This window comes from Sciurus vulgaris, assembly GCF_902686455.1.
Source record: "Sciurus vulgaris genome assembly, chromosome: 7".
Lineage (NCBI taxonomy): Eukaryota > Metazoa > Chordata > Mammalia > Rodentia > Sciuridae > Sciurus > Sciurus vulgaris.
In genome coordinates, this window is record NC_136467.1 from 11513625 (window position 1) to 11585713 (window position 72089).

Genomic DNA, 72089 nt, shown 5'->3' on the forward strand with positions numbered 1-72089 from the left:
CAAAACTGAAGCAGACACTGTACCATTTAAAAAAACATCCATGACATGGAAATAATTACATTCAATCAATACCTGTAATTCTCAAACTCTATGTTCTATGCATTAAATAATTTTAAGTATTATATTGAATTATAGATATCATAAGCATATAAAGTGATGGAGTTTTAAAAGGATGATACAAAGGTAAATGTAAATAAAAAATTTTCACTTTTCTTTCTACGCTATTCAAATTACTTTGCAACCTTATTTTGGAAACCAGAGATCTAAAAATAATAAGGATTTGATCTTACTTGTACATTACCAAAACACTAAAAATCAGGATTTTTTGAAAGGCCATAAGCTTTTAAAGGTTATAATTCCTAATAGTAATTAAGATTTCTCCATTGAAACTCCAAAGAATGAACTTCAGGAAAATTCCTATAGATCTGTAGCAACAGATGGATTTGGAATTCCATCCCAGTGTGCTTTCTAGTTATCTATAACTTCTTCAATAGAGTCTCAAAAGAATTGTTAAATATACCTGTTTTTCATAATTTGAGACATAATTGGTCCTTTTTTTAAAAAGGACACAAACCACATAGACCAGTAACTCAAAAGATTCTATGGTATTTGCTGCTGTAATAGTTCCAAGTTATGTTTCATGAGCACAAATTATATCAATAAAAAACAAATAAATTCACACTGTATGATCATACATGGGAACTTCCATCATGGTTGTCTTAAAACAAATGACAGATTTTCTTGGGAAAGCATTCCACCCCACAGAGAAATTTAATATAGATGATTCAGTAGTTCTTGTTTAGCCAAGCTGTGTGGTTACAGGGTGTAAAAGGACAGTCAGAGTAGGTAATGAATGATTGGGTAGGAAAGATGGGAGCTGATTCAAGAGGAAATAAAATGCTAATACCTCCAGAGCCTTCCCCCTCCTCTAACCTGTTGCCCAGGTTACCTGACTCCAGGGAATTGTTCCTTCCTGCGAAGAGTTGTTAATAAATGCCCCCGGGCCGCTCCCTTCCTGCCTGTAGTCAAGAAGCCTCCTTTCCCACCTTCCAGCCCACCTTTTAGTCAAGTAGGCAAGACAAGAGGCGAAGGGGACATGAGACCTAAGGAAATTTGAAATCTAAAAATAGGGCAGGACACACCCCCTCCCTGAGGCACCAACTTGAACCCCCTCCTCTCCAGAGGAGCCTCTGTCCCTCTTTCTCTCTGTTCTGTCCTTTAAACCATTTTGCCCTTGACTTGGCGTTTCTCAGGTGTTCAATCTTCAACACCAGAGGAACGGGACTCAACCTGATCTCAACACTGGCATCATTACCAGAATCACTAATCCACAGACTGGGACAGATCATCAGTAATTGATCTGCTCTGAAGTGCCCTATTTCTAGTTAAGTACCGCTTTTGGGAAAAGTAGTTTAGTTTTAAAAGGAAACCTCTGTGAATGCGTCAATCTCATAGACTTTGCAGTTTTCACTTTCTCTTTTCAAATGATGGCAAAGCAAAATATGGCCAAATAAGCTGGCAAATGCTTCAACAATGAAAATACTTCACTGTCTTGATTTTTTAAGTCATTGAAATTTTATGCACAAGACCTAATTCTGGAAGTTAGTGCTCTCTCTGACCTCGCTTCCCCTTTAATTTGAAGTTTCCAGTGCATCAGATTCTCATTTGGTCTTCAGGTATTTATTTTTTGCCATCTCTAGCAGGGATTAAGTGCTATGAATTGCACAGTTGCTTCGAAGGCATGAACTAATAAACACTCTGTTAAATGCCCATAGATTCTCACTGTATATTTCAAGGAAATTAAGAAATTTTGAATGTGCTCTTAAATAATAGTGACTTTTTTTTTTTTTTTTTTTTTTTTTTTGCCATGAAGTGCTAGACAAATATTAGTTAAGACTAAATGGATCAGCTGTCAGCATCCCCCATGTTTTGAAATGATAAAACTGAAGCAGAGAATTTAGGGGATTTGCAGAAAGCAGCGGTAGAAGTCAAGTAGAAATAGAATTTCAACATCTTCCGTCTCCGCTTTAGAGATTTTTATAATTCTGTATATTTCCTTCCCACTCCATTCTCTTAAGGAGAAAGAAATATGTTTTTAAAGGACTATGCCCATTAATATTCTTAAATTCTCAGACCTTTTGTATATATGGGTTACCTAGTTAGAGTTGAAAGTTTTAGAATTAACCTAGTTACTCTAGGAAAAATATACTAATAGTTATGATTCAATTCACAGAGAGACAGTGGACACTCGCCTTTAAAGCCACATGCCTTTCCATCTAGTTCTACATTTCTCCCTTTAGGGTAATTTGTGCAAAAAGGCAGGAAAAGTCATCATTATCATTACATTGTTTATGCCCTAATTCCTGCTGAGAAAACTTCCTCAGCCCCGCCTACCTCTCCATGGTTGCTGGAGGCATTTTCAAGCTGGAGGAGTCCACTCAGGTTTCTGCAGTCGGTGATTCTACTGAGCCATGTGGCTCACTTTCTGCCTCCACCAAGTCCCAGGTGGGCACGTGCACCTGTCTGGACATAATGTCCCTTTCCTGGATCAAGGGCCTGTGGCACAGCTCTGGGCAAAGCTCCAGAAGACAAAACTGAGGGTTACAGATTCAGCCAATCATAAAAGAGATCAAGAACAAAGAGACTGAAGGAGAAAAAATTGGGAAAGAAAATCCTTTAAATTGAGACTTTAAAAAAAAAGAGAGAAGAAGGTAGACATTTAATTTGTAGATCTTTTATTGTTATCACAAATAGATATTTGTGATTTCTGTTCTGAAGAAGTCATAGAAAATTGAATGTGTGTTCACACACGTGTGCTTGTGTGTTTAAGTAGAAAACTATATGAGAATTAAAGTTTTTGAGTTGTTAGAATATAATCTAAAAACCTTTGAAAAATTTCATATGTTATCGTAGGTACTGTCTTGATCATGAAGGTCAGTTTATATATCATTTAATTCTCAACCTCAAATTCCTCATATTTTTAGTAAATAGAAACACGATGAGATTAAATTGGCTATGTTTTGTGAGTTTTATGAAAATATTTTTTAAAAGCAAATTATATTGAGGACATCCTACCTAGGCATCAAACCTAGTCGCTAATGAGTTCTTTCAGATCCCTCTCCACTGCCACCTCTGAAGAGGTAATAAAAGACTCCTCTAGGCTCTCTAATGGTAATCAAGCATTTCATGGCCATTTCTATTATTTAATAAAAAGGTATTGTTATGGTTTGGACCTGGGATGTCCCCCAAGGTTCATGTCTTGAAGGCTTGGTCCCCAATGAAGCACATTCAGAGCTGGGGCTCTTGGGAAGAGACTGGATCATGAAGGCTCTGACCTCATCCATGTATTGATCCACTGATCGCAGAATGAACTACTGGAAGGTGGTGGAAGTGTAGACAATGGGCCATGGTTAGAGAAAGTAGGTCATCAGGGGTGTGCCCTAAAAGGGTGTTTCTTGTCCCTGATCTTCCACCCCCAGCTTATCCCCCTTTCTCTGCTTTCTGGCTGCCAGGAGCTGAGTACCTTCCTTCTGCCACACACTTCCGCCATGATGTTCTTTCTGCCTCACTCAGGGTCAGAGCAATGGAGCTGGCTGGCACAGAGTAAAACCTCTGAAACTGAATATATCTTTCCCGCTTTTAAGTTGCTTGGTCTGGTATTTTGATCATAGAGATGAAGAGCTAAAGAATGCAGGTGTGTTAAAAATTGCTTAATTCCATTGGGAATATATTGCCAGTATCTAGATGCTTTTGATTAAATACTATTTACTGACAATAGAGTAAATGCATGCTTTGGCATTTAATCAGCTCTAAGTATGAATAAAATCAAGCACTGTAAGGGTAAAACATAACTGGCACATGTAGTCAGGACAGGAATGTTGCTGCCCTTCTACTGAGAAGTGGATCTGGGTGGGCAGAGAAGTTGGACTCCTGCAGTAGTATGGACAAGAGGAAAGAAATTAAGAGAGTGGAGCAAATTTTCATAGGACAGACTGTAAGAAGTGTAAACCTCTGAGGTGGAATCTTGAAAAGAAAGAAACCCAGGATCAGAGAGGGAAGTCCTCAGGGGTCTGTGCTACAGGTATAAGCATGGTAGAACACCTTCTGCTGTCTCCCTTTAACAGGCCATGTAAAATGTTGCAGCATGATCTGCCCTGTGGCTTATTTTAGCTAGCTCTCACCTAATCTTGTATTGGCTACAATCGTAGATGCCAAGATGGGAGTTGAGCTCATAAAGTTCCTAGGAGCCAGCTAGACACAGGACGCTAGAGAAATGCTGTGAACCAGAGTTAAAAAGTTCAGGAATAAAACGCATGTTCCCTAGACACCATCCAGGGTGGAATCTTGGGGAACAACAAGCAGGACCATCTGTATAACATTACCATTTGACTGTAGGTCCCAAGATTTCCATATTCTGTCTATCAAAGGGACAGGTCAAGGTCTGTTATAATGTGGGAATATATTGGTTTAATTTCTTGCTTTGATCAATAGTTTTCTCACTAAGTCTTGACTGGTGAAACTTAGAAGAACTCAAATTTGGATCAGTTCTACAAAGAAAAAAAAAACAATAGGCATGTTTTTCTTTTCTTTTTTTCTGTTGATGCATCAGGTCATAAAATGAACTATATCATGTACAACTGTCTCCTGTGGAAAAAAGTAACAAGATTGGAGACATTCTCTCTGGCTTGCTAGGGCTCTCTTTCCCCCTTCAACTCCCATGGTTTCTGCTTATATATCTCTGTTTCAAAAGATAGATGTGAATTGTATTAGTCAGTTCTGCCTGCCATAACAAAACACCACAGACTAGATGACTTAAACAACAAAAATTTATTTCTCATAGCTCTAGAGGCTGTCAAAGTACAAGATCAAGGTGCCAGAGAAGTGGACGTCTTCTCTTGACCTGCAGGTGGCCGCCATCTTGCTGAATGCTCACATGGCCTCTTCATGCTCTCTGGTGTCTCTTCTTATAAGGTTACTAATCCCAACAGACCAGTGCCTCACACCATGACCTCTTATCATCCGAATTAACTGCCAAAGTCCCCATTTCCAAATACCATCCCATTGGAGGTTAGGGCTTCAACATAGAATTGTGGTGGACATGACATTCAGACCAAAAGAATTTCCTAGTGAACAATTTGTTTCTTAACAATTCAAGGGAATTATTTTCTGAGTTTGTACCATTTCATTTACTTCATAAAAACGAAGGGTCTGACACTGTTTCTTTATTCCTAGTAACCTAGATTAAATGGAGACCCACTAGTGCAGTCTCTTAATCCATCCTGACTTCATTGCCCATCACAAGTAAGATTGGAACTAATGTGTGTATGACATAAAGAAAGCTATCAGAATCTCTGGGGGAATAATAATAGAGTTAAAAGCACATACATGTTCTAAAATCAGAGAGTTAAGTAATACAATTTTTGTATCACTCTCCTGCCTTGTGTGCAGTAGGGATTTTGATACCAAGTATTCTTTTGTTTGCCATACTGCAAAATACTTCAAGGTATGACAAAGATGTCAGGGCATGTTATCAGTATTTCTAGAATAGATAACCAGAGTTTCCATGTAAGAAACTACCAACTTACTTTATTATTATAACTGGTTACACATGGAATCTGTGTTATTATAGGAATATTTAAAAATATAAATAAGACCACAAGCCAACCAGCCATAGATATCCACCACTATCATTCTCTCTTTCTCTCTCTCTCTCCCTCATTGTGTATGTATATGTACATATATATGCATATTTTTGCCCATATATGATGCATTTAAGAGAAATAAAATAGTACCCTATACATAGTACTATGATCTGTTATTTCTACTATTAATGTGTCATAGTTTTCCAAATCAAGAAGTAAACATTTGCATCATTACTTGCCTAGAAACTTGCTATAAGACATTTAGATTTTCTTAAATGTTATCTCTAAGTTGTGTGATAAACACACTTCATGTATATTTGTACACTTGCGCCATTATATCCCTAGAATAAATACATAGAAGACAACTTATCAGGACAGAAGAAATAACCTGTTCAATAAATATCATGAAATTCTCTCTGAGAAAAGAGTCATGGTTTACATTTCTTTGGTAATGAATGCAAATTCATATTTCTCCACATGCAATAAAATAAATTATTGTGTAAATTTTATTTTTGACAAGCAAGAGGAAAAAGTTTAACTTATAGGATTTTTGGTTACCTATAAAATTCATAATTTTATAATTGGACTATTATAATTTAACTATCGAACTATTATATTTTTATTTTCATTCTTTTTATTGCTATTCTTTTTGGAATAATTGAGTTCTTCTGGTTTATGTGAAATATTTATGTCATTTATTTTTCTCCTTTTTCATTTTGAAGTTTATTTTGTGATAGGAATTTTCAAGCATACAAAATTTTAAGGCATACTCAGAAATGATATGTTTCTCAAATGTTTTCTTCCCAATTTATTTCTGGGATTCCTTTTAAATTTGATTAATTAATTAATTTATTTTTATATTTGTGTGTGTGTTGAAAGCCCTATTTTGTTATTGGTGAATTTTGTTTTCCTTTTGTTATTTTTGGGGGGATCATTACTGTACCTACAGCTCTGGAGAATATTAGAATAGATATTCCATTTTAAAAAGGAAACCTGTTTATTAGGTTATGTGGACACAATATAATGAAAAAGATGGTTCATCTGAATTCTCTACTCTAGTTACATATTTGTCAGTACTGTAGATGTTATATATTTTTTTCCTTTGGAGAATGTTTATTTTTCCAATATCAGCATCCAATCTCTATCTTTGGATCTGATGCATAAGAAGTACTTAGATACAATATACGAGTCTATTTAGGGCATTCTAAAATATGCTGAGGAAAGAGATCTTTGTTATCTGAAGACATAAAAACAGTATCTAAGCAAAGTAAGCCTTACCCCAGATAGCTCAGCAGGCAATTAAAGAAAATGATTGCTAGAAAGAAATGCCTTCAATTGCATGTTCAAAAGACCTGGGAATCCTAATGTATACTTCCTGCCCCTCTTCCATCACGTTGCTTGAAGAGTCCAGAGTTTTATAAGTTGAGAAATATACAAACAGATGTGTTTGCTGAAATGTTTGAGGGTATAGCTCTTACTGCCTGGGATGGAGTTTCCTCCTTCATGCATTGATTGCCTTTTTCTAAATATATGGATTACTAGATTTTTTAAAAGCATGCTTTGTTTTCTTTAAAAGATGAGTTTTCTGATTTATATTGATGGTAATGGGAACTTTATGATAAAGCCGCCTTGGTTACAGTTTTGATAGTCATACAGATTAGACTTTGCAAGCTGATGTTCATTCTTTGTAGTCTTTTTTACTGAAGAGAATCGAGAACATTACTTTAAGGAGTAAAAGGACAAATAAATGATCGTGTTACCCTAAGATTACATTTATAAATTTAAATTATTTCCAGAATTTTTTTAGTTCCTCACAAAAATGAAAGTGTACAAAATAGCTTTAATGACTCAGACTATATCCTCAGGCTTTATAATGGTTTGTCCACCTAGCTAACTGACAGACGGCTGGCAGAAATTGGTTCAGTAGGAATGCTTGAAACTCAGAGTCACAACCTGATATGTTAAACCAGTGGAAAGACCTCAAATGCATCCACTATTCTACAAATGCATCCATTATTCTTTCTAATTTCACTTAGCCGAGTAGTACATGTTCTCAGGTTTAAGACTTCCCCTTTTATAGAAATAAGTGGGTCAGCTTTACAGAGGCTCTGAGGCAGTCAAGTTGATCTGCAGAATCTGCTCCATTAGGTCAACCCGAAACTGCAAGAAGCAGAGAAGATGATTTGGAAGCAAGTATCATTTCAGTTCTGGATCACACTGACATTGGTTATAACATATTATCAAACATAATGCCCCACATCAAGATCGAAATAATACAAGGAAAGAAAAATGCTACAAAATGCAAACCATTTGGATTTTGTCACAAATGGATAATATCTTAAATCAACCAGCTGATGTCATTCTTGTGTAATAAAGAAAATAAATATATCAGAATGTGACAATCTCACCAATAGCTTGATTGGATCGTCTTCTTCAGTGACTATTTGTATTCATAATTGTCAGGTGTGCGGGCCTGTTTTCTACATTAAAAGTATCCTGTGCTTGGTGCCTTTTGCAGAAAATGGTGCAATACCAGCAGATGTATGAATGCAAAATGTGTAAGCAAGAAAAATGACATTATTGTCAAAAGGACATTGAACAACAGGAGGACTGATTTTCTGCCCAGATCCTTTACTTTTCCTTCTCTTTCTCTTAGTTGCTTCTCAGCAGTCATGGAAATAGGAAAGTAAGACAGGATTTATTGCAATTTGGCATTGGGTTATTATATTTCACCTCACCTTTCTATTTTCTTTAGACATGATTTACATGGAAGTTGGTTTGCATGTAAACTCAAGTCCAATATAGAACTGGAGCTAAAAGAAGGACCCTGCCTTGGGACAGCGTACAAGAGTGCACCTCTACGTGGAGTGCTGTACTTGAAATGCAACAAGGTGGGGACATTTGTGTAGCTGAAATCTTCCTAAGGACAGTGTTGGAAGGAAGACGTGATTGAATCATTGGTGAAGCAGTATGATTTCCCCCTTGGTAGGCTCTGTTCTAGTACTTAGTGAACTGCATTTAAAGAAATAAAGCTCTGGTTAGGTTAGTTGGAAAGACTTTTAAAATTTAAATATCTATTTTTTAGATCTGACCTGAGAGCCAAGAAAACAAGGGTGAGTTCTTCATTTTCCTCACTTTTCCAGTACAGCTTTTAACCTTTCTTCCTAACACTGTTGGAAAAATCTTAAAGAATATCACTTAAGTACTAAATTGATTACTGACTCATGAAAGCAACTCTCAAGTTGCTTTACTGGCTCTGGCTAGAGAGAAATGTATGTTTTTTAGTCCATTGTTATACAAAGTGTTTTTTAGTAAAGGTCATTGGAAAATATAAGTCAATGTCAACTAGGCAAGTACGAAGCATTTTCTGACTGTGAGATCTGAGCAACGTTGGGTGTAGTGGACAATGTCGGGTTCATGGCAAAGGAAGAACGGATTGTCTCCTCATGAACATTCTTTGCAGGGCACCGCTTGTCTCGAAGGAGGGCTGAAGTTAGGAATGGGTACAACAAGTCTTAGTTGGCTTTTATCTTAAGCATGATTCTGTGATGTGCAAAGATAAACTCGCCATCTTACATTAGAAGAGCTCAGTTTGACTTGCGAAAGTCAGGGGAAACACGTCACAAGAGTCGGCTTTATTAACACCACAGCAGGAAAAGGGGTCTTGTCGTAAAATTTGCACCAAATACAAAGACTTTGTGTTTATCATATTTTTTATTAAAAATAAGGAAGGTGCTTAGATAGTGATTTGGAAAAAATATTTGTAATCTTGGTTTATTGATGCGTTATTACGTCAATATATATCTCACCTTTTACAGTTAGGCTGTATACTTTTCTACCAGCTTTATTATAACATAACTTATATGTCATATAATTTTTTCCTTTTTAAGTATATAATTCAATAGCTTTTAGTAAATTTTCAGAGGTGTGTACTATCATCATAATCCAATCTTATAACATCTTTATTGGTCCCAAAATATTCCTCATGCCTGTTCAGTTATCCTCCATCTCGCCCGAAGGCTGCTGTAACCACCGATCTGCTTTCTGCCTCAATGAAGCCACCTTTTCTGAATACTATTCTAGGGACCCTCTTCCACTTCCAGCCCTCATGTAAAATTCCCAGGGTAGGGGCGGCAACCCCCTGGGACCCTGCTGAAGACGTTGGTGAGGGCAAGCTCCCGCTGAGAGGGATGACAATGTGGAAAGCAAGCGCTGTGCTCAAAAAGACCTTTGCAAACCTCTTTTAGGAAAGCAGCATGACGGAAAGTCTGAGCTCTGGATTGAGGTACACCTGGGCTTAATTTCTAGCTCTGTACTTTCTAGAACAGTGATCATGGAAAGACACTTCACCCTCACTAAGCCTCTTTTTCTTCATGTGTAGAGTGTTGAAATACAGCCCAAGTTCATGTCAGTGCTGGCACCTCCAATGAATTCAGTGGAAATGCTACTCAGCCGTGTCTAAACTTCCCCATCAAGGAAAATACGCCTTGCTTTTTGACCCCTTGTTTGACTTTGTAATTTATCTGCAACCCACTGGAGTATCATTATTAGGTTTCCTTTGAGAGTCTCTCAGGCTCTTCCCTAAAGGATAGCTGCTTGTCAACATCTGTCATGAGTTCATATTACGTTCCTGAAAATATTCTGATTTCATCAACAACATACATTTGCTGAGTGCCTGGGATGGTTTTGTGGGTGATATGAGGAAGACCTAGGTGAGTTAGGAAACAAAAAAATCACTGGAAATCCAAGATGAATGAAATACATATCCAGAGACCCAACCAGTAGTGCATCCATTTGACCAGCTATTTTGCTTCTGAATACCTACTGAAAAGAAAAAGAAAAAAAGAAAAATTTAAATGCAGAAAACACTTTAGGATAGAGAGACTTAACCAAACATCAATCATTGCTAGAAATGACAGGAGATGCTATTGAGTTATTCCTTGAAGGATGAATGGGGTTTTGATTGGCAGAAAAGGGGGAAGGAAGGAAGGAAGGAAGGAAGGAAGGAAGGAAGGCAGGAAGGAAGGAAGGAAGGAAGGAAGGAAGGAAGGAAGGAAGGAAGGAAGGAAGGAGGGAGGGAGGAAGGAAGGAAGGAGGGAGGGAGGGAGGGAGGGAGGGAGGGAGGGAGGGAGGAAGGAAGGAAGGAAGCATTTCAAGAGAAAGGAACTTCAACTTCATCCATTTATTTATACTTTTATTAATCACATCTGTGAGTGCCTGCTTTTATCAATCAGTATTCACTAGATTATTCCAAAGTAACAAACAATACCCTTTAGTGACTTAGGAAGAGATTATTTCTTACTCATAATTCTCTCTCTGTCTCTGTCCCTCTTTCCCTCCCTCTCTCTCTCTCTCTCTCTCTCTCTCTCTCTCTCTCTCTCTCTCTCTCTCTCCTTTCTCTTCTCTTCTGCAGTAGTGCCCTGCCTTGTTCCTCACTCAGCACCCACACAGACAGGGCAGCATCCCTCTGGGACTCAGGTCTCTTGATGCAGGAGAGAGCAATGGTGGAACCAGAACCACAAGCTGTCTTACAACGTCTCTCCTACGTCATTCCTTCTCACATTTCACTGGCCAAAGCAAGTCACATGACTATAAATGAAGCCCGGAGATGAGCATGGTAAAGAGAGCCTGCTGAGAAATCTGAGCAAATAATATAACCTATCCCACTCCTGCATGGTAAGCTGTGAGCTTGAGACAAGAATCACTACTTGCTGGGAAGGTACATTGCAATGTGAATGAAAGTGTGGAGCTGTGGACATACCTCCTTAGGGCAGAAGAATGGTGACATGAAAGAATGAAAGGAAGAAGAATCCAGAATGAACACAGGTGGTCAGATTGAGAAAGGTTTCAAAATCCATGCTGTCAAGATTGCGTTTAGTTTCAGAATCAGTGAAGGTAACCAAGTTGTCTGAGGAATATTTACTGTTAAAGAGTCACACTGCCTAGCTGTAGAATTGAGTGATTTCATCACACTGATCAAAGTATTGCCGTGGAAATATTTTGGAGATGTGGAGAATATTGCAATCAGTGGATGTTGGGTAAAAGATATGGGTGGATCTCCTCCAGTCAGCTGAAGGCTCTAAATGCAAAAATTAGGGATTTCTGGAGAAGAAGAAATTTTGTCTCAGCTGAAGCATTGCATTTCCAGCCTGTTGATCTGCTATGGCTTTTGGACTCAACAGTCCTCATAATAGCCTGGGTCAATTTCTTCAAATAAATCTCTTTATAGATATTGATGCACAGACAGGTAAATGTGCAACCTTTTGGTTCTGTTTCTATGGAGAATCCTGACTCATAAGAGGATATCATGGTTCAGTAATTCATGGTCAAGAGATATTACAAATCAGAACAGAAAGATGTTGTTAACTCCTTAGAGGTCACAACGAGAAAGACAAGGTAATGACAAACACAGGCGTCTTTTATTTGTAATCTAAATAATTCTACAATTTTGCCCTTTCTTCCAACTTCCTCAATGCCTTGTCCGCATTTGCACAATGTGGAGCCACATTGCAAGGACTTCGATTTGTCTCTTATTCATTATGGTGTGCATGAGAAGCTGCATATGTATTTTTCTTCATAAACATACTGCAGCTCACAAATTTCTCTAAAATCTGAGTTTTCTCAATTGCTGGGAAATAGACCAGTATGTGACCCAAGTTTGTGGCCATGCAAGGGCGTGACTTAAACAAACTATTAAACTCTTACTGTTTTATTTTACTTTTTTTCCAAAATGCATTAGAGTTGTACCAAATGAGTGAGAAAATGTCAGAATTTCTTTGGGATTCTCACCAAGAGGGATGAGAGCCCATCTGACACATCTGGAAGGCAGGATTAGAAGAGGCTGTGCCCACACCCTCTGTCTGTCCTGAGCGATTTCCACCCTTATTCCACTGCCTACCTCTGTAACTCTTCAATTTCTCTTGAAATTTCACATGATCCCAATCTATAACTAGGTCAGAGATTTTAGGGGAATTATTATCATTTAGTAGTTAAGAATGCATTCACAATATTAGATGAAGTTATAAAATTGAGAAATTTAATTCTTGCCATATCCCTCTGAGATAATTTGCAATATCCTGTGAATGAGGAAATTTAAAAAGTCATGTAGTTTGACCAAGCGCGCGCATGCACACACACACACACACAAAAAAAAAAGTATGTCTAAGGAGATGGAAATGCTAATTACCCTGATTTGATCATTATACAATGTGTTCACTTTATTAAATTATTATATTATACTCCATAAATATGTGCTATTCAAAAAGTATGTTGCTAGATCTATATTCCCATAGATATTGTTCAGTGACAATAGTGGACAAAGCTCTTTCCAAGGGATAAACAATAACAACAACAAAACCACACAAATAAATGGCACTGTACACACTGTGGAGTACTAAGGATTTGGTCTCAAAGAACCCTGGTGGAAGTAATCACCTGAGCACACTCTGGCCTGCGACAGCCTTCATTCCTCGCCTGTGCTTCTTCTAGGCTCCCTTCCAGGTTCCCCCTGGCCTGATCCTGCTGTCCCTTCGAGGTGTTCCCTGTCTCGCTGACATGGCGGCGGCAGTGGCAGACCACCTTTAACCTTCAAACACAGCACGATTTTGATCCTCCAGGTCCACCGCTGGAACCCAGATCTTTCTCCGCAACCCCCCTGCCCCCATCCAGTTTGTGTCAACTCCATCCTTCCAGTTTCTCTGACTGAAAATGCGGAGTCCCCTTTGACTACTATTCCTCCATTCCATATCGAATCTGCTGGCATAGCTGATTGAATTTGCTTCTCCAATGCTTCCAGAATCTGATCAGTTGTCATCATCCTGACCATCCTGATGCGAGAGGAACATGTGGTGTGGAGTAAAAACAGAGCACATTCTGCCCGTCACCTGGCTCCAACTCAGAAGCACTCGCAGTCAGGCAGGTAAATTCAGATGAGGGCAACATGAAGAACTGAAGGGGAGTTATTGGGCTATAACCCAGCTCCTCCAATGCTTCTAAAGTATCTCAAGTTTTAATCATTACCCTCTCAATTAAGCGTGAGTATCTTGGGGGCAGGTGTCAGTTCTGTACAGACCCTGCGGTTTTCTGGCCTTTGGTTAGGTATGAGATGTTTGTGTACCATCTTACACATGGTCACAGTGACAACAGCCAGTGAAGTCAGTACCTTCATCTCAGACATCCCAGTTTCCAGAAGTAGAAGAAAACGTATTTCTGTTTTTTAAGACACTCCCGTGGAGAGTCTTCTGTGGCAGCCTCCACTTTCTCGGATGGTCATTATGTTGCCAGGCATGGCGCTAGGTACATAGAGTCACTGTCTCTAATTCCCATACGGTCCCAGTGATGGACATATTGCTCTTATTCATGCCCAGCTTTATCATCACCATCATCATCGTTGTCGTCGTCATCCTCCACATGTGGGTGAGCGCGCTGAGACTCCAGGAGGCTCTGGCAGCCCCTTGTCACCTGCACTGCACTGCAGGATTCAGTCAGGATTCTGCTCAGGTGAGTCTGACACCTGGCACGGAAGCCAGTCTCACCTCTAAATTAAACTGCTCCCAGACACTGAAGAAGGAGTTTATTTTTAAGATCCCTGCTCATTTAAAGTTAAATGAGTCTAGAAAGTTCTTGGTGGTTTGGGGATAAACGATTCACCTGCGTTTGGTGAAAATAGATGATTTTTTCTAATGAGCTTCAGTTGGTCACTGTCGTCCTTGTTACAAGGGAAATGTACCTGATGACTTCAGGGAGGTCACTGGTCACTCTGTCAGGCTTAAGAAAGTCTGAAACTCAGTGAAAAGATCAGTTTGGTTGATCCTAGTCATGGCCTGTGGATAAGACACAAACAGGTATTTAAAAACCCTGTTGGACTAATCTGCTCAGGCTGCTGTTAACAGATATCATAGCCCGGGTGACCTAAACTAAAAAAGGCTATTTTATCACCGTTTGGAGGATGGAAAGTCTGAGATCAACCTGCAGGCAGGGTTGATTTCTGGTGTGGTGACCTCTCTTGCTAACCTGCAGACGGCCACCTGTGCTGTGTCCTCATGAGATATTTGTGTGCGTGCAAGTTCAGAAAGCCCTAAGGTGTTTCTTCTTCTAACAGGGATACCAGCCTTACCAGATTAGGACCCCAACTTCCTGAACTCATTTAATTTTACACCTTAAAATTCATCTCCAAATCTAGTCATATCGGGGGTTAGGACTCCTGTGTATGTATTGTGGGGGCCGGATGGGGGAAGAAACAGGGTATAATTCAAATAGAACGTCTACTATAATCTTTAATTTAACTTATTTCCGTTTTTGATTTCTGAATAGTAGATAATATGTATTCAAAATTGTCCTCTGAATATTGCTAAATTTAAGAGCTACAAACGTAAACCATGCATGAATTTATTATTCATTAAGACAAATTACTTAGATGCCTACTGCTTGCTGATTTTTACATACTTGCTAGCTAATGTGCAAAGTTACCATTTTCAGGGCACAAGTACAAATGTATCATCTAATACATAAACCTGAAGTATTTAATTTTAATTACTATGCTATACTTTTTAAGTAAATTAATATTTTGTATTACTCCTCTGTATTAACAACAGCAACCAAAAATGGCATACTACTTTTGAATGTCAGTTAGGTTTTAATGCAAATCATTTATTAAGTGTTGTATACTCAGTTTAAATCAAACTGGGTAACTAAACATTAAGGGGAAAAATCTATATTGGTCTAATTTGAATTATATGTTCTTCTCAAAAAGCATAATTGCTATTGACTGCCTAAAGCACTATTGTCTAAGTCATGAATAATCATAAAACATTACAATTGGCACAAGAAGAATGGAAAGAAACCCATCCAAAAGAAAAAAAAAAAAAGAAAAAGAAGCGCAAAATACCAACAACCTCCCCCTCTCTTCTCCTTGGCCCAGGAGAATAAAGCCATGCAAAACACAATGACTTTATTACCTGGGAAAATGTGCTACATAATAATCACGAGGAGCCTCATTTATTATAGATAGTATTTCACTTCAGGTTTGACATTTTATTCTGGAATGAAGCACACTTGTTACTAAGTATGTGTCATAAAAAACAAACAAACAAAAAAACCCAGAGAGACCCTTCGTTTCTTGCCATCCCCTCTCATTAACTGAATTCTTAATTCAGAACTAAGACTATAGATTTTGTGTTAACTGAATATTTTTCAGAGAGCTCTAGAAGTTGGATGTCACAAATGTCACAAGTCGAATATGGGGAATAGGAGTTTAGTTTAAAGTCAAATAAGCCTCTTGCCTGAGGAACATCTAGAATCACATCTAAGAACCACTTTGTCTATTCATTAAATTATCCTGTACTCAATCTCCAGCATCTGTAGATCTAGGTTCTTCCAGGAGATGATGTTAGAATAACATAAAACATGGGGATTTTTTGAAAAACCCATAGGTTAAACTGAAAGTCAATTTCCTTTAAGTCACAATGTTAGTCCATACATAAATATCAAAAATAGGCTTACACGGCTTTGTTTCTATAATAGTGCATAAACTTAGGAAAGAGTTTCTTAGCCTGGGCCCTGTCTGCATTTGGATAAGTCATTATCCTGTGGGGCCATCTTGTACACTTTAGGAACTGGGGAAGCCTCTATCCACTAGATGAGAGCGCTCTCTGGGTTATGACAGTAAAATGTGTCCAGACTTCACAAAATGGCCCAAGGCAGGCAAAATCCACCTCTTCTTCCTCAACTCCCTACTGCCCAACCCCTCATGAGAACCATGGCCTTGGAAGGTAAGTTCATTTCAGGATGATAAAAATGCAGAGCCAAGGTAAGCTGCCAATTTAAAAAGCAATGGGCTGCGTCTTGTACCACTCAATGTCCCGTCACATGTCCTAGCTACCTAGGAGAGGCATCCCAGCATGGTGGCCCGGCATTTCCCGGGTCCCTTCAATGGGTCTCTTTCAGGACTGTGAAGTCCCTAAGAGATAACTTGAAGTTTTCCATGATCAATGATAATTAGGATTCTTTTTTTTAAATTTTTTTATTTTTTAATTTATTTGTATTGTAAACAAATGGGATACATCTTGTTTCTCTGTACATGAAGTAGAGGCATACCATTTGTGTAATCATGCATTTACCCAGGGTAATAGTTTTTGATTCATTCTGTTAATTTTTTTTCCTCCCCCCCACCCCTCCCACCCCTCTTTTCCCTCTATACAGTCCCTCCTTCCTCCCTGTAGGGTGCTTGCTGAGCGTGTGCACGGACCTGGGTTTGAATCCCCAGCACCTCGGAAGAAAAGAAAAAGTGATAATTAGGATTCTGATTGACCAAATAAACAACAATCAAATACACCATTTAAGAAACAAAGAATTCCTAGACTGGGCTGGCATGAATATCATTTGAAAGCTAACTGGTTATTCCAGAATTTTCTTTAATTATAAAGATATCCTTAATTCCCAAGTGGAATGTATATTTCCCACCTCTGAGTTTCATGGTCATTGTCTAATCCCCATAACGGCCTTCTCTCTTTGCATTTTGATTATTTGCTAAAGCATCTGTATCATCCACTGGGCTATGTGCCCTTGATGAATAGTGAGTATTTCTTAATTATTTTTATATTCTCTATGCCCTGCATATGGGGAAGAGGAATCATTAAATAAGTGTCTGCTAAATAAGTAAATACAGTATCTGATGATATTTAACATTAAGTAGTATTGTACAGCAGAAATTGATCTAGACCCAAGGAACACATAGATAAATTAATTTTGATTCTTCTTCTTTGAGAAGTCATGGCAGAGGGGAGCCAAAAAGTAGAATATGTTTCTTTTTGTAATGCTAAGGAGGCAAATTACAAGCACTGTAAAGAACACTAGTTAATTACTAAGCCCTATTTTTTCAGAGTGAAGAAAGCAATGGATAACTTCAAGTAATACTTTATTTTGCAAACTATACATTCATCAAAATGAAATCCTCTATAAAATTATGCTTGGGAAATCAATTTCAGTTACATAAATTAGCAGGAACAGAAGCTGATTATTCCCTTCTATAAGCATTAAAAAAAAAAAAAAAAAAAAGGAACAGAATCACTAAATGGAAAGTATAAATGGAATGGAAATTAGAAGGTCTGAGTTCAACCTATGTTTTGAAACTATTGAGGCAAATCGTTTGGGTTCCATATTGTGACAGTAACAGGTTCTACTACAGTTGGGATCTAACAGTGCTGTCACTAAATAGGACAGTAGTCTAAACAATGCCAGTGTAGGATCTTGCCTCTGTGTAGGTCACAAGGTCACACTTACTACAGTGACGGTGTCAGAAGGGCAAATTCCCTAAGGCCTTTCCAGCTTGTGGACGCTGCTCATATTTCCTGACTCGTCTCTGCTTCTATTTTCAAATCCAGTTGTACAGCACTCCCTAACCTTTCTTCCCTTTTTGCCTCTCTTTTGCTGACCAAGGCCAGGAAACTTTCTTTATTTGTAATTAAGTGGGACCGCTCAGAATACTGCAGTGAAATGATTCCCTCTCCAGGACACACCTTTAACCACACCTGGAAAGTCCTTTAGTTCTGCCAGACACACATGTTCTGTCCTGGGGAAAATCTTTCAGGGAAAGCAGAGATCTTTCAGGGATCATGATCCGTCTACCATGTGGGTGAAGCCAGACTGTCTTAGACAGATAACTTCACACCTGAGCACCTTGCCAGGGAGACCTGCTTCTGTTCTGAGCGTTTTCCAGGTGAAGCCCTCTCCCTCTTCGTCAGGGGAGTATGTACAGATCTCCTTCCCTACAGCTTTGCTCTTTGTAGTTCATCATCTTCAATGAAAACTTAACAAGAGAAAAATGGGTCAAAAGGAAGCATGCATGGTTTGGCTACTTACCGTTAAGTGTTTTTCAATATTTGAATTTGGTGGAACACCACTAAAGATCTGTGACAAACAGAAACTTCTCAGTGGTCTGGGTTGTGTAAGATTAAAGATAAAAACACAATTACTACTTCTGTGGGGGGGGGGGGGGACTGACCACGAACAGAATGCAGTATTATTATCAGGAGCAATTCTTATATAATAGATACACCGATGTTTTCTAACTTGAGACAGGTTCCAGGCAGGAATGCTTTGTTTTGTTTTTTATTTTTGGCAGTTCTCAGCTTTTTTGCATTTAACATGCTGACACCAACATTTCTGTGGGTTTTAGGTTGTTGAAAATGTGCATCTCCCACAAAATACTCTTTGAATTTGAGTTAGTTTTTTATTGTTGTGATGGAAGAAAGGAGAAAAGAAGTTGAGTGATACATTATTCTTTGTATTTATGAAATGTCCTGAAAACATGTGTTTTCTTTCTAGAAAAAAAAAAATCTAGTTCTCCACAGTTAGCAATTTTGTAACCAGGAAATTCAGGAGCACCTATTATGTTCTTCTCATCCTACTCCCTAGTTTGACAACTTTGTGGGAATTACTATACTTTGAAAAATGCTATTTGGACATTTTCATTGCTGTGTTTTCTTTTCAGAGATACCTATTTGATAGAAAGCAGTGAAGAAAAACTATTGAATCAATAAGATAATTCTAAAGTCATCGAGTTTTGGAGTTTGAAGTCATCGTAGAGGTGATTTAGTTCACTCTCCGGTGAGCATGCTCTGCTTGGTAGCAGCCTATGGGAATGGTGGGCAACAGGACGTGGTGAGTCTCTGGGACCTGGCATGCTGGCTTCTATTCTGGGCTCTTAATTCTGAGGACCTCACCTGGGTGCATTCTGACTGCCTGGTCTTCTGAGCGGTGCCCAGGAAGAAGTCCAGGGTTCCTGCTGGGAACTGATCTGTGAACAGCAGAACGAGCCTACCACTTTTCCCTAGGCACCTAGCTGTCTGTTTTTCCCTTTGCGTTGGCGATGGCGTATCGGTATCAACACAGTTAGACTGCAACCCATCCACCCCCATGTGGCCGTGTGACATGCTGACCATGCCTGCTTTATACCTCACTTTTGAAGTTTACATTCATCTGTTTGAATTTTACATCCAAAGGTGTGAAAAGTATGAGGATGTCCATCTATTTGTCTCCCCTTCCTCCCAACCACACAATATCCATCGATTTGGAAAAACAAACTTCCTGTGCCATCATCCCAGGGCTCCTCCTACTGCGGGTGGTGTCCTCAGTCAGGTTGGCTGCTACCTCAATCTGTCTGCGGGTCTGGATGTTAATTCATCTGACTGCCCATCCTAGATCAGCCTGTTCCTGGGATAACGTGAGGCACCTGACGACGTGCTCTGTTGAAATCCAGAAACATATAATTTTTACCTGTATAGTTTATGAATCTGTGACTCTGTTTCATATTTATTTTGCTACCTGCCAACAGGATACAAGAGAACTTAAAAGGCACACATGTGGATACAAAGGTCCAAGTCATTGAAATGGTAGAGCCAGGTTTCCTGGCAGGTATGCCTGGCCTGGCTGCCTATGGTGTAGTCTGGATTCTGATTCCTGCAGGGTCTCTTTCAGCTTAGAAGGAAGCCTTGGCAGCCTGTGTAGTGACACTTCCAATCCCTTTAATGTGTAGCTGCCACTTAATTAGAAGTAAGCTATAGATTAATATATGTGGAAAGTTAACATATTGACATGATTTCACACCAACCAAGAAACAACTAATACCAGATTTGTTCCCAGGCAGATTTGATTCAGAGAAGTAAGGTGAGGATGAGAGAGGATTGTTCTCAATTTGGTTCTGTAAATAGTTTGTGACAATTCATTTATCCGTGCAGCTGAATTGAGTGATTTGGGTCTAAAATTAGAAGCAACGTGCATATGCTTCACAGATCCCGAGGCAGCTACTTCTCACCCCTTCCAAACTACTTTTGAAGATACAGAAAGGATGAAAATTCTCCAAGAAAACGGAACACCAACACTGTTGTTGTATTAACTTCCAGAATTTTGGAGAAAATTCCACCAACCATGAAATCTACCAAGAGGAATAGAGAAAGCTAATCAGACACACTCCCAGAATTTGCTGTTTAGAGAAGCAAACCTGTCCCCCAGAGAAGACAGGCTGGACCTTCGTTTCTCCCTCACTGCCGGCTTCCTGGACCAGTGTTCTGAATCTGAAGAATCCACTAAAGAATTAGCTGCTCCTCTGAACTGCACTGGTGCCACTTTAAGGGTGACCTGAACCTTGTCTGTGCCCATATTCTATTAGCAATTCCCTGCTCAGTCACTATCAGGCTTCAGGGGAAAAAAATAGGAGAGGATCTAAGAAGATAGACTGTGGTGTCTATACCCCGGGAAACTAGCTAGAATTAATAAATCCGAACAGATGGAAGGACACCTGAAAAACCATTCAATTTTCCCGTGTTTTTAACAACTGCCACGCCACATAGCACATTCATTGTATCCTCAATCAATTTCTGCATATCTCCTTCAAAACATGATTTTGTCAAGCTTTGTGAAATTTAGTTATAATCATATGAAATACACTCTTTCAAACATATAAGCACTTGACTTCTGTCCTTACTGTGCTAAAATTCAGAGCGCGACTCTGGAAACTGAGTTAATCAATGACCATCAATATGTCCTTCAGGATTAGATCTGAGACTTGGATACAAGTAGGAAGAGCTAGGATAGGCTGATGTCCCTGTCCATTGACAAACACAACTGTAGATAAGGTTGCTCATTTCAGAAAAAGGAAAGGGAAAGATACAATGTGCAGTACTTGGTACAACACTCTAAAAAAAAATCTCTGGAAATGACTGAATTCTGGAATTCAGAAGATGTGGTCAATTTTTTTGTATCCTCAATATCAGAAAATTTTATGAATATCAACTGTAAGAATATAAGAGATTATGTGGAGAGGGAAAAGAGTTGGATGGATTAAGGTAGAGTATCAACCATTAAACTAGAATTAGTGTCAGGAAGAGTATCAACCATTAAACTAGAATTAGTGTCAGGAAGAGTATCAATCATTAAACTAGAATTAGTGTCGGGAGCAGTAAAGAACAGAACCAATATTGTGGAAAATTTAAACGTTAATTTGGAAAATAATTTGGGCTTTCCTGGAATGAAGAATAAAGGGATAAATATAAAAATACATAGAGAAAATATGATAAAAATGGAACTTAGGGGAAAAAAAGCTCACCTGAATCTAACCAGAGTGTTTAAAGATGGTTCAAGACAAAGCTTAAAATAATTATAAACTTTAAGCAACAAAAACTTTCTTGGATTGAAGGCTTACATCTTCTGTTTCAACAAGCCCAGGTTAAAGTGAATAAAAATTGACTTACATAAAATATGTAAGAACAATATATAAATGGGAAGAACAAGAAAACAAAAAGAGTCCCAAACATATCTAGCATGGGAGAAGACAAAACTTTACATCAAGCTGGCCTCGTTCAGCATTTCCATATGCCAGAGAACAATGGGATACTTATTACAGAGATTTGGAAGCAGAGAAAAGAATTCCAAGATTTTTACACAGAGCAAGCAGTCTTTCATATGTGGTCACAACCACAGGACCTTCTGACATATACAATTACAAAAGAGGGCTAATGTGTATTTTGCATTACCCTTGTTAGAATAGATCAAGTCATGAATGGGAGTACTACCAAGTTCTGCATAAATGTGGGTTCCCACCACCTGAGTGACAATCATAGATTTTACTAAGGTCCCAGAGGAAGCAGGCATATGACAGATCTGGTATGCATTGACTTTCCTTAATTCTTGTTGAACCTGACGTGGAGATGCCTGGTTACAACTAGTGGCCTCTCACACCGAGTATGAGGGCCTAAGACCTTGATCCAGGGCCTTAGCTTTTCTGACCCTCAGTTTTCTCTCCTTTAAAATGAGTCACTGGGGCTAAATTGTTCTTCTGGCTCTACTGTATTGTGCCATTGAGGATCCTAAGGATCTATAAGCAGGCATTCTATTAATAGAGGTTGTACTTTGGGTTTTTTTCTTTTTTTTTTTAATCAGGAATTGAACCCAGGGGCTCTTAGTCCCTGAGCCACACCCACAGCCCTTTTTGTGTTTTATTTTTAGACAGGGTCTCACTAAGTTGCTTAGGGCCTTGTTGAGTTGCTGAGGCTGGATGTGAACTTGTGATCTTCCTGCTCAGCCTCCCCAGTAGCTGGGATTACAGGGTTGCACCACTGTGCCTGGCTGTACTTTGATTTTTAAAAATTTTCTAATCTACTTTTTACTTTAGAGACATAAAAGTTGCTTTAGGCAAACATACTAGCTCGATGAATGTGGATTTCAAACCAATAGCATTAGGCTTTTGCTTCACTGGTCAAAAAGACCCAGAAGTGGAGAGATATAAAAAGGCAAAAGGAGAAAACCTACTAAACAAATAAGTTCTGGGTGTGTATATGATGGCTTAGCAATTATATTTAAGGTCAGATAAAAGTTTGAAATACTCCATTCCACAATAACTTAATATTTAGGGATGACGGGAGAGGATATGGCTGTAATGGGGTTAAGGAGGAACACAGTGAGGTTTGTTAATGGGATGTCTATGTGGACTGTGTAGGAACTTAAAGCACATTAATAATAAAAGCCCTGCTTTAAAAACTGACCTTGTAGTTGAAAGATATGCACTTGTATCATTACCAATTAATGTGTTAGGTAACATAACTTGTACTTGGAAAGCAAGAAGGAGGAGTATCTAAATGATATTCACACATCTTAATTAGTGTCATTAATAGTTCTTTTGCCATCTTTCATGAAAGCAATGGCGTTACACTGCTAGCATCTTGTTATAAGTCAAACCAGCAACTTAGATTTGAAGCCAAGTCCTTAAAAGTGGTTTTAAGTTATGATGCCTCCATGACTGGAATGTTTCTCTGGGGCCTCTTCTCAGCTGCAGGACCTTCGAAAGCAGCTGGCAGCATCCAGGCCAGAAGGTAATGACTCATGAGCAGCCGTGCAGGAGCTCTGTGCGATCGGAATGCAGAAACAAAAGGAGGAAGATGCAGAACTGATTGTTTTCTTATCATCCCCACTATGATTGACCAGTGATTTTTATAATGTTGGTGAAATAATATAAATGTTTCATCTATGATTTCAATGTCTTCTACTGAACAGCAAGGAATTTCGAAGCATGTTCTGAAAACTACTATAAAAGAAGTTCCACTAGAATGCATAATTGAGGAACACCGCCACATTAGCTGATGTCCCAGCACATCCAAGAGGGCACCCGTCCTGTAATGGGTACATGTTAACGATTCAGCCTTCTCTGGAAACTACAGTCTAAATCATATATATTGAGTTTTGTTCTGATCTAAAGAGTAATATCCTTTATGTGAAGTTGGGGGAGGAAACTGGAAAACTACAAAATAGAATGAAATGAACAAGAAAAAAATGTGGCGTGTGTCTATTCAGCCTTTTTTTCTGAATAAGCTATGTAGTTATGAATACCTATACATTCATTAGTGCAACATTTAACATAAGTGTGTAGTTTTCTTATTGTCACTTTCTTATGTCATTAAATTTTTTAAAAGCATCATGAATACAAAATAGCCTGTTTTGTGAATGAATAAATTCTTCAGCTGCTTGGGCAGCTATAATAAGATCTTTTAGATTTCAATGGCTTATGAACAATAGATATTTGCTTCTCACAGTCCAAAATCAAGAAGCCAGTAGGTTTGGTGTCTGTTAAAGCCCTGCTTCCTGGTTCATAGACTGTACCTCCTCCCTGTGGGCTCAGAGTGGAGAGGGTAAGGGAGCTCTCTTTGTCTCTTTTGTGAGGACACTAATCTTTGGATGGGTGCTCTGCCTTCAAGACCTAACCGCCTCCCCAGGGTGCATCTCCTAATACTATCATGATGATTACATTCCATCATATGGATTGTGGAAAAGGACACAAACATTCAGATCAATGCATACTATTATTTAATTAACCCAAAATTATTATTGACATTCAAAATTATTAGGACATTCAAGTTATTCCTAAGTTTTCACTATTGAAAATAATCCTATGTGAAATATGTTCAAAAGTTGTTTGTATGATTCTAATTTTTTATTAAATAGCTCCTTAGAAGCATCATTTCTAAACCAAAGGATCCATCCATCCTTCCAACTCCTCATACATATTGTGAAATGGTTCTTAAAAAGTTCAACTAATTTATACTCTTGCCAATTTTATAGAAAGGAGTCCAACTTTGCAAACTCTTTCATTTTTATTTTTAATGGTACTCTTCATTAATAGTGAAGAGGAATGTTTTCACATGTATTAACTCTTTGTGTTCTCTCTTCAAATAGTTATCTGCTTATATCTTTTTAGACACTTGTATATTTATAGTAATTGTTTCTTGGGATCAGTTAAGTCCTTGTGCATTAATAAGTGCTTAAATTTGGGATTTTAAAATGACAGTGGAAAGATATGCATCTCATTCTCCACTATACCATGAGTACAACATCATTCAATATAATTCTACAAGTAACTCGCCACAAAACATAGAGTATGGTGGGATCCAAGTAAAATCTGAACCATTTTGCTGTTTGACCACTTAAAGCTTATTTGTGGACTACAACAACATAGTTATTTAAGGTCAATTGATGACATCTCTAGAAATTAAAACTTTTTTGGAATCATGGTAAGGACTAAAATGGAGTGATCATAACCAAGTATTTCTTACCGTATTTCGTCCCTATTTTTCAAAAACCGTATTTGCAACATTAACATATGTGTCCCCATTCTGTGACCCCACTGACCCTACCTGGTTTGTTGTCATTCCATTTTTTTTTTCCCCCAAGAAGTACAACTATATTCATTTTTAAGGCAACTCTTCATTTCTATCCCAATTTAAGCATCCTAGACACTTAACAGTTTTTATAGAAACAATTTTTTGAGTGTTCAAAATATAAAACAAAAATTGTGGGTTTTTAAAATTCTGTAGCGAGTGGTTTCATTGCTGAAACAATACAATATTATAAAACTGCATTAATATTTTTATTTCTATGACTAGGTCAATTAATCTGGCTCACAATTGAGACAAAAATAACTTTACTCAATTACATTCATACATCTTTCTTATTTTTGCATGTAAATGCAGAGTTAAGTTCTAGGATAGTTATTACAGCAATAGTATATTCTCATCTACTTTGTGAAAATTTTTAGATGATATATCATGAATTTTCTGTTGGAAATACCTCCCTCCAACACAATAGAGACCCAATGAGAAAGGCATTTCGGAGGACAGCCAAACTTTGTGTCTATAGTTGTAAAAGTTTAGAGTTGAAATTTTTTTTCTAAAACCTTTACCTTTTCAAATTTAACTGAAAATAATCTTTCTCTCTCTGTCTCTCTCTCTCTCTCTCTCTCAGTACCGGAGATTGAACCCAGGGACACGTTTTCACAGAGTCACATCCCCAGCTCTTTTTTTTTTTTTTTATTTTAAGACAGGGCCTCACTAAGTTGCTGAGGCTAGCTTTGCATTTGTAGTCCTCCTGCCTCAGCCTCCTGAGTTGTTGGGAATATAGGTGTGCATCATGACCAGGTTGTGAGGCCTCATTTTTATTTAGCATCAGTTGACCTATTATTTTTCTTAGTTGCTTTTCTTTAAAAAAAAAAAAAAAAAAGTTTTATTACAGTAACCTGGCCTTCTGAGACAAATATACCCCTCCTGTTTGAGCTTTGGTGCTAAGGTCCTGCAGCTTGGAATTGAGAATTATTTCTTTCTCCTCTTCTGTGTACAATTACTTTAAAAATTCTACCTTGTATTCCCTAGACATCTTGGTTTTCTTAAACTTATACCACTTGTTTTTTTCATTTTATGGAAGAGATGAGTCCATTCAACATACTGCTCTATATAAGCATTGACCAAGAGAAATGTACACATTTCCATTTTATTCCAGTTCAAGTAACTGATCTTAAAAAAAAAAAATGTCTAATTTGGCCATGTCTTTCGGATCTGCTAAACAGAGCAAGACATTTTTAGAAGAAATGTTGTCCAGATGACCATGAATAGAAAGCAGTCTGACTGTATCCCACACAAAAATATTTTTGGACAACTTAAATAGATATAAACATTTGGATATGTGGAAGGAAAAGTTAAATGTCTTAACTTGTTAATTTATCCAGTTACATTTATGCATTTAAGATCTCTTGTTAGGGTGTGTGTGGACTCATTGCCCTTTGTCACTCCCACGTTCCATAAAATCAATTCAGCATGCCCATGAAAAATCCCAGGTCCTGGATCAGTATCTCCATTAAAAAATTATATATAATATTTATATATATATAATATGTATATATATATATATTCTTTAGTTATAGTTGTTGATGGTCCTTTATTTTATTTATTAATTTTTATGTGGTGCTAAGGATCGAACCCAGTGCCTCTCACATGCTAGGCAAGCACTCTACCACTGAGCTACAGTCCCAGCCCCATATCTCCCTTTTTGGAAAGATCCCTAGAGGATGAATATGCATAGTCAAGTCTGAGAATTGCGGGGCACACCATCTTCGTTTCTAAGTGGAGTATTTGAAATAGAGCATTTTCATAATTCAGGTATGATGCTGACATTAAAAATTTGATCTCAGGTTAAAAGTTTGAATATGCACAGTCAAGTCTGAGAATTGCGGGGCACACCATCTTCGTTTCTAAGTGCGGTATTTGAAATAGAGCATTTTCATAATTTAGGTATGATGCTGACATTAAGAGCTTGATCTCAGGTTAGGAATTCTTTCATTTGAACATTAAAAAACACTTTCCACTTGTGCCTGGCACAATGTTACCACTGAGTATATTACTTTTTTAAATTAAGTTAGATTTATTAAAATAACACCTACCCCTACAAAACTGGGAGATTATCCCCAAGAAAAATCGCTAAATCTGCTTTAAAATTATTTTCTTTTAGTGTTTTAAACTATTAATCAAATGATCTCTATGTGCATCCAAAACTAGGATCATTTGAGGAGGTTTCAAAGTGACACATTTTTCTCCAAAAAGAGTGCCCAGTTGTTTAAAAAAGAAAAAAGAAAAAAACAAATCAACACTCAGTGTCTCCATGGTATAAAAATTTGTAAAAATTTGAAATCAGGGAGAGATACATTTGGGGGTGGGAAAAGCCAGGCCTTCTGTTTGGAAATATACGGCTCTCATTGAATATACGTAGATGTAAATGCTGGCAGAACACTTCATTTCTTGCTCTCTTGGGAGATGTTCAAATGTGGTAGGTCCTGATGGGAATGAAACAAAATATTTATTTCTCAGCAGCATAGTTGCAGACACATACATCACACCTATTCAAAATAGATGTCCGGTCGCCTAGCACACACCCGTATGTGTGCACACACACGTTACAATAAGGAACTAATGTGAAGCCCAGACCCTTAAAAATCTAACTTGCCATTATTCAACTACACAGCAGAAGTTTCAGGTAAATTCTGCTCCTCCTGAATTCAGATGGCTTCCCCCTTGTAATTCATGAGAACTGATCAAGCCTCACAGTGTGATTCCAGCAACCCCCTTGTTTCTGTTGTTTCCCTCAATCTTGCTGGCTAAATAATGTAGCAAGCCTAATAAATTCAAATAAAACTTCTGATTGGTTTGGCAGCAGTTTAACAATCTAGGATAATTTACCGATCTCAGAGACTTCATGTGAGTCCATAATGTTTAGACTAGAAATAATAAAAAGCACTCAATTGATTAAGCTGTTTGTAGACGTCTAAGAATTAGCATATTGTATAATTGCAAATATTTTATAATTACCAAGAGGGGCTGATAAAAGGGTTCAGTGCTATTGACTGCTGGACCGATAACCTTGATGAGGGGAGAATCTCAATGAAAGGTGAACTCTCTGTGGGCTGAATGCAGAGTGAGCCGACTTGCGTCCTGTGGCTCACCGCTGGTGGAGGCGGCCAGGATTCTCCAAAGCTCTGCTCAGCAGGGAGCAATGCGTGGAAAGCCCCCTGCCGAGGCACCCTTCTCGATCACCCAGCAGAGGAGCTTCGTCCTGTGCTCCTGCTGAGGGATGAGATCTTTAGAACTGCAACTCTGAACGCAGAGGGTGCTGGATCCATCAGGAATCTCACCAGTTTCCTAATGAGGTCTGCTTTGCTTTTATTTGTTTTTAAATCATTCTTCATATTTTCTAGTTTGTTTTTGGAGAACTTCAATTTATTATTGTCACTAACACTTGTGCTTTCTAAGTAGCTCTTGACCAATGTCGAATAAAAATGGTGAGAAAAAATGTCCTTATCTTGTTCCTGGAGGAATCTTCAGTCTTTTGCATTAAGTATGATGCCCACTTTTTTTTTTTTTTTTTTTTTTTAAATCAGGCCATGAAACTTTCCTTTGATTCCAAGCTTTGTCTGATTTTAGTATCAAGGTAATACCAGCTTCATAGGATGAGTTGAGAAAACCTTTGTCTGCTTCTATATTTTGGAAGAGCTTATGAAGAATTGATCTTATTCTTCTTTAAATATTTGCTAGGATTCACCAGTGAAGCACCTGGGATCTGGGCTTCGTGGGCAGTTTTGAAATTATAAGTCAATCTCTTGTTATATGTTATTAGTTATTCTGGAGACAATTCAAAACAAATTTCTCTCTACCACAACCTTCTAGATCCCTCCTAGCCATATTCTTGTTATTGATCTGGAGCTCAGGTTCATCCAGTGGCCAAGAGTTTCTTACTAGGCAGTCACACCACTTGTGTCTGCTACTTCTCTTTGTATCTACTCAGTCTTTTGCTTGTTATCTAAAGTGCTATTGTAAGGATAGTATGGCTCCACGGTAGAAGGAGCAGGCCAGGAAGGTGCATAAGGAATTTTCTTTTCTGATTGAAGGGTTTTGGTGAACGGGAATAAGGAACCCACCTAATCTTAATTATATAGTAAGGCTATAACTCGCTCTGCATTCAAAATGTTAGAAATAGTCTACTGTGAATTCTAGTCCAGATTAAAATATAACATCTTTAATGGGAATTTTTAGCAGGAAAACAGATGATGTGGGGAGATAAATGCTAAGGACATTGGCAGAAGGGGAAGCCTCATGAGTTTTAAGTGCCTGACTATTTAGACAGACGTTGCATACTAAATCTTCACTTTCAGATGTATCAGAGTCATGCCAAACTTATTGTAGTGAAATATGCAGGCTGGAATTGGGGATTATGCGACCTGCATTTATTTCTGAATACATGTTTGATAGGCAGAAGAGACAGAACACATGTGTTCATCCATTCTGAACTCATTAACAAAGCAGAAACATTAGTAAAATATGTCTTTTGCCGGTTTCTGGAATGGAAGAGGGAACAATTAAGCTGTAAGACACTCCAGGGTGGGTATTATGACCTAATCATGACATGCCCTGGTAGTTTTGACTGAGTGCCATTAACTGCCAAGGCAGATCATTGTTCGTCTGTAATGCGCACCCCGGAGTGTCTTATGGGAAGGATATAAATGTTAATTTCGGAAGAAACTCATTCAGCAAAAGAAGACACTATTGCTCTAAGAAGAGGGATATGTCAAAATCTCCATGTTGAGTTCAGTTTTGGGAGGCAGACTGGATCGAGCTGTTTAAGGATTTTTCCAGGAAAACAAAACAAAACAAAACAAAACAAAAATCATTACAGTAGAACCTGAAAGAAACAGGGCCCAGTGTCAGAGATTCGGATTTGCCTTCCAGCTCTGCCGATTTCCAGTGTGTGCTCCTTGTGCTTCTGTTTTTCTGACACTCATATTCTCACTTTCCTCTCCTTTCAAGTGAAGTTGATGATGCAGCTAGCTTATTTCATAGTGTAAAGATTTGGAATTGAGTTCTTTGTTCCGGTTGACCTTTGCAGTCTGCATTGGCTACCTGTGGCCTGGTTCATTCTAGCCTTTCTATTGACATTAACCTTCCCTCCTTGGCCTTCTACAACAAACAGTTTATGACCATGCAGACATTTCATGGGAAGGAGTATGGTATGGAATTTCTGTTTGCCTTCAAGCCAACATGTCACTTGAGACCAAGGATAATACCTTTATGGTATTTTGGTTAAAATAAGATCTTTATTTCAACTCTGAGGCTTAGTTTTGTTTTATCTGTTTATCGGAAGTTTTGATTAAATTTATAAAAGCATTATCCCATTTTGGTATTGCTGAGCATATAATCCTCTAAAATGGAAAGGATTTTGATGAACATTTATCCAGCATGGGTAGAAGTCACAGGGAAATATTCCTATACTTTGCAAGGTCCCCCTGGTACCTTGCGTGTATGGGCTGTGCACATAGCAGAAAGAAAAAATGGCAATGTTTATTTTGATCCATACAGTACTGGTAAGATCACCAGTAGTAACTAAGTTAGCAGCTATAACATTTATGAAGATAGATAATAATATCTAGTGTTTATGTGCACATTACATCAGCACAATAAATAAAAGATTATTGTATATCTGAATCCCCAATAAATACATGCACAGAAACAAAACTGTATGAGTTGTCCACTGTTTGCATCTGGAGCTTTTGTGTAACGCAGAAAACAGAGGCTCCATTAATAGATGAGAACCTTTTGGTAGAGAACATAGGTTTGCGAACTGGGGTTAATGAAGCAACCTCATTTGGGTTCCTCCCTTCCCATGACCAGTTGACTTTCCCTACCCACAAGCAAAATATGCAGCCCTACTTTTACCCCAGAATTTTGCAAATTCTCTAACTGGAGAGACAGCATGAGGAAATGTGAAGGGATCGATGCCAATTTATCACACCACCAAACACACAGCATTTAAAAAAATAATCCCAAACCTAGCTCATGAGCAGTACTTTTCTGAAGTTTTTTGTTGCATCTCCCCACACATGCTCTATTCAGGGGCTGGGGGCGGGGGGAGTAAAAGGTGGGCCGCCTGATTCAGAGAGCATAATCCTTAGGGAAGAGAGAGAATGTCAAACAAGGAGGAAATGGCTCAGGACTACAAAGCCAGATGGGGGATGCTGGAGAAGTCAGATGCAAGATACCTGGGAAGAAGCACGTGACTTTTGCAGAGAGAAAAGAAGCTGTTTTTGTGTGTTCGCTGTTTAGGTGGATTTCTCCATTGGGCAACCAACATAAATGAAGATGTAAAAGGACTCTAGTTATATTTTGCTAAAGCAAAGGGTCATTGAGGGACAAAGAAAAAAGGCCAGAGAAGGATGTGCGACAAAAATTAATGTTTTTTTTTTTTTTAATTCTGTATAAAAGCATAAGTGAGTCAATGTGATTTAGGGAAATATAAATGTAAAATACTGACTCTGGCTTTCTAGGACTTTGCAATGTACTGGAGATGAGCTAGCATCGTAAAAATAGTTTCCAAAAGCACACTTGTTGGGTGAGTGCCGTGAAGGTTGGGAAGAGCTGAGGCTCTGCTGCTCCCTGGAGAGCAAGAGGGGAGCCAGGGAATGGAGCCGGATGAGGAAGCCTTCATGGGAGAGCCAGCTGTTTCTCAGCATGGAGTTGCTAAGACACATCTGTCTTGGTAAGTCGAACAAAATGAGATTTGACCATGGACTTCACAATGGAGGAAGTAGCAGGGAAGGTTTTTCAGAGGAGCTGAACATATGCCACAGAGATATTCAAGGTACAGTGACAGAGGCCCTCATGGTCGATCAGGTCCTGTGTGTGAACTCAGGAGCAGCAGTCAGCACCAGGCTAGCTTGCTAGAAAGGGACCCTGACAGGATAAGAGCCTCTCTAGACTGAGGAGGTATGATGGTTAATTTTATGTCACTGAACTGAGCTAAAGGATGCTCAGACAGCTGCTCAAGTGTTTTTCTCGGTGGGTCTGCGAGAAGGTTTCCGGGAGACATTAGCATTTGATGCAGTACACTGTGTTACTAAAAACCAGCTTCACCAATGTGTGCAGGAACCATCCAGTCCATCCAAGGCCTTCCTGAATAGAACAAAAACATGTTGAAGAGGTGAAATTTTTTCTGTCTTCTTGAGCCGAGACATCTATCTTCACCTGCCCTCAGATGTCAGACTTTCCAGTCCTTGGGCTTCTAGATTATTCTCCCCAGTTCTCAAACCGTCCTCCTTGGACCAGGAGTTACACCATCTTCTCCCCTGGTTCCCAAACCTTCAAATCCAGATTGAAAGCTCATTCTCCGGCTTACAGACAAATGTTGTGGGACTTCTTGGCTTCCATACTTGCATGAGCCAATTCCTATAATAAATCTCTTCTTATGTATCTATATATATCCTATTGGTCTAACTTCTCTGGAGAACCCTGACTAATACAGGTGGGTTATTTTACTAAAAATACTTCAAAGATGGAAACAAAAAACAGAACTTCAATTACTAAATCTATTATAGACATTGACAAAGATGGATTTTTTTTTTTTTTAATCTAATCATGATTTTGATTTTCCTGTGATACCCAGGGAAGAGGAAGGTCAGGGATCAGTGAAGTGATCTACAGGTGCAGTGGGCCTCAAGAATTGGTTGAAAGTGTTCAACATTCTTTCTTGGTAATTGAAATATACCTAAAATTTAATGATTTGTTTTTCTAGGACATATAAAAATATCTGTATCAAAATGTCCCTTTATCAAAATAATCACATTAAAATATCAGGTACCCAGCATGAGACCATTGCAGAGGCTCTGTTATTATAGCTGACATAAAGGTTTATGGTTAAAATAGCAACATTGCTGACTTAATCCCAAATCTCAAAGTGTTAGCTGTATTAATTTAAATCCCTCCTGCCTGGGTAAAAATATATATAGATCCTACTTATAGAAGCAAAGACAAGGCTCCAGGTGGGATCCAAACCAAAGGCTTTGGTCCTGAGCCATCAGTAGCTATGGTTGCAGGTAAATAGCCCAGTTTCAGGCAGAATCTAGAAAAGAAGCATTGAAGATAGCCATTGATTCAAGAGAAATGAAGTTTATTCCCAAATGGAAACTTTAACAACAGTAAAAATATAATAATAATAAATGAATACTTGAATTCATATATTAACATCTCTATAAGTACATCGTTCAGGTTTTAAGGCAATTTAAGAAAGCACTAAGAATATAGTAAAAGTTTCTATTACAATTTTTTGTCTGCTAAAACAATATTAAACCAAACTAAAAGGTAATAATTATTCTAAAGATGACAAAGTTCATAAGATGCTTGTATAGACTGTTACAAATATTAAAATTTTGAACAATGAAGAAGTATTTATTTGTAGCAAAAATATATATTGAATACTATTTGTGCACAGAGCAGTGCTGAAGTCTACTATAGAGCAGAAAGTGAGACTGATACAGCTCATGACCCTTTGAGATTTAGAAATTTGGCCCAAAATTGATGTAAATAATTTACACAGAAAGATAATCCAATACTTAAAGTACAAAAAAATTACATTTCCCAAAATATGTATTTAATTAAAATATGAAAATTAGCCAGAAGTGTGGTGTATGACCATAATTCCAGCAACTCGGGAGGCCGAGGCAGGAGAATTCTCCTAGTTTATGTAAGTCTCAGTAATTTAGTGACAGCCTGTCTCAAAATGAAAAGTAAAAAGGGATAAGGATATGACTCAGTGGTTAAGCACCCCCGAGTTCAATTCCCAGTGCCAATAAATAAATCAGTTTTACTAAATAAAAAATTGATGTATTAGTGAAGTATAATTTTGTTTTCTTTTGAGCAAAAAAAGCATGCAATAAAAATAATGTCCTTGTATAAGTTATTGATGGTCATAGAAATTGATATAACCTTTTTGGAAACACTTTGTCAATATACTTCAAAAATACATAAAAAATTATATCTTCAGCCTAGTAATTTCATTTCTGGAAAGTTATCCAAATATATTAAAACCAAAGGCGAATGTTATGCACAGAGCTATTAATTACAGCACTATTTATAATGGCTAAAATTTAGAAACAACCAGAATGGCCATCAATAGAAAAGTATTTAACTGAATTATGGCACATCTGTTGGATGGAAATTATGCAACTATTAAAAACAAAAACTCTGACAATTATACATCCAAATGGAAAGAGCTCATAGTGAGAATGCAAAAAGGTATAAAACTGATATATTTATGAAAATGCCTATGCATATGTAAAGGAGAAAGGAGCACACAAAATTAAAATAAGTGGTAGGAAAATGGGATTATATAGTTAGATCTATTATCCTTATAACAAGTGAAAATGAAGAGTGATTCAGTAGCACATATGAAGGAGCAGGACAAATCAAATAGAAGCAACCTGGGTTCAATTGCTTGACATAGGAACAATCCTAGTTTGGCTCAATCATAGGATGTGACCAGAAAAATAGAATAAAATAATTTGCAATGTTAAATGAGTTCAAATTATTGAGAGCCTTCCAACTCTGGAAGGACTTTTGACAACTTTACAGAGGCAATTAATCAAAAGTATGATTTTGTGAAAGTGAATAATAGGATAAAAGCTGTGAACCAGAAAGGTTAATTTGTGCTGCACTGAAGGATGAGTGGAAGAAGTAAACTGGAGGCTAGCAGACCAGACAAAAGGGCATTGCAATGATTTACAGGACTTCGATGAAGAAGTGAACATGGGTGGTGAGTAAGTAGGATAATAAATCTGAGATGGAATATAAAGCCGTTGACAAGCTGGATTATGACTGCACATGTGCTTTAGAACCTGGGTGTGGGGAGAATGGTAGTAGCACCAACAGGCATAGAGCTATGGGTCTAAATATAGTTACTGTTCCCCAAGGATCCACTGTGATTGGAGGTGTGGTCCACAAGGTGCCGCTGTTGGGAGGTGGTGGAACCTTTGGGAGGTGGGGCCTAGTGGGAGGTCTCTAGGTCATTGGCTGGTTCAGAAGGTAGTTCCTGTGGGTCTCCCTGGTAGCTCTCTTGGGAGTTTTGTTTTAAACGCCTGAGTTTGAACTCACCCTCTTTCTTTAATCCTGACTTGAGACTTTTACTTGCCATCTACACCAAGCAGATGTGCAGTCAAGGAATGGCCACTAAACCTGAACTATGCTCTTTGGACTTCAAAACTGCATGCTCCATAAACCTCTTCTTTATACAAACTTGGCCATCTCAGGATGTCATTGGAGACATGCAAAGTTGACAAGCACACACAGATTCACTGGTTTCTAGGACACATTATTAGAAAATAGAATTCAAATCTGTTTTAGCCACTGAACTGTAGCATTTCAAACTGACTCAGCAGAGATGCCCTGGTTAGAAAGGGAAGCCAGAGACCAAAGTGCTGAGTTTCTATGTGTCACTGAATCATGATAGAGACTTTCAAATTATGGGCTCCCTTTCAGAAATGCAGGTGGAGAGGCCTCTACTTTGGAAGACTTGGTCTTAAGTGTGCTTCCTATTACCTATTTGAATATGATTCCCAACAACTATCCATTCATTTCTTTCTTGGACAACTCTGCTAGCCCTTCAATGTTTTGCCCTACATGTTAGTTTTACCTGAGCTAAACATTGTACTTTTGAGATCTAATTCCTGAATGCTTAAAGTGCATCTCCCAGACCTACCTAATCAGAATCTTTGAGGAGGAGGCTCAATGTTTGACAAGAAGCATACAAGAAACAATTAGCCTGGCCTTCATTATAGTTTTAGAGGAAAGGAAATGAGGCCAAGAGATTAACTAGCCACCCTGAGGTTTCTTAACTCCGAGTCCTGTTTCCACTGAATCAACACACGCCTTTAAAATCTGTCTCTGAAACTTGAAAAAAAGAAAGCACACTTGGGAAGTATTTTCTTTTCTTTTTCCTTTAATAATAACAAACACCATTGCACAGTTACTCATAAAATGTTAATTACTCTCCAAACGATTAGCTTGAAACATTAGGCATTTCAACAATAAAAAACTATTCCCCTTTCAATATACCTTCAATTTTTTATTTCTTATAAATATTCAATTGAATATTTCCATTTGTGGTGTATGTTTGCTAATTTACTGGAAGTTGATTCTATTCCCCAGAAATGTCACTTGGGTGGCCCTGCTGGGCTAAAATGGAAAGTCTTAGTACTGGTTTTTGAACCCTTAGTTCTGCATAGGATGCAACAGCTGTTTGCTTTCTCTAGGACATTTGAGAATAGCTGCAGTTTCAGAAGTATTCAGAAAAGACTACTCTTTGAAAATAGAAGCTCTCCTTGAGGTAGGGTTCCCAGTTTTAAGTGTCAAAGAATTTAATTTTGATGAGATAATTACCTACAATGCATATTTTATTGGAGTCATCCTTTATCAAATTAAGCTATAGCTTGTCAATAGATTAAAAACCCAACATAAGCTTGTATTTCTCTAGTTGATTACATAGGAATTTAACCAAGAGAGTATTAGTGAAACGTTTTGTTGAAGATCTGCACCTACTTATCCACTTCCACTTACCCTCTGTGAACCCTCAAATAGAAAATTAGAAAAACACTAGTGTTATTATTGATGATGAAGCAAACAGTCTCATCTTCACAGGCAAATGACCGGTCAGTTGCTAATGAGAATACAGCAAAGACACCTGACACCCTTCAACAGAGAGGTGGAAAAGCTCAATAAAAATTTAGAAATAGAATCTCAGGAGGTCTGCCATGAATCTAAAAAGAACAGACATTTTCTCTTCTAGCAGATAAACATGCCAGCAGAGTATCTGAGAGTTCTTTTAAATCACACTTAGTGGAGGGGCAAAGTTCCATTTATGAATCATTGGATTGCCTCATAGTCCATTTAAGAAATTACTAGAGGATTTTTGGGTGCAAATCAACATTGTGCTGGAGCCCAAAGGAAATCTGTCAAAGATGAATTCATGCCTATTTTTCTTTGCTTTGCTATAGACTCGGCACCTCTGGGATTTCAGTGGGCCCAGTCTTCCCGGTGTCATCAAGGGCTCAAAAGTACCTGCTAGCCCCAATGCAGCCACCACAGAGTCACAGCCAGATTGAGGTAAGTGGAGTCACAGAGCAGCTGGGATGGGCACCAGCCGTCTGCTAAGTGGCCGTGCCATCTGATTTCTCTCATCTCCTGCCAGGGCTGCAGAATTTCAGGGAAAATCTATGCAGGACCCCAGCAGCTGCAAGGAGCCCAAATACATCTAGGAGCTAATGTGGGTGAGCTTTGCCATCATGCATGGGCTGAACTGCTGGGAAGTTTTGACTTGGCCTTTAGGGGAGAGAACGATGCCACAAATGTGTGATTTGAAAAACTGAACAGGAGCTTCCAACATGGCGACCCAACCCTCTCCCTGCCAACTCCCAGACACTCATTCATGCATAGGAAAGACCTCGGTTCCCTTGTGAAACTTGTTATTTAAAACTATCTTAATGAGCGAATATATAATGTTACTTTTTCTTTCTTGCTGTTTAAAACACACATTAATCAGGAATCTCTCTTTTTATTACCCAGTTTAAAAAAAAAAAAAAAGAATATTTTCCTCACAAACCAGTGCATGAGGACATAGACTTTGGTTCTCAGTGCTCACTACAGCCTAGAAGCACCCAGTGGTCAAAACTCTCCAGGTGGACCCCCGGGAACAGCATGTTTTTCAGAAGCATGCTGCATGGTTCCACTGGGGAGCCAGACTTGAAATCCTCAGCCAAATCGGTTTGGCTTTCTACTTTAAAGCATTTTCAGTTAACATGAGGAGATTTCTATTTATTGTGGCATAGCATGTAGTACTCAAAATTTCTCTGCAATTTGTAAGTTCAGGACACTAGACCATGGAGGGTGGATGGCAAGGAAGGTGTGTCCTTATTCTGCTCAGATGATTCATTGCTGTTATTTACTCCCTGTGTGATCTATGGTCATAATCAGATATTTCTGCCTTCATGGTGCATCCTGTGCCCTGTTGCTGTAGTAACAGCTAATTGCCACCTCATTTTAAGGAACAACACCATGACATAAGAGATAAGGTTCCACTGTAGGTGTGCAAATGACTGGCATCTGGCGAATGAGGAGTTCCAGTCTCCTTCCACCTATCTCGAGCTGCACATCCCAGTTCTTTCCCCCCAACAGTTCTCTTTTTATTAAGGAAATAAGATTGCTTTCTGTGAGATAAACACAGGTTGGATAAAATCCCAGCTATTCATCTTCACGAGCGGAATGAATGACTTGACTATAACTTAATTCAAATACGACCTAAGGGCGTGTAGTTTCCTCTGCCCAGCAACATCCCCACTGCAGAGAGAGGCCAGGAGTCCATTCTAAGTTTAATCATTTTGGAGTCAATTCTAAGTTTAATCATTTTTAATAATTGTTGTTTGTTCATCATCCTATAAAGTCAAATTTAGTCTTTCTCTGAAAACTGCTCTTTCTGGGTGATCATTTTGCCAGCCTCAGCTCTAGGTGCCAAGGGCTTGGCACTTAGAAATGTGAGGAGGGAACGTGAACCGGATCCGAATATAAAATGAAGCTGAAATGAGAGCTGGTGGCAGAGGGACCAGAGGCACTCTGCAGGTCGGGGTGCCTTCTGTATGGAAGCAACCCTGAGGGCTGGCGTTCCTGAGGACCTCCAGAGCCCTCCCAGGTGGTGGCACTGCTGTGACCTGCTTGGGTACCTGTCATTAGCAACCCTTAACAGATGGGGACACTGAGGCCCGGAGAAGAAAGTTGACCCGGATGGCAGTCGCGGTAAGCTGCCGGGACGTGATTTAAGCCGGGTACGTGTGAGCGCGAGCCGCTCTCCATCACTGCCCTGGCTCGCGGGCACATTTATCTTGCACACTCCGGGATGTTGTTGCAGATTTCTTTGGGGGATAAACATGTGATAAATTACAATATTTGAGATCTGCGGAAACATTCGTTACTCGGTTCTAACCGAAGCTCTCAGGAGGCATTTTCCATCTTGTTTTGAAACAGACTCTGGGACCCCGAGCTGAAACGGTGCAGGGCTCTGGGTTTCCTGGCCAGATCTGGGAGATGAGGTTCTGATGAATTCTCTTCAGAGGGTGTTGGAACTTTGTCCCTTGCAGCTTGCGCATGTCACAGAATTCAGCATTCTTAAGTGGAATTAAAACCAAAGTCACTGGCATGTGCAAGGGCCCTCTGGCTGGGTGGACTGGAAGGCTCTCCTGGCAGGTCATCTCTCCCTTTTCTGCATCTTGACGGCTGCCTTTCTTAGACGTGGGCTTCAGAAGCACTCTGCGTGTTGTTCCCCTGCTCACTGCGCCTTCAAGACTGCTCAGTGGGCGTCTCTCTGGGTGACTCTGTCTTCCCCTCTCCCTCTTTCTGCAGATCTCTTGCTAAGCCCTTCATGCCCGTTTTTATTTTTACTCTCATTTTACTGCTGTGTTCCTTCTGTACCTTGACATTTCCTTCCTATCATTCTTTGGACGTTTGAACGATGCTCTGTTTCACATCCTTTAGAAAACTCGTCCTCATACCTGCAGCTATGCTTTCTCCCTGCCGGTCATTCGTAGGTTCCCCGTCCACAGTCAGTTTCATGCTCAGTTAGGTAGATGCTCCACCAGGGCAGGGACCGCCTCACACTTGGTGCTGAGCTTCAGTGCCTGGAGGGAGCTGACCACATGCACCACTCAGGAATGGTGAGAGGAGGAATGTTCTGGAGTCGTACAGAAGATTGAAATCCAAAGCAATGCAGCTCCACGGAAACTCATACAACATAGTGCTTAGAAATTATGGAAGAGGAGTTCTGAAATTGCTCTTGAACAATCAGAATATCGCTGGAAGAAATGTTTAGTTTTTAGCCAAAGTACTTTTAAAAGGATGTCATTTGCTTTAGATTTTAAGTTTGGGCTAAGTAGTTTTTGAGTAGCAAGCTGTCTGAAGCAACCTGTTTTAAAACATTTATTCAACTTCAGTAATTTGGGCAAGAAAAAAATGCTCTCTTTCAAGATTTTTTTAAGTCTGAACTGCTTCCAATGTATAACAAAGAACAGAAAATAATACATCAGACATTCATGCATCTACCATACCAGATTTAACGAATAGTACCATATTTTCTTCAAATCAGTGTTTTTTGAAAGAAATGAGGTGTTTTATGTAGCTAAACCTCCAACCAGTTTTTTTGCTTCCTTCTCAGAAGTTGTGAGTACTTTGAAGCTGAAATGTATGTTCTTTCATATTTCGTGCTTTGCTTTCTGAATATATGGAAGGCACAAATAGCATCATTCTGTCTGAACATTTTACAAAAATAACGTCATGCATTCTTTTTACAACCTCCTTTTTTTTACTCAATATTCTGAGTATTTGCCTGTTTATCTGTGTAGATATAATTAATTTAATTACATATATTGTTTCATGAACAAACCAATTTTTTTACCCACTTAATTTTCAGCTCTTTCACGACTACAAACAATGCTATAATCAAAACCTTGTATACTTTATTAATTCAATTAATTTATTTATGATTGCATCCAAGTTTTCTAGGATAGAGTTGCTTGGTTCTAAAATATGCATAACAGAATTCATCTTGTTTTATTTATATTCTTTCTCCCTCTACTTTTTAAGGTGATGTCCATCTCATTTATTCCAAGTATTATGCTGAAATTTGAATGGGACAATTTGAATGAACAATGTTTAACTTAACCAAGTTGTCCACCACCCTTCTAGTAAAAAAGAAAAGACTTTATATCACTTTGTTTTTTTAAATTTATTTTTATTGTAAACAAATGTGATACATGTTGTTTCTGTTTGTACATGAAGTAAAGGCATACCATTTGCGTAATCATACATCTACATAGGGTAATAGTGTTTGATTCATTCTGTTATTTTTTCCTTCACCCCCACCACTCCCACCCCTCTTTTCCCTCTATACAGTCCCTCCTTCCTCCATTCTTGCCCCCCTCCTACCCCCTATTATGTGTCGCCATCCACTTATCAGCAAGATCATTAGTCCTTTGGTTTTTTAAGATTGACTTATCTCACTTAGCATGATATTCCCCAACTGCATCCATTTGCCTGCAAATGCCATAATTTCATTATTCTTTATGGCTGAGTAATATTCCATTGTGTATATATATACCACAGTTTCTTTATCCATTCATCAATCGAAGGACATCTAGGTTGGTTCCACAATCTGGCTATTGTGAATTGAGCAGCTATGAACATTGATTGATGTGACTGCATCTCTGTAGTATGCTGATTTTAAGTCCTTTGGGTATAGGCCAAGGAGTGGGATAGCTGGGTCAAATGGTGGTCAAATGGTGGTTCCATGCCAAGCTTTCTGAGGAATCTCCACACTGCTTTCCAGAGTGGCTGCACTAATTTGCAACCCCACCAGCAATGTATAAGGGTACCTTTTCCCCCACATCCTTGCCAACATCTATTGTTGCTTGTGTTCTTGATGATCGCCATTCTAATTGGGGTGAGATGGAATCTTAGGGTAGTTTTGATTTGCATTTCTCTTATTACTAGAGATGTTGAACATTTTTTCATATATCTGTTGATTGCTTGTAGATCTTCTGTGAAGTGTCTGTTCATTTCCTTAGCCTATTTGTTGATTGAGTTATTTGTATTCTTGGTGTAGAGTTTTTTGAGTTCTTTATATATTCTGGAAATTAGTGCTCTATCTGAAGTATGAGTGGCAAAGATTTTCTCCCACTCTGTAGGTTCTCTCTTCACATTGCTGATCGTTTCCTTTGCTGAAAGCTTTTTGTTTGAATCTATCGCAGTTATTGATTCTTGCTTTTATTTCTTGTGCTATGGGAGTCCTATTAAGGAGTCTAATCCTAAGCTGACATGTTGAAGATATGGACCTACTTTTTCTTCTATAAGATGCAGGGTCTCTGGTCTGATTCCGAGGTCCTTGATCCATTTTGAGTTGAGTTGTGCAGGGTGAGAGATAGGGGTTTAGTTTCATTCTGTTGCATATAGATTTCCAGTTTTCCCAGCACCATTTGTTGAAGAGGCTATCTTTTCTCCATTGCATATTTTTGGCACCTTTGTCTAGTATGAGAAAATTGTATTTATTTGGGTTTGTGCCCATGTCCTCTATTCTGTACCATTGATCTATCTGTCTATTTTGGTATCAATAACATGAATGAATTCAGCAAAATAGCAGGTTATAAAATCAACATGCATAAATCTAAAGCATTTTTATACATAACCGATGAAACATCTGAAAGGGAAATGAGGAAAACAGCTCCATTTGCAATAGCCTCAAAAAAATAAAATACTTGGGAGTTAATCTAACCAAAGAGGTAAAAGATCTCTACAATGAAAACTACAAATCATTGAAGAAAGAAATTGAGGAAGACCTTCCTTAGAAGATGTTAAGATCTCCCATGTTCTTGGATAGGCAGAATTAATATTGTCAAAATGGCCATACTACCAAAAGTGCTATACAGATTCAATGCAATTCCAAATAAAATCCCAATGATGTACCTCACAGAAATAGAGCAAGCAATCATGAAATTCATCTGGAAGTACAAGAAACCCAGCATAGCTAAAGCAATCTTTATATCACTTTAATTCCAAATTCCTTTATCCCTTTTACAATGTTATCAGATATTATTTTAGTTCTGTTCTGCTTCTCAATCCCAAGAAGTAATCACTACTACTTCAACTATTATTTGAGTCACTAGATTTTTATTTTTATTTGAGACATGCATTCCAACTTTCTAAGCTCAATAATTGTTTTGAATATGACTCCTTTATTCTCACTTTGTTCTTTATTATTTACTGTTGTTGAGAATTTAAACAGTACAATCTCTTTTTGTCTAAAAAACTTTTTACCTTCACACTAAAATAATAGTTTCATTAAATGTAAAATCCGGTTTGTCCCAAGGCTTTTTGGGTGTATGATTTCATTATCTTTTGATTTATGTTGTTTCACTTGACAAGTCCACCAGTCTAATTTTTACCCATCAGTAGTGAATCATTTTATCTCTGCTTATTTTTAAGGTATTTTCTTCTACTCTTTGATATTATTTTTTATCCTGTTCAGTACTCATTGTGATTTTTCAGTTGAATGAGTCATATTTTTCATTGATGCTGGAAGAGAATTTCAGCCATATATCTTTAAATAGTGATCTTTCCACGTTTTAATTTTTGCCTCCTTATAAACTCTTGTTACATATATTTTGGCATGATTTATTCTCTTTCACATTATTAATGCTTCTTCAATATTTTCCGCATATTTATCCTGGTGTTCTATTTTCTTGGTGATTCTAGACTTATCTTCATGTTCATCAATTCTTTCTTCAGCTTTATCTAATCTGTTGTTCAATTTATTTGCTGAATTGCCAATTGTTTTCATTTTGCTGGTGGAAGTTTAAGTCAATATGACTTCCCTGCCTGGCTCTCTGCCAGGCAACATAGTGACATAGAACTTAAAAACTTATGTTTTTATCTTTTAAAATTATGCAGGTAATTTTTTAGAAATATTCTAAGGCACTCATTGGACAATTTAGTCATTATCTTATGACAACAGTATTTCAGCATTCCTTGTATGAAATGGAAATGTCTATCAATATGGGAATCAGCTATTTACTATCCATAAGATAGATACCATTCAAGCAGTAATGTTCAGAACAAAATGCTATGGGAAATAACATATTTTAAATAGGATACAGTGTGTTATGCAGGTATATTAATCGGCTTTTCAACACTGGGATGAAATGCCTGAGAAAATCAGCTTGAGGAAGGATTTATTTTGTTTCACAACTTTGCAAGTTTCAATCTGAGGTTGTCTGGTTCCACTGCTTTGGGCCGAGGGGGCAGAATGTCATGGTAGAGGAGGCTGCTCATTGCGTGGCAACCAGGAAGCAAAAAGTCAAAAAGGAAGGACAAAATATACCCTCAAAACGTCCTCCAACTAACCCCCACCTCCCAAAACCTCTACCATTCCGCAATAGTGCCCCCAGCTGTGGACCGAGGCTTAAACACAGGACACTTAGGGGCGACATTCCAGACCCAAACTGCAACAAAGGTGAGGTACACCATCAGAACAAAGTTTTGTGAAGGAAGGATGATGCATCACAAAGAAAACATGGCAATAGGACACAGGCCAGTATGGTAACTCTGGCCACTTCTGACTAAAGGGATTAAGAAAGATTTGCATACTTTTTTACATAATTATTTATTCCAGTTTTTCTACAATACCTAAAATTATTTTGATATAATTAAACAAATCTGCTTTTGTGACGTTCATTTTTTGATAAGCCAAAACCTCTACCATTCTGCAATAGTGCCCCCAGCTGTTTTAACCAACAAGAAACAGAACAGTTTTAACCAACAAGAAAATTAAGTCCATTGAAAATCAGAGAAATTAATGTAGTAGTAATTAAGACTTTGCATGATACACAATGGCTATGCAATTGGAACTGATGAAAATGAGATTGATTGTGAAGGCAAACCTAGTGACAGACTGGTTACGTAGAAGGGCAAACCAAGAGTCTCCAAAGTTTTGTCACTAGGAGCACAGCAACACTAGAAACTGAAAACTATGGAATTGTATTTCTGCATACAAGGACCCAGACTAAATTTTATCCCTTAAAGGGCTACTACTGTCCTGTGAAAATCTATTTCAAGGAGCCAGCTGGCTTCCCCATTTGATATTATTCTTTGGTGGCTAAAAGGGGTAAAACCCAAGAATTCAGCCATTAATTCAGCAAAAATGTTTTGAGCAACGACTACATGGTATATACCATTCCAGGACCCAGGGATATTGCTATGAGCGAACATTTTAAGATCACTAATAATATTGTAATCTCCCCATGCAATCTTTGTCCAATCTTCTTCCTTCAGCTCCTTCAAGATATCTTCAACCAAGTTCTTGGGGAAGCCCCCCTCTAACATCAGTAACCCCCTACTGGGTTCCACTTCCAATGCCAAGTATAATTAGTTGGCTGTGGCAGCCTAAATCCTTATGCAGCGGTTATTTGGGTTTCTTGGGGAACAATCCCATACTTGATCTGTGATGCTCAGCAAGTCTTCAGTAGGGAGAAGTGTCAGCAGATGTGGTAGCCCTGGGACCTGTCATCCCCTCCCCCCATCCAGCCGTACGCCCCATTCACATGTATTAGCTTGTATGCTCTTAAAAGCATGACCTGAAAAACATCTCCCGCTCACGGAGCACGCGTATTAAAGGTGATGGATGTGACACCAGCAGTCTGGGAAGTCAGCATTTGTGCTGTTTCCTGATGGAATTTAAGGACCCAAACCCTCTTAAAGGCCATTGTGCTTAGTATTGCGCCTTTCTCTCAAGAGGACGAAAAGAGACAATGGCTGAAAAATATATGCATCCTATAAATGTTCTTCTGATCTGTCGGGTCATTTTGTTTGGTCATTGGTAATGAAGGCTTTGATATAGGGGTCTTGGTTGTGACCCTAGATGATTTTTCCATTTGTCTCCAGCCTCCTGGGCTTGACCTGATTCCAGGACAAATGCTCTCAGAATTAGAGGCTTCCTGGCCTCCTTCTGGTGAGTAGGTAGCTGTTGATTGAAGGTGCCTCCAGGCTGAGGCTCTTAGATGAAATGGCTGTTGTGTGTGTGTGTGTGTAAAAGTGTGTGTGTGTGTGTGTGTGCGTGCGCGTGCGCACGCATGTGTATCCTCACTTGACTACTTCGCATGAATCTACAATTATTTCTAAATAAAAAGTTAATAAATAAATAATTGCTTTCAAAACACGCTCAGGTTTAATGTCTTCCATCCCTTTAAATCTTTTATTTTGCATGACCAAATTCAGACCCTTATGCACAACAGAGGAAGAAAAATAAGTGCTCTCAAAGAGGAAATGGCCTTTTACAGTGAGACCCTATCAGAACAGAGGAAATGCAACTCCACACGTTGATTCCATGCTGCAAAAATAAAATACTTCAAAAGGCAGGCCTGGACCTTTGACTGTTTTCCCCATTTTTAATCAACTATAATTTCTGAAAACAAATGCAACCTCTAATGTAAATTTGGTTTGCCCGTTCTTTTTTATTTTTTCTGAAAAAAGTTGTTCTTGATCTAAATGGAACATCCTAACAATACATCATTTTTCAGGTTAATAATTTGAAGGTTTTAATGGAAGTTTTTCCAGCTAGTTTACGTGGGAAATCCTTTGCTCTTGTTTCCACTTACATCAATCTCTCTCATTCTCTCTCAATCTCTCTCTCTCTTTCTTTCTCTCTCTCACACACACACACATACACACACACACAATCCCTGAAATGTGAATAAGGTGTTAGCTCACTGGTTTTAAAATGCGTGTGTGTGTATATATTATACATATATATACACATATATATGTATATATACATATATATATATATATATATATAATTTCCATAGACCTCAGAGTCTTTAAGGTTCTGATTAAAATAAAAACTCACAGTCCTCAACTTCTCTCTTCTTGGAGGCACAGGAATTAGAAGTTCTCATGAGAAACAATCATTTCTTTGTCTCCCGGTCTTCCATCACTATACTAAGTATATACTGTTTGAAAACATGACCAGGAGTTGTCACACTGTTTTGTTTTATGAACATAAATACATGAGGGGTGTTCAACATATAAGGGTTGAGCATTCCTAATGCAAAAATCTGAAACCCCAAATGCTCCAAAACCCGAAAACTTCTGAGCACTGACAGAACAGCAGAAGTGGAACATTCTACACCTGGCTTTGTGCGAAGGGTTGCGGTCAGAACAGAGGTGCACTAAAATTCTTGTATAAAATTGTACTTTGCAGGTCATGTGTATGAAGTGTATTCGCAGTTTTTGAAACATAAATGAATTTCAAGCTTAGTCTTGGGTCCATTCCCAAGGCACCTCATTATGTATATACAAGTATTCCAAAATCTGAAAAAAATATGAAATTCAAAACACTTCTGGTCCCAAGCATTTTGGATAAGGGATACTAAACCTGTGTGTGTGTGTGTGTGTGTGTGTGTGTGTGTGTGTGTGTGTGCACGCATACACACATATATCTTGCAAATACTTAAATATGAAGTTATAAAACACAAGCTTATAAAATGCATATTTTAGTGTATTCAGCCCTCCAATGGTACTTGACTCTTCCACATGGTGATGTTCATTGAGAATTCACTATGTCCCAGATGCTGCACGAAGCACTTGCACTTGACTGACTGACTTCCTTTCAGCCTCACAGCCTCTCCGTGGGAGGCCTGTCCCTGTCTACATTGGGCGTTCATCATCCAAGCATCCGCCTTGCCCGGAGGTGAAGGATTTTAAGCATCTTGCTGCAGCCACTAGCTCCTGGGTACCAGGGCCTCTCCCACACGACTGTTACGCTCTACTTCCTGCTGGAGGGTGGTTGCAGTAAGGTTTTTATGAGGTTTTAAAGTCTTACACTATTTCCCTTCTGGACTCCAAGGGGAGTCCCTCTGCTTCAGGGGGCTCTCAGAGGATGTGGAATGCCTGAAACTCTGAGCATTAGAAACCCCTCCCCCTTCCCGTGCAGACATCCAACTCTGTGGCAGTTGCATCCTGTTCAACAGGAGCAGACCCACGGTTTAGACCCAAAGAGCAGAGCAGGGGGATTCTAACTGAACTCAGAACTGGCTGATTAAGGCTCATCGCCGGCTGCCTTTGTATACTGGACATTCTCATGGCTGTGCTAAGTTACAGTTGAAAGAACAGGCATCAGAATTTAGCGTACACCACTTCCTACTAACATATTTTGAAAATATTAATTTTTCTCAATCTTTACGTGTATCATTCTCACAACTATAAGCTAATATGCATGGTGATGTGCAAAGGCCCTGTGTTCAGAATACAGGTAGCCAGGCTGGCACACAGATAGATATTTAAGATCATAGGCACATTCTCAGGCAGAAAAGCTGCCTCTTTTGCCCTTCAGTCTTTGTGATGGAACTCAGAGTCTCCTCACTCCCTGTCTCTGCCCTTCCTGTCAACACAAACCCACTATGTCCCATCCTGGCTTCAGATACCTCTCTGCTTCTCTGTTCTCCCTGCTAATCTTCTTGATCAGTCCACACAACTCTCAAGTCCCAACAAGTTCCATTAACTTTTGGTCTTCTCCGTCCTCAACTGTGGTCAGTGTTCATCCTAGGAGAGTGACTTCCCAAGAAAGGCTGGACTCCCTTCTGGGACTACATCAGTAAAAATAAATTTAAATTTGATTAAGACAAAAAGAAGAAGCCCTCACCCTTTCAGATGCTGATTCGTGCCTGTCCTTTTACTGATTCTTAAAGCACCTGCTTGAGAAATCCTGAGGAGCCATTTTTCTATGGCACTTCTAGTACTTTCTGTGATGATTACTCCAGCAGCACTTGAGACAGACTTCCTGAGAACGTATTTGCTCGTTTATATTTCCAGCCCTGTGCAACTCGGTGGAGAAGAGGCACAGCTGAGTACCAGCCTGAGCGAGTGGCTGCAGACAGAAAGCTGTGTTCTCTCAAAACTCGTGAGCTGGATTCCTAACCCCTGATATGATGGCGTTAGGGAAAGGGACCTTGGTAGAGGATTAGGTCATTTGTCCTCATGAATGGGATCGATGCGCTTATATAAGAGACCATGAAGAGCTCCCTCACACCTTTCGCCACATGAGGACACAGAAAATGGCCATCTGTGAACCAAGAAGGCCCTCACCAGACATCACATCAGGTGACAGAACTTGAACTTCCAGGTCTCCAGAGCGGTGAGTAATCAGCTGATGTTTATAAGCCCCCAGAATGCCACGCAAGAAGACCACACACTGCTACGGTGCTCTGCTGCTGCAGTGTAGACCGAGCAGGACGGTGGCCAACCAGAGCAGGGGACAGGGAGGCCAACCAGAGCAAGGCCACCTCTGGTCAGTGCTTCCTGTGACCTCCCAACATCAGGATACCCCACCACCATTCCTGAGAGTCAAGACGGAATGGTAAGTATGGGGGCCACACTGTGTAGGTTTATCCCGAGCTGGTCCTTCCTTCGGGGCAGGGCGGTGGGGGGTGTACGTCACAGTTGTTTTACCCAAAGGACTGAAAAGCTCAAGGACCCTTCAATTCACCTTAGGCTTCTTAGTTTCGAACCTACAGGAGAACAGCTCGGTCCACATTTATCTAGGCAGTACTTCTTGTCTACAAGGAAGAAAAATGAAGAGAGAAAGACTTTAAGATAGGCACAACTAGGACAAGTTGCTCAGTGAAAACTGCTCTTAATTGTAAGTGGGAAGGAGCCTGAACAAGATTTCCCTGTCCTAAGTGGCACCTACAATCATTAAAAATTGGCCACAATGGCAGTCTCAATCTTAGGAACACATTAAGTTCTGAAAGCTTTTCAAAAAATATTTATTTGAAATAATGTTACCAGTGATGTTAGTTTCCTCTATGAATACGCTAACCCAGGTTATTTTATACTGCAGTGTAAAGGCTGTGAAACTCATCAATTTAAACACTTCATAATGGAGTGGCCCAATCGAGACTAATGCTTATGGTTTTCCTGTTTTCATTCACCATCCATCAATCAATACATTCAAATTTAATTATGTAAAATGGACTCGAATAATCCTACTCAAGCAGTGTCTAAACAAAGATTGAAAATGATGTAGATAAGGAAATGGGGGCCCAGAGAAATTAATTACCCAAAGACACATGACTGTAAGGTAGCATAAGTATTCCAAGCCAAACAAGAAGGTTCCAGAGCCCTTGCTCTCCGTCCTTAGGAACCTCTGCTGCCTTTGCTTGGTATAATTCAAAGCACTGCTCCTTCCATGTTTTCACTGCTTGTCAATTTTCTTCCACACCACCTAAAACATTTTAGAGTCTTATTAAACCATGTCCACAGAATTCATCCACCAAGATCGAGCCAGTAACCCAGACTGACACATTAATTATCTCCCTACAGATGGTGTGATTTTTAAACATGGACGTAGGCAAGAGCATACGGGTCTCTCATCAAGAAGAGAAATCAACAGAGCTGCAGGAGCAGAAGGAGACCAGGATTGATGCTGAGCAAGGAGACGTGGTGATGTTGTGCTGAAGCTTGAAAGTGGTGTCCTTGTCCAAGGAAACAAGTCAGAGCAGGACCCTCCCTGCAGAAGGCGCGGACACTCTTAAGCCCCAATGTCTGGCTTCATGTACGAGAGAATAAACCACCCGAGGAGCAATGGGACCAACAGAAACCTGTGCCGGGCACAGCAAGGAACAGGGATAGAGAACATCCCGCCAGGATTATTAATGAGCATGTCATGTGAGCCAGGATCTACACCTTGCTGAACTCGAGATAGATTATATCCATTATTTCTCCCAATCCAGCTACCCTGCCATTCTGTCAAGGAAGATTAGATCAGTCTGGACTTGTTTGCAACAATGCCCGCGACCTGTTCTATGGATGTCTTCAAATTGATTTCTGGGTGATTTATTATACAGTTTTTTTCAATCTAGAAATTATTACCCAATCATTATTTGGGTTCTCTTTCCCTCGCTGAAAGGGAGAAATAAAGGAACGCAGCATCTCTTTCTTGGCCTAAGACACCTAACTATGAATTCTTAAAACTGGAAACTGTTCGGCTCTTAATGGCTCCACCAATCCTGAGAGTTCTTTGGTGGCCGGTCATCAGGGTCTGTAGACAACCTGGGTCATGCTTCTAATTGCCACTTGCTTGTACCCAGACTAGCGTGGCCCCTCCATGTACAAAGTCTCATTTCTGTCTGAGAATTGTCTCTCTATTGAGATCACTGCTAAGGGGCTGGGTTGTGGCTCAGTGGTAGAGCACTTCCTAGCACGTGGGGGCATGGGGTTTGATCCTCATAAAAATACATAAATGAAATAAAGTTATTGTGTCCATCTACAACTAAAAAAAATACGTGAATGCTATAAAAATCATTACTAAGATCAATGACAGTGAGGTGCTTCCGTAGTTCTTCCTAGAGGGAGTCCACGATTCCAACAGCTTAGCACAAAAATATTAAAGAACAGACCCTTGCATTCCTTTATACTCTAGGGAGCAAATGGGGGGGGGGGAGCTAATGGCAAATTAAATAGGAAACGTGGTGTTAAAGGTGACTTGGCTCTTCCCTGAAAATGAGAGGCAAGAAGGCAAGAGAGTAATCTTGAAGCATGAAGAACTGTAAGACCCACTGATGAGTAAGATGGAAGGAGGTCTTCTTTATTCCAAATATCTGGGCAATGACCTAGCTGCAACCTGGAACTGTTTCCCTAGTCACCACTGATGTGTCTATTGAACAGGGTCTTATAACTCTGTCAATGAGGCTGGTCATCAAAGAAGGCCATGTTTGTCTTTAACATTAAAACACCACCTGTGTATCTATACCACAGTTTCTTTATCCACTCATCAATTGAAGGACATCTAGGTTGGTTCCACAGTCTAGCTATTGTGAATTGAGCAGCTATGAACATTAATGTGGCTGAATCTCTGTAGTATGCTGATTTTAAGTCCTTTGGGTATAGGCCAAGGAGTGGGATAGCTGGGTCAAATGGTGGGTCCATTTCAAGTTTTCTAAGGAATCTCCACACTGCTTTCCAGAGTGGCTGCACTAATTCGCAACCCCACCAGCAATGTATGAGTGTACCCTTGTCCTCACCAACACCTATTGTTGCTTGTATTCTTGATAATCGCCATTCTAATTGGGGTGAGATGGAATCTTAGGGTAGTTTTGATTTGCATTTCTTTTATTACTAGAGATGTTGAACATTTTTTCATATATCTGTTGATTGCTTGTAAAGCAATTTGTTGATTGCTCTGTGAAGTGTCTGCTCATTTCCTTAGCCCCTTTACACAACGGAATATTACTCAGCCATGAAGAAGAATAAAATTATGGCATTTGCAGTTAAATGGATGCAGATGGAGAATATCATGCTAAGTGAGATAAGCCAATCCCAAAAAACCAAAAGCTGAATGATCTCTCTGCTAAGCAGATGATACATAAAGGGTGGTGGGAGGGAGGCAAGAATGGAGGAAGGATGGATTCTATAGAGGACAAAGAGAGCTGGGGAGGGGTAGGAGAAGGAAAAATAACAGAATGAGACAAACATCGTTACCCTATGTATATGTATGATTACAAAAATGGTGCGACTCTACTTCGTGTACAACCAGAGAAACAACAGTTGTACCCCATTTGTGTACAATGAATCAAAATAAATTAATTAATAAAAAAAACCACCTGATTTTGCAAGGCCCGATGTTAACTGCATACCCTAGTTAGCCTTCCCTCGTGCTTTTCCTTCTCAGGAGATCTTCTCCTCAACCTCAGAGACTCACTAGGTGTGTTTTACAATCTATGCCCTAAGGCATGAACAAGTGACTCACCCACTCACCCAGACATAGTGCAAGTTACTGGCTTATGCAAAACCTTACCTCAAAGGAATAGCAGTCTTTAATTACTTATATAAATTAACCCATTTTATTCTTTCAACAACCCTACATTGCAGGTGCAAATGATGGCCCCACATTATAGATCAAAGACTTTTTCTGCCCAGGAAAGTAAATCACCCAAACTTGTCATATAGCTGGTCATCTGTTGGCCTCCCTAAATACCTGTACCCCAAACTGTATGTTTCCTTATCTCAAAGAACTTTCTAAAGAGAAAAATAATGCTTGATGTTTTGCTCATTCTATTAAGAATTCTACCTCATGAACTTCTTCATGTCTGATTTTAATTTTATAGAGAACCTTGCTAATAGAATTCCTCAAGAGATGGTTGTGTTCAGAGACTATTTCTGCTCTTCACTCTTTTATCTTTGCTGTGCTTCCTGCCCCCCCACCTCATCCTCTGGTTACCATTGCCTCAAACTCATCTGGAAAAGTATGCAGTTGCTCAGGATCTCCAAATAAGTTTTGCTTTTTGATGGGATGAGTTATACTATCACCTTTCTTCACCCGTGCTATGCTGATAAAACAGAGATAGCTAGAATAATTATCCATAAATGATTATGTTAGTATAAACAGATAGATCAGATTCTTAGGTTTAAAATTCTTTGTCATATTGCTATTTTCCTCTTGACAGATGGAAACTTGATGTACCCATTTATACAAGAATAAACAAACCAAAACTTCCATCTGATTTTATTCTATTAACATTTACATTTATGCCTTTGGTAAAGTGTAGCAAAATTCTAAGTTTCATGCATATTTTCTGGTACAGGATTAAGAATTGGCTGGAAGAGTTCTTTGAAGAATAACTTATCCTCTCTTAGCTATTTGGAAATACACTTTATGCAGGAGTATAAGATAGGTGCTTAAATCTTTCCAATTAAGTACTAATTTTCAGAGAAAAAAGTTTATGTTCCATTTACTACTACTATGTATTATTGTGTTTGTGGTTGGAACAACTTTTTTCCCTTTCTCTCTTTTTCATTATGAACCAATAAACTTTGGGATAGTACTGTGTTTAAAATACTTATATCAATCATTTTTATTAATGTTCAAAGTATCCCATGTTGATTAATGGGAGGATGGTCTCAGCTTTTTTTTTTTTTTTTTTTTTTTTTTTTTTTTTTTTTTGGTCACCTGTCCTGCAGCTATTTAAAAATCTTGTTCTGGGCACAGTGAAAGTCTCCAGGCTCTATTTGTAATTATTTGGCTAAACCTGGTAGAAACAGCAAATCCTCTGAGCAGTCCTCATTCTTTTGGTAGAAATGAGATTTAGAGTCCATACTTTGAGTCCTTTGTGTGTTAATTACCATTGGGTTGCCATTTCTCCTAGACCTCTCCAATAGGCAGAGGTAAGAAATAAATATTTTTGAAAGAAAATAGTTTTTAATAAAATTTCCATTTATGAGGAAATATTATAATGTTTTACGTTTTTGCCATCATATCTATCTTTTCTCTTATGCTGAATTGTTTTGCTCCTAATCACATTAGCATGATTTTTGTTTATATTACATTGTAACACATAGTTACCATTATTACCATGAATAATTATACTTCTAAATAAAGTCTAAGATTTTCTAATGTCTGTATGAAGCCTAAAAATACATTACCATAGCCAGGTGCAGTCGGACATGCCTGTACTTCCAGTCACTTGAGAGGCCGAGGCAGGAAGATCACAAGTTCAAGGTTACCTTTAGCAATTTACTTAGGCCCTAAGCAATTTAGAGAGACTCTGTCTCAAAATAAAAAATTAAAAGACACAGGGATGTATTTCAGTTGTATAGTGCCCCTGAGCTCACTCCCCAGTATCCAAAGAAAAAAATAAATAAATAAACCATGAAGAAATAAAGGTAAAATTGTGTGCTCTAAATAAATTGGAATAATTATTTTCTGGGTGGGTATGAGATTGATTTGGTGTACAATTATGTTAATTTTAGTCTTTTATCAGTTTTCAGAGACTGCTTTTCTCTTTTATATTTAATTTTTAATTAAATATAAATGCAGATTAAACTGTGGAGTATAGTAAAGGAATTCTACTTCAGGACAAATTAAAGAAATAGGGACTAGATTTGTCTTTTCCCTGAAACAACTAAATAACTGGACAAAGAAAATAAACACTGCTTTACAGGACCCTAGCTATCAGGCTTTGAAGGAACACTAAAACTTGAGAGACAAAAAAAATTAATGAAATGGAGCCTAAAACTTGACCAAGTTTGCCACCTCACTGGGGGGGGGGGGGGACCAGGCAGGGCATGAAAGACTCCCCAACTTGATGAATGAGAGTTGTGAAGGAATACCAATATGCCTGAGATTGCTGTGTAGTATATGTAGCAGGAGAGAGCTGCACAGACCGAACTCCAGATCCCTACGGAGGATCCTCCCTGTGTGAAACAGAGAACTGATCCGTGCCAGGCCTGGGAAAGCATGTCCAGGGATTAGAGGTAAGAGTACTCAGTGCACAGGTTGGACCTGTGCTGGACAGCCAGCCCACAGAGCTTCATAAGGCACAGAACATCACAGCACCCATTAACTCCTCATTGATCTGTGACCTGGCCCTACCCGATAATAGGAAAAGCAAGAACCAAAAGGACCAAACTGTTTCCAAGTAACCTGATAAAACTCTAGACCACTAATAAGAATGCAAAGATACTGAACCCCCCAAAAGTTAGAAGTAGCAACACCCAAAGAGGTAGAAGTGGAAAAGCAAAATCTATCAGAGAAAGCATGCAATCAAACCTAATACAGAAATGAAATGATTCTAAAATTAGTGGACAAGGACTTAAAAAGATATTTCACTTTTATTCAACCATAGATTTAAAAAGTTAAAGGAAGATATAAGAGATATGACAAAGATCCATATTGAAATTCTTAAGGACAAAAATGACAATATTTGATATTTACAACATGCTAGATGGGATTAATACCAAATTAGAATTTGCACAAGAAAATATCAGTGGTCGTGAGACATAGTAGAAGAAACGATACAAAATGAAACACACAGAGGAGAAATATTTTATGTAAATACAAAGAGTATCAGTGAGTTGTGGAACAACTTCAAGCACACTAACATACATGTACCTGAAGTCCTCAAAGGAGAGAAGAGAGAGATTCAAAAACAATAGTTGAAGAAATAATATGAAAACATTTTTAAAATTTGATAAAAATTATGAACCTGCAAACCCTGAAACCACAGAAAACCCAAGCACAGGAACCACAAAGAACTATACCAAATACACTATAATCGAACTACACAAAACCCATGGTAAAGGAAAACTCTTAAAAAGCAGTCAGGGAAGAAAGAGACATTAGTTACAGAGGAAGAAAGAAAAGGATGAAAGAAGATTTCTCATCTGAGACAATGTAAGGGGAAATAAAAGCCAATGGAGCAACCTCTTCCAAACACTGGGGTTTAGGTGGGATGTCAACCTGGAATTTTATACCCAGCTAAACTACTCTCAGAACCAAGAGAAATAAAGATCTTTTCAGTCAGAGAAGTTCTAAATTCATCTAAACCAAATGTACTACAGGAAATGTTAAAAAAGAATCTTTAGGCAAAGGGAAGTGATATCAGATAAAACTATGGAAGTTCAAAAAGGAACAAAGAACACTAGATATGGTAACTATGTAGTTAATTACCTAATTTTTTTATGTTTCTCATATGTATATATAATATCATGTATATTATATACATATCAAACATATCATGTATATTTATATATTATGTACCATCTCATATATAATATATGTAATCTATTATATAATTTATGTTATATTATTAATGTTTGTTCTGTTTAAATATTATATTATAGTTCATATATATCATATTTTAAAAGATAATTAACTTTTTAAACAAAAATAACAATGTAATATAGGGTCTCTAATACCTACAAAACAAAGTTATGACAACAATAGAATAGAGGCAGGTAGGAAATATTTATATATTATATAAAAGAGTTGCACTCAAAATATATAAAGAGCTCTTAAAACTCAATATGAACAAACTAAACAATCCAATAAATAATGGACAATTGAAATAGATGCTTAGCCAAAGAAGAAATGTTTGCCAAATAAACATATAAAAGCATTATGAACATTATTATTTATTTGAGAAATGCAAATCATACTACCATGAGTTAATATGAAATACCTATTCGAGTGACTAAAATTAAGGCAGCTGGCCTTCCAGGTGTTGTCAGGATGTGGAGCAGCTGTAACTCTCACACTCTCTAGTAATTCACGTGAAACAATGCAATCATTTTGCTAAGCATTTCCCATTTTTTTTAATGTTCAATACACACCTACCCCATGATCCATTGGTTCCACTCTTTGGTATTCACCTGAGAGAAATGAAAGCCTATGTCCACAACCCTTCTGAATAGTCTGAGCAAGTTTATCTGCAGTAGCCGCCACCTAGAGGATGAATGCATTGAGTGGTTAAACATCGCTCAGGGAATGGACAAACCGTGGTGCATCTTTACAGTGGAGTACTACTCTGCTATAAAAAGAAATAAACTATTAATACACTCAACAATATGTAAGAGTCTGAAAATAATTATGCTGAGTCAAAGAAACCAACAAAAAAAATCATGTACTTTAAGAGTCCATTTATATGCAATTTTAGAAAATGCAAACCCATCTATAGTGACAGAAAGCAGACCAGTGGTTGCTGGGAGAATGCAGGTGGGATGGAAGAAAGAGGAGAAAGGGGAGGGGCAGGGAAAGAGTTGAAGGAAGTGTTTTTCTAACACTTCCAGGAGAAAACGGTGTGTTGGTGGCTATGTTATTGTCTTGATCACAGTGATGTTTCATGGGTATACATCGTCGCCAAAACTTGCCAAATCATGTGCTTAACTATGTGCTGCTTATTATATGTGAATTATTCTTTGATAAAGCTATTTTAAACCTCAAATAATTATAATGCTATCTATGCTATTTTCAGAGAAATCTCACTTCCACTCGGGTCCCTTCTATTCCATGCCTTGACTCCTCCAAGGATAGGTGGTTATTTGCATTAGTGTTGAATGCACATTCCAATGGGCCTTTGGACAAATAAATGTGTGTGTTCGTTTCCCTTATCTTACCCCCAAACACCATCTCTCTCTCTCTCTCTCTCTCTCTCTCTCTCTCTCTCTCTCTCTCTCTCTCTCACACACACACACACACACACACACACACACACACACTTCTTTCTTCCCTTAGCTCTGTATCCCTGGATCACCCCACATGGAATATAGATGTTTTTATCCTTCATTTTTACACAATATGCATACAATTCCTTTGTGCAGCTGTTCCAGAGCTCACTGAACCACTGAGCTGATGAAAGATGTTTGAGTTATTTCCTCTCTTAGGTTTTCACAACCACCCATAAGTCATTTTTCATTTTTAAGAATTTATCTTTGAGATTGATTCTTAAAGCCGGATTGTTGCTAGGTCAAGAGGTAAAGGCATAGGTAAATTCTCTAAATAAGAACGTTCCCAAACTTAGCATTCTTGGTTTTTGCTGCTTTGAGGCCATCTTGAAAGAGTGGGCTGTGAGGTTTGTTGTTTTGAACAGTGCTAACATTTAGGTTTATGCACACGGACTCATCGCTTGGCAGGTAAATCAGGGGAACTCACTGTCCTGCAGACAACTCTCTACCCAGTTCCTCAGTTTTTTGTGGGATCCAAGAATAGAGTTCAAGGGTCTCAAGTCCTGAGCCATCTAGCGGGTACTTCACCTGTGAAATCACACTTTGGTTAGTCTCAGGAACGTGCTGGACTTGTTGCCTGCTAGCAGCACTGGCAAACGGGCATGCATCAGCCAGAGCCTCCTAAAGACTTGCCAGTCGCCAGCAGGCTCAGGGCTCCCAAGGATGGTGTGGAGACGGCAGCTAGAGAAGGGAAAACAGGAAGACAAAGAGCAGCAGCCACAGAGCCAGGGTTTCAGAGCAGGATGGAGGGGAGGGGTCACGCCTTCTGTGGAGAGGCCATAGCGAAGTCTAAGGACTCAGACACAGTGCCTGAGGCAGGAACTGAGGAAATATAAGCTGAGTATCACCAGGGACTGGCCCCAAAGAGATTTCAACTACGGGAGCCCACGGAAGAGGAACCATCTTGGGTGAGGACCAGGATTCCTTTAGACCAGATTTTTTCTAGAGGAACAATTGGTTTCTAGGATCTGATTCATTATATATCCTTCATAACTTCATGTATTTATTTACTATATGTATAATAATATGCATAATAGGATTCCTTCTTATAAAAGATGCTCTTGGTCCAAATTTCAAACATCACTGAAGTACGTCCTCTAATTTCACACAGCCTATGGATAGAAGTCCCAAGGCGATGGTTGTTAAAGAGATAGAGACTCCCACTTATGGAGTGCTTACTTTGTGCCTGGAATCATTCTAAGCACTTGGCATGTAGTTCAAGTTCCTCTGCCCTTCAGGTCCCACAAAAATCCTGCAAAGGCAAAAACCATGCCTGGTCCTTTTAAAAGCTGCTGCTAAAAACTTAATATCCTGGTAGGTAACTGGTTATTCTCAGAGAGGTCTGCTCTGTGGAGGCTTGAGAAGATCAGGACTGGTTTGACCACGAGTGAAAGAGTGTGTGTGTGTGTGTGTGTGTGTGTGTGTGTGTGTGTGTGTGTGTGTGTGTAAAATACCAATAGGATCAACAGACATTGATGATTGATAAGATAGATAGATAGATAGATAGATAGATAGATAGATAGATAGATAAATAGCAGGGCAACTCCATTTAAAGGATCTTTTTATATTTCTTATTAAATTCTTATTGAGAGTGGTTATGCTGTTTTTACTTAAGCATTCCACTCAGGTGGAGTCAGGGAGAACTCCTTGTAAGATGGAAATTTTAGTACGTGTGTGGAGCATTTTAATCAGTTCACTTCTAAATACCTGTAAAGTGACTGGATAGAAAGTTAAATGCAAGTAGAATGCAGATCGTAATGAGATGCTCTTTCTGCCACACATTAGGAATCTTGATTTTATTTTATGTGTTAATGCCATCACTTGTTCCAGAGGAAACCTGGTCCCCAGTTTACAATGGATGTCAATAGGGAGATACCTGTCTCTAGAAAGATGTCAGGCACACAGTAAGCATTCAATAAGTGCCAGTTATTGTTTCCATTATGACCACCATCTTGAGACAACTAGCCATTGAATATATTAAGATGAATTAAAAGAACATACTTTCAGTGATGGTTACAATTGGGAGTATTTTCTATTTATAGTAATTTATATTGTGAGCAACTTTATAAGATTTATTTAATGACAAAGTAAAACATAAAACACATGAGACAGAGTTGCAAATATCCTGGGCTTGAGTTCCAATCCTACCACTTACTGTGTGAACTTGACTTACATGGGCATTTCTTCTTACCTTAAGATGATGAGTTTTAGGAAGAAAAGTATCTCTGTGTATATTTTCTCAGGATATACTGACGATAATTTATAAATTGAGACTAACCTGCATTTGGAAGTTAAGACTCCTATGTGATTCACTTAAAGGCTTGTGAGAAATCTTGGGTTTTGTCTTTCGTTTCACCACACAGATATTACCTGGGTTCTTTTGAGTGGTCTCTGGAAAACCCTTGGTAGAACTGGCGTGTGCAGTACACCTGCTGCCTCTGCAGCTACTCTCCAATGAGTCTCCGTGTGTCCTGCTGTGCTTTTGCCTTCTCCAGTAGCATCTCTGCCTAGAGCCAAGGGAGAGCTGAAATTCAGGAGGAGTGGGCTCTGACTCCAGTCTGTGATCTATGCACAAACCATGACCCTGGATGCAGAAAGAAGTCTCCTCCCACCACACAAACCAGCGGAGACCCTGCATCTAAACCCGATCTCAACCCAGCTGCAATTCAAGGAACCATCAGGTTCAGTACATTAGGTGCTTTTGGTTCCCAACACCTAGGAAGCAAAGCGTGCAAGTTACATAACATTTTCAAAATGATTCCTAGCCCAGAATAAGACTGAAACCCAGATCCGTGGGTTTCCTAGCCTTCTTCCCTAGTCAGCTTGCAGAGGGAGGCAGTCAGACAGTTTGACCCCACCTTAGCTCCCCTGTGCTGCTGCCAGTGTTAGACCAGACTTCCCCATGGGTGGAGAACAAAATGGGAGAGAGGAAGCCGGGGCAGTGGAACACTGTAGCCACCATGGAGGTGCTATGTGTAGTAAAGTGGGGGTAAAGCTCTGGGCTCTACCAAGCCTGTGGATTTACAGTCCATATTTCTTAAACATCAGAGATACTTTGAGATCACTGAAATGACTTCCCAGGAAATTGAACATCATGAAAGGGCTCACCGTAGATCTGGGAATTGGGGCTTTGGGTCCCCAAAAAGGTAGATTAGGTTGCTTCACGGTAAATATGTAGATGAGGATTTTGTGATTACACTTCAGCGAAATGAATTTAATTGGCATCTCTCAGTTGACTAGGATCTGGGTAAACACGGACATGGAGGAGCTCAAGTCCTTGGTCCTGAATTGCTCAGAAGCAGTGTCTGCACCCTGGTGGGTCCTGGGGGCAAGTCCACCTCTGAGAAATAAGGGCAGTCAGCTCTGAAGAGAAGCCCGAATGCAGTCCTGTCTGCCAGGGCAGGGGCTTTGTTGCTGTGGCCTTGAGTTCTCCCGAGCACTGTCTCTGCATTTTTCAGCACTGTGGTGGAAGCTTCGGTATTGTTTAGAGGGCTGGGTGTCATTATTATTATTAAAGTAATGAAATAATACCTCTTTACCAACTCCCCGACAATGCCCTTTCTAGTAACAAAACATGCATTATTCCATCTTAGTCTAATTAATATCATGTTTAATAGGTATCTCACTTCGTGCTAGATTCCAGCACTCTTTTCAAAAGCAGCAAGCTTAAGAATTTTTACTAATTTAATTGAGAGCAGTCTTAAATTAATTGTATAATTAATCTTGTCAAATTAAGTAACATTTCATACACTACCTTATTAAAGAAACTTGAATATTTTAAATTGCCATGCTATTAGGCATTAATAAAGAAGTTCTTCTTCTGTATTGTTCTGCTTTATAACACAAAGAAGGTAATTGCAATATAAATTGCAATATAAAAGCTAATTTCTATAGTACATTAATAATTAGATACACATTATTTCCCATTATATCTTTTTTTTTAATTCAATAGATGATCTTTTTTTTTTTTTTTCAAGAAAAATTTTTCCCAAATTCTAGGGTTTAACTATTGTACTGATGATTGATTTTCAAACTGGACCCTAGAATATTTTTAGAAGTCTTCTAGTGAAACCTAAAACATGCAGCTGTAAACTGAAAAACATCAGCTATCAAGAACTGGACACTTTTGGGCCATCAGTTGCTCTGATGTTTGTAAAAAAAAAAAAAAAAAAAAAAAAAAAAAGCAGCCTGTTTATTAGATATAAAGGAAGCCCCCTGATCTTTCCTAAATCCTTGGAGATTACAAAACACAGCGCCCTCACATCTGAAGCCAGAGGTCTTTTCTCTATAGAAAATCGGTGACCGTAGGATAGTGCAGGGAAACAGGGATTCTAAACCAGAGATGAGACGCGGGGTGGGCAGGAAGGGAATGCATAATGCCTTATCAATATTTTATGAATAGACAGAGCTGATTCTCAAGGTCAGAACCTATAATTTCTTAACTTCTGTGAGTGCATACATTTTCATAAGTATTTGTCCTAATTTGCAGTTTCTGGGTAAGTGCCTGTGTTAACCTCAGGGAGCCAGGCTCAGGCCACATACCATATCCTCCAGGCATGGAATCTGTGCTGCAGTCATCCAGAAACTAGTTTATACACATTTCCAAACAATTGAGCCTATATCTTATTTATTTATGATGCTTAAATGTTAGTAATTATGACATAGATCCAAAAGGTTGATACTGAGTCATTTGAACACAAATTCACAACTCTTAGTGGGCATTCAAAAATCCTTTGGCAAAGTGAATAAAAACATAGCTAGATAAATAAACCAAGTAAGTACAAATATTTTCTTTTAATTTTGCTAAATGGCAGGACCTAATACAAATCTCTTTTTATTTTTTAATTAATATTTTTCTGGATTTACTTGGTAGTGCTACTATCTGAAAATGACCAATTGATTTAGGTTTTGTTTTTTTCTTTAGGGAAAAGTGAAATAATCTCTATCAAATTCTGTTTTTAAGAACAATTTCAGGGTAATAGAAAAAAAGTGTAAAACTTTTTTACTATGCAATTTGAAACAAATTTGTGGCATGAAAAAATGTATCTAATGGGCTAAATTCCTCAGGTTTTTAACCAATGTCAGTTTCTGATTATCGTATGATTTTGTCTGGTTGTCACAGTTTCTGTTCACAATGGTTTTTACTGTTTCTTCTGAGCAAATGGTACAATTTCATTTTCCCACCTTTTGATGGTGAGGTATGGTCATTTCATTTCCTTTGGCTTATGAAGTAGGAGAGAAAGAGATTCACACCACTTCTGAGAGTAGCTTTTAAAACCCAATAATGTGACTCCTGACATTCCCTTTTCTCTGCCTCTGCAAACCCAAGAACTTGAGGTCACCTCCCCTGGTTCCCTAGGGAAGAGGAGGCGGAGCAGATTCTAATGGTAGCTTGATCAAGGAACAGGCAGTTGCTCTTTAAAGCGGCTGATATTGGGGTTTATGTTTACACACCGCACATCTCAACTGTGTGATCACATCATTAAACCATGACACCGGGGAACCCCCAAAATCTGGAATGCGGGGGAGGAGAAGATTCACTGGTATGGGGTGATGGGATGGTAAATGGGATTTTTAAAGGGCTTTTACTCCATTCTTAAGTTTGGCACACAAATCTCTCACATTTCTATGAAATTTTTTTTGACATTTTAGAAGTTTAGGTTTGACTAATTAAAAAAAAAAAAGCTTTGGGATGAGAGTATGTGTGGGAATAGAATTAGAAAATGGTTAATTATAGAGAAGGTATTCTGTGAAAGGACCTTGGGGCATCGATGAGGGTTGTTCTAGTCAATGGCCACAGTGTTTCACTGTTCCCAAGTTATACTTAGTTACTATAGAATTTTTGGTCAGAAAATCACAGAAGATAAAGACAAAAGTTTATATCTCTTTTTATCAGACTAAGGAGCCAGTGTTAACATCAATGTATGTCACTTTGTCTTTTATTTAAAAGAAATCGAAAAGAAAAGAAATTGCATGTTTTGATTTGGAACGGAAGGTGTTTTCTTAAATTATAAAGCAGAAAAAGCCTCTTTAATCACTTATTTTTCTCTTACAAGCAAAACCTACCTTTGAGATTACCCATTAACCTTTCTTATTTTCATCCGCTGAAGCACACACTTATGTGCGTCTGCCTCCATTACTGTAATGATGAGTCCATCTATATTTCTGTAATGGTTTAGATACGAGGTGTCCCCCAGACTCTTGTGCTGAAGGCTTGGTCCCCAACACAGTGATGTTCACAAATGGGGCTTTGGAGAAGCGATTGGGTCACGAGGGTTCTGACCTTATCCGTGGATTAACATGGGCTGGCACCTCTGAAAACCATAAGCCAAAATAAATTTTTCCTCCTTTAAGTTGTTGATGACAGGTATTTTGGTCACAGGGACAAAAAGTTAACACAATTATCTATCAGTGTTATGTATTATACATAAATTCACATAAAATTGTTTTTAGCAGGACGGATTCGTGCAGAACATATTCCTCAGGCGATCATGCCAGGGCACAAAAAGCTCTCTCGTTTAAGGGCTGTGCAGTGCATATTTTGGATACTAAAGGTGTGCCTCCAAGTTATACATTTTATATGAAATTGTTCCTTTTGTTTGTTTTTCACTGAACCGTCCATCTGGATATGGATATTCATACTACCCATGCCTTCGAAATCTTTTTTATTTTTCTTCATTGAATAACGTTGTCTAGACTTCCTCTCAATGTGTGAGCTATTTTAAAAATGCACATGTCCTACATAAAAATTTTAGGCTGTCCTTAGATCCCTTTCCGCCCTCCCCTTCCCCATAATAGCTTAGGTGAAGCAGCATTGTCCACAGGTGCCTCCTGATTGTCAAGCGAGCAGGCCCAAGCCTGTGGACTCGTGACAGATGGGCCTCCAGAGGGCTGAGGCCATCATGCTTCATTATGGGGTGGTGGGCTGCAGAGGAGCCTGCTCAGGGGGCAGCCTGTCCCCCTACCCTCTTGTCAACTGCCCTCCTGCCAGCAAGGAAAACACTGGAAATGCCGTCAGCAACAGGTAAGTGCCAGAAATAAGGACTGAGATTCAACAACTTTTGCTCACCCAAGAGTTAAATGTGTCCCAGTCTCCAGTTTTCAAGAAGGATTGATTTTAAATGTTTCTAGATAGCACTATACATTGGACGAATACCTACCCTTTGTTTTGAAGGCATGTTATTTTATGGTTTTTCAACACATTAATTTTAATTTTTTTTAATTCAGTTACAGTAAAAATGTATTTATAGGCACTGGTCTATGTATTTTTAACATAAGAAAGAAGTCACCACCACCACAATCAGCAAACAGAATGATCCGGTCACCTTCCAGATCTGGGTTGTGCCCCAGGCTAGCCTGTGGTCATTACATCCCCTCCCAGCCCTGAACCCATGGCAGGTGCTCTCTTCTCCACCCTTAGAGTTCTGTCTTTTCAAGGGTGTCGTATAATGGATGGTCAGGCATGGAAGGTTTGGGAGCTGGCTCTTTCACCAATCAGTGAATGCATCTGATATTCATCCAATGTGTTTCTGATCTTGACAGCTTATCATTCCGATTGCTTTAGTATTTCACTGTGACTATAGACTAACCATTTGCACCCATTGAACAATTTTGGTTTTTGGGTTTGGGACAATTGTGAGTAGAACTGCCATAAGGGTTTGTATACCAATGTTGATGTGAGTGTTATTTTCACTTCTTCAGGATAAATAACCAGGCACTGAATTGCTGAGTCTCGTAGTAAATGCATGCTTAACTTTATGAAGCACCACCAGTGTTTGTCCTGGTTAGTTGACATTCCACATCCCACCAGCCATGTTTGACAGCTCTGTTTGCTCTGCTTCCTTGTCAGCATTAATATTGTCATTATTTTTTTGCTTTAGCCACTTTAATAGGTGTGTAGTGGTTTTTATCACGAGCTAACTTTACATTTCCCTAAGAGCTAATTATGTTGACCATCTTTTCATAGGACCACTTGTCTTCCTTTTATCTTTTTATCTACTTCAGTTTAATGTATTCAGGTTTGTGTCTATTTGTAAACTGAGTGGTTTGCTTCCTGTTAAGTTTTGAGCATTCTCTATATATCAATACAAGGCCTTTGTTGAATGTATGATTTGCAAATGTCTTTTCGCAGTTTGTAGACAGTCTTTTCATTTCTCATTAGTTACTTTGATGCAGCAAAAGGGTTTCATTTTGATGAAGTCCAATGCATCAGTTATATAACGGTTTGCATTTTTTTGTTTCATATCTAAGAACTCTCTGCCTAACAAAGATTTGCTCCCATTTTCTCCCACATATTTCAGTGTTAGACCTTAGATGTAGATGCATGGTCTATTTGAAGTTAATTTTTGCATAAGGTAGAGGTACAAATCAAGTTCCATTGTTTTGCATACCAATTTTGATATCCAATTTTCCAACAATTTGTGGAAAAGATGGTCATTTTTCTTTGAATAACCTTTGCACAATTGTCAAAAACCAACTGGCCATATCGGTGTGAGTCTACATGTGGACTCTTCACTATACTCCCATTGATCTTTGAGTGTATCCCTGTGCCTTATGTACTTAGCTATGTAGTAAGTCTTAAAAGGTAACTGGAGTCCTCCAGTTTATCCTTCCTTTTCAAAATTGCTTTGCCCATTCTGGTTTCTTCACTTGACACATAAAGTTCACACTCACACATGAAGAAAACTCCTACTGGGTTTTTGATAGAAGTTGTATCAAATCTGTAGATCAGTTAGGGAACAATGAAAATCTTTAGTATGTGTCTTCTAGCTCATGAGAAAAGGCGTGCCCCTTCGTGTTCAGCACTTTGATCTTGTTCATGAGTTCTTAGATACATACTCAGAGGGTTTCATTGGTTTGGCACCGAGGTAACTGCATTTAAGAATTTGGTTTCCAACTGTCCATTGCTAGCACTGTATGTAGAGGTTTCAATGATTTTTGTGTGTTGACCTTGTGGCTCGAGTGCTTACTGAATTAGTGCAGTTCTAGGAGTTTCTGTGCAGACCATCAGGTTGTCTGTGAATGGGGACGATGTGACTTACTACTGTGCAGTCCAGGTGCCTTATCTTTCTTGTCCCTCCCATATGGCTCTGGGTGGGACATGAAGTACAAGGTTGACTGGCTGATATGAGGGTATACATCGTTGCCCTATTCCTGACTTTAGGAGGGAAATACTCAGTTTCCTGTGAATGATCATAAAGTGAGCTATCGATTTTAGAAAATGTCCATGATCAAGTTGATAAATTTCCCTTTTATTCCTGGTTTTCTGATTGCCTTTTCTTTTAAATCATGAATGGATGTTGATTTTTGTCAAATGATTTCTCCATGTGAATTGATATGTTCATGGGTCATGAGATTTTACTTGTTCAGGCTGGTAATATGGTGGATACCGTCAATTGATTTTCAAATATTGAACCATTACTGCATTCCTGTGCTGAATGTCAATGAATCATGTTATATACTTTTTTCTATATATTGATAAATTCGTTTTGCTAAAATTAACCAATAAAACAGAATCAACCAGTAAAACCACATGCAAGCAGAATTTTCTTTTTTGAAGGTTTTAAACTATAAGTTAAATGTCTTTAATATTTATAAGTCTATTCAGGTTATTCCTTTCAACATGTATGAGTTTGGACAGTTAGTAGTTTTCAATGAATTGGTCTTTTTATGGAAATATGTGATTTTTGTGTGCATCAATATATTCATGATATCCTCTTATTATATTTTTAATGGCTACAGAGTGTAGGGTTATGTCTTATTTTATTCCTGATTCTGATAATTTGTAACTTATCCTTTATATTCTTTGTCAGCATTGCTACAATTTGTCCTATTGGTTTCTTTTAAAAGAATCAACTTTTAATTGAGTTTTCCTTATTGGTTTTATGTTTTGATTTCATTAACTTTTATTCTAATCTTTCTTATTTCTTTTTTTTAAATTCTATTTTTTCTTGTAGATAGACATTCAGTAGAGGTCTTTTGGCAATTATACATACATGGAGTATAACTTTTTCTAATTAAAATCCCATTTTTGCAGTTGAACATGTGGAGTCACACTGGTCGTGTATTCGGATATGAGCAGGAGAGTCATGTCTGATTCATTCTAGTGTCTTCCTGTTCCCATCCTCCCTCCTTTCCCTTCATTCCCCTGTCTAATCCACTGAACTTCACTCCTGCTTCACTCTTCTCAGTAAGGATTGCTTTGCTCTTCTGGGCTTCTTACTTTTCCAAATGAATTTCATAACTGCCTTTTCTATTTCTATTAAGAACATCATTGGAATTTTAATAGGAATTGCATTGAATCTGTGTAGCGCTTTTGGTAGTGAGGCCATCTTGACAATATTAATTCTGCCTACCCAAGAACATGGGAGATCTTTCCATCTTCTAAGGTCTTCTTCCATTTCTTTCTTTAGTGCTTTGTCATTTTCATTGTAGAGGTCTTACCTCTTTCGTTAGATTGATTCCCAAGCATTTTATTTTATTTATTTTTTGGAATCATTTTTCTAATTCCTCTTTCAGTTCATTCATCATTGAGGTATAGGAACACAATTGATTTATGGGTGTTAATTTTATATCCTGCCACTAAATAAGATATTTTGAGTTCTTCTTTTCCTATCTTTTCGTATCCCTTGAATTTCTTTTTTTTTTTTTTTTTTTTTTTTTTTTTTTGCCTAATTGGTCTGGCTATAGTTTCAAGGACTATGTGGATAGAAGTGGTAAAAGAAGGCATCCTGAACTTGTTCCAGTTTTCAGAAGGAATGTTTTCAATTTTCCTCCATTTAGAATGATATTGGCCTTCGGTTTAACATATATGTCTTTTATAATGTTGAGGTATGTTCCTACTAGCCCTAGTTTTTCTTCTTTCCTCTGATTTGCTTCAGATTTATTTGTTCTTATTTTCTACTTTCTTTGGATTTAAATTTATGTATTAAAGACCTCCTTAGCAAATACATTCATTCAATGCTAAGAACTTGACTCCAAGTACTGCTTTGGACTCAGTAAACACATTTGGATGTTTTATTTTCATTTTCTTTCAACTTGAAACATTTTATAATTTCCACTAAGACTTCCTACTTGACCTATGGATTATTTACAAGGACATTTTTAGTTTGCAAGTGTTTGGAAATGTTCCTGTATCTCTGTTTTATTCTACTTTACTTCTATGATAGTCTGATAGACTACTTTCGTGACTTAATTTCACTCTTTCAGGAGGAGATCTATCTTAGTGTCATCTAAAGTGCACTTGAGAACAATGTATGTTCTGAGGTCATTGGGTGGAATATCATATAAAACTCATTGATTGATGATGATGTTCATTTATTCTATGTATTTTCTGGTTTTCTGTCTTCTTTTATAGATTACTGACAGAGTAGTGTTGAAGTCTTATAACTGTAATTTTGGTTTGTCTATTTCTCCTTTAATTTTTTCAGTTTCTGCTTTATGTGTTTTGAAGTGTGTTATTAGATGTACACACACAGGGGACTATTATACTGTCCCATTAAATTGATACTTTTATTATTGTGTAATTTTCCTTTCTGCCTCTGGTATATTTCCTTGCTCTAAAATCTACTTTGTCTGATATCAATGTTATCACCCAAACTTTCTTTTAATTAGTGTTTTCATGGTATCTTTTAATAATTTTACCATTTACCTACCTACATCCTTGTATTTGAAACGACTTTATTATAGTCAATATTTAGTGAAATCATTGCTTTCATTCATTCTGAAAGTATTTTTATATTTTAATTAGTGTTTCAGACCACTAATATTTAATACACATATTTATATGTTTATATTTAATGATAACATTGTTTAATATGTTCTTTCTGTCCCCACCTTCCCTGTTTCTCCCTCTTTCTTTTAAATATTTTCTAGAGGACCATTTTTATATTGCATTTTTACCATATCTTTTTGCATGGATGTTTCAGTGGTTGTTCTGGGGCTTATAATATGTGTACTTAAATCTATACAGACTCCCTAGAGTCAATGTTGCTTCAGCTTAGCTGAGATATTCTGATTCAGGGTCTTTCATGAAACTAGTCATCCCATGATTCAATTGAGGTCATAAAAATCAGCTTCCAAACAGTGTCTACGGGTGTGGGCAGACTTCAGTTCACTGCCACTGTGAGCGAGAAGGCCTTGGTTTCTCATGAGAGACCCTCTACAGGGCTGCCCTGAGCATGTTAGCTTCACTAGGGCCCATGGTGTGTGTGTGTGAGAGGGTACTGGTGATGTAGGAGGTGACCACAGGGATTGCACGTGGCCTTTGTAGGCTATGACATCACTGCCAGCTCCATCACATAATGCTGCCCAGCCCCACAAGTCAAGGCTGGGTCACTTTGCCATGCCAAGTACATTACCGCTGTAGTCCTGTGCTCACAATCCCGTGAGGAAGCGCATGGTTTTAAACCTGTGCATTTTCCCATTCTTTCAGTAGTTGAAAGAAGTTTGATCTATTTCATTAAAGCTTATAGAATAATCAAAGTAGATAAATATTTAAATGGGAGCCAAGAGAATCCCCCAAATCATGGCACATTTTAAATATTGGTGTTTAATTTCTTAATGATTCCTTAAGCTTTCAACAAGTACAAAAATGTAATGACAGTAACCTTCTTTGAAGTAACCTTGTCTGAATACCTAGTAACCCATAGAGAGTGATTGGGATATCACTTTATTTTTTGAAACCTACCAGTGAGGCTCACAAATTCCTGTGTCTGGAAGTCACCAGGATTTCCTGCTTTGCTGTCCTGGTGGAGTCTGGATGCAGGACCCAGCTCCTTGGCTCCATAGCTATTCTAGTAAACTTGAGCACCAAGTGTGCTGGTCTGCCCCTGGTGGTCACTGAAGACTTCGGAGCTGGAGCTAAGGAATGGGGACCGGACAACTGAGCAGTCAGTGGCAATTATTGAGTTCAATCCATTCTGTTGGAGCTGCAGATAAAGGGGAAGAGAAGGGGCAGCCGTCAAGGCTCAGGGTCATGACTGGTATCATTCGTGGTTCTGTAAGAACGTGTTTTGCTGCCCCTCCAGCCTCTTCATTTGCGCTTACCTGTTAAGCCACATTGAGGGCTTTCTCAGGGTGGAAGGCCTGGGCCGCAGCTCTGGGCCTCGCTCTTCCTGCAGTCCGTGCGAGCTGTCTATTCTCTGCACCAGGAGCTTGCTCCTGGTCGCCTGCAGCCTCCCTGTGCCCAGCGTCCAGACCTTACAGCTGCTCTTCTCTTACTAAGGTGGCCGTGGGCTTCATCTTACTTTCCTTCTGTTTTCTTCTCTTTCTTATTTAGCCACCTAATCTCCAGTTATTTATTTTAAACCACTTGAAATTCTATTTGGATAAAAAGGGTCAAAATAAAAGGAAGGGCTGGGAAAAGGAAGAGAATAGATCTGTAAGTCTACTAAGAAAGCCTTTTAATAGGAAGCATGTGTCTGAGTTTTCCAAGCCAGAAAATGCTGCTGTGTGAACAAAACATCCATCCCGATAGAGGCCCCGTCACCAAGACTCAGATGACTTTTCAACTGGGTTCAATCATGTCCATTTGGCCATCAATTAAGTATGAGACTCCTATTCAGGGAGCTTAAGCATAGATTAAATTAACTTCACTTCTTTGTCTAATGATTTCCTGTGGCGACAAATGCTATCCATAAATGATATTTAATTTGCTCCAATTAAGTTAATCTGATCCCAGAGATGGCCACCTTCATGTGTTTCTATGTATAGTGACATCTATAGCAAGCACTATACTTTTTGAATCATGCCCCCCGAAATAAAACTTCTTGTATAGTTTTAAGTACCTTTTAATAATCTATTTAATTAAAATTGGCGATATAGTAAATTATTGTTAGTCCAAGTGTCCTTCCTCAGCACTGGTAGATGTGACCAAGCGTCTAGATGCCAGCCAGTTGAGATCTTCTTGTGGTAGTTGACACCATTCAGTTTGGTGTATGAAGATCCACCATATTTTCTATCAAACTGCTTATCACAGTGGTGCTTGTATCAGCCTCCCCTTTCCTACTCTGGGATTCGTAGCAAATGGTTTTTCAGGAATCTCTTTTCAATGAAATGTTGGGCTCCTGAAGCCAGTGTGAACTTTGTTATGCAAGACAGACACGGAGACACCATTCACGGAGTCCTATGTTCTTGTTCTGCGACATAGATGTTGAAATTTCTCTTATATATTTTT

General features: G+C 38.6%; 1 protein-coding gene across 1 annotated transcript; it reads left to right on the forward strand.

The window, feature by feature from the left end:
• The first annotated feature begins 13367 nt into the window (after window positions 1-13367).
• On the forward strand, window positions 13368-17108 carry LOC306665648 (uncharacterized protein). The gene is made up of 3 exons (XM_079147334.1): window positions 13368-13560; window positions 14009-14141; window positions 16842-17108. Exons 1-3 carry the CDS (start codon window positions 13472-13474, stop codon window positions 16935-16937), a joined length of 318 nt encoding a protein of 105 aa, XP_079003460.1. The 5' UTR covers window positions 13368-13471; the 3' UTR covers window positions 16938-17108.
• Window positions 17109-72089: the final 54981 nt, after the last annotated feature.

What these genes read in the sequence shown, in the direction of transcription:
- LOC306665648 (XM_079147334.1), top strand. Translation starts at nt 13,472, where the DNA reads ATGCGAGAGGAACATGTGGTGTGGAGTAAAAACAGAGCACATTCTGCC. An exon ending in AAGCACTCGCAGTCAGGCAG is followed by an intron (nt 13,561 to 14,008) that starts GTAAATTCAGAT and finishes ATTCATGCCCAG; the next exon opens with CTTTATCATCACCATCATCA. An exon ending in TCAGTCAGGATTCTGCTCAG is followed by an intron (nt 14,142 to 16,841) that starts GTGAGTCTGACA and finishes CCCTCTATACAG; the next exon opens with TCCCTCCTTCCTCCCTGTAG.